The sequence below is a fragment of the Polyergus mexicanus genome, unplaced genomic scaffold (genome assembly GCF_030449975.1).
Source record: "Polyergus mexicanus isolate NDT 795.1 unplaced genomic scaffold, iyPolMexi1.0 SCAF_16, whole genome shotgun sequence".
Taxonomy (NCBI): Eukaryota; Metazoa; Arthropoda; class Insecta; order Hymenoptera; family Formicidae; genus Polyergus; species Polyergus mexicanus.
This window is the reverse complement of record NW_027223336.1, coordinates 6,066,178-6,138,266: the sequence shown is the minus strand read 5'-3', so window position 1 is coordinate 6,138,266 and position 72,089 is coordinate 6,066,178. Positions and strand designations below refer to the sequence as shown.

The window sequence follows — 72,089 nt, the reverse complement described above, 5'->3', positions numbered from 1 at the left end:
ATGATATGATTATTATGATTATATTACTTTACACCTTTTTTTTTTTTTTTTTAATAATCTGTCAGAATGTTTCTATATCTATTTGCCTAAGTGATTGTAAAATTCTCCTATAATCATATACACCTGAAACACAAAGGCGAGATTATATCTGAAGTAAAGAGGAGATACCTACTTTTATATACTTTCAATAATTTGCTTCGTGCATCAGTTACCGACAATATTAGAAAGAACAATCGGTTTTTAATCAATTCTTCTCTTCATATATGAAGGTAACAAAATTTAAATCTATATATTTGATTATTACAAATGATTTTCCGACATATCAGGGAGAAATGAGAACACTGAGAAAATATATATGACATAAAAGAACAAATGGAAGATATTACACTAATAAATATTAAATCACGATATAACATAAATTCAACTGAAAAATATTAATTGCATTATACTTTGTATAACGCAGTTATACACAATTATGAATAGTGATGTGTTGCCATTATATTATTCCCAAGAGTAATATGGGAGAGAAAAAAGTAAATTGGCGCTTAAATATTGTATAAAATATAATTTAAAAATTTATGGATTTACAACTCCCGTTTTCTAAAGAATTATTACTGTCTGCAAAAAATATGCGATTGGTAAAGAGATGCATAGAGTGTTTTTTTTTTCTGATTTCTATTTAAATTTACATCTGATACAAACGCATAATCTTTCATGACAGAGAAATCAAAGTAAAAGAAATAATCTAAAAAAAATACAAAAAAAAAAGCACAAAAGAACAATTCCATTATTTTCGATAACAAAATAAGGCCGCTTACTGTTTTCTCGCTTCAAGTGGTAAAATATAATTGTAGATCTTTAAAAACGACACCGAAGCGAAATTATCGTAAACTCCACATCATTGTGTTATGTCAGTGTAATCGATTCTGTTGCTACAATTTTCTAACAAGATAAATTTTGATCAGGAAGGAATACAGATTTCATGTTTCATTTTATAAAAATTAATATTAGCTTGATATTATATATTTGACTTAATTGTCAATTTATATATTTGATAACTGTTTCTTTACATGCTATTATTTATGCACACTAATACACGTATCCGAGCTTCTATTTTTGCATTCTGTTTACATCCTTTTTATTTACTAGAAATGCATTCCATTGTCGGATAACGAAGCGCAAGTGTGATACGTTCAAATCTACATATATTCTAAGTATATTAAAATATTTTTACGCCACCTAAAGTTTAGTCTAACTTTGCCTTTACGTAAATATTTTCTACGTCTCGAATCTATCGATTGTTATATATGCTCCATATCAAAGCAGATAATATTAGAAACAGCAACCTCACTTTGAAATTTACAAGTTGCAAACTCACGAGTGTTGTGTTTTCGCTTTAAACCCCAAACTCATGTTTTCTGCATTATCTATAACCATATTTCATTGCATTTCACAGAAATTGCATACTCGATTCTTTTATAGAAACTGCACTGGCCGATAATCTTAATTCAGCCGAGCAGAATTTTGATCCCTTCCTATAATCCAATTTTATAGATGAAAAAACTCAGTATTATTTTATCAAATAAATATTGGATTTTTCTACAGTAAAAGTTACTTCGATCTCGCGACTCGTTCTAAAGAAAGAATATTTTTCTGTTGAAAATGGAGTCAATAAAAAGATCCACGCCCCTTCCTTTCCCGAGTCGATAACTACTATTGAGAGAAAAATTCGATGGCATGATTTTGCTTCAAGAAAATCTTCGACAATATTTTTCAAAACATATATAGATATTATCTTTTCCAAAGAAATTACATTTTATATTAAATTCATATTATCATATTATGTATGCGATGAAAAATATTGTAAAATATATGTTTCTATAGATACCGGATTTAATTAATTGGAAAAATGCATATTTTTATAATTTATTACAAAGTCTGACTATTTCTTCTTTCGAATCGAATACCTCAATTTACCATTGAGGCTATTTCAACTCCTAAACTTGCAAACGGTCATGTATTTTGAATTATTGCATCGTATATCCAAAAGTTGTCCATTATAAAAGTTGGAAAAGATATGTCTGACCTTTCTTTTATTAAAATAGCCATTTTAATATATTTCTTTTAATTCACCTCTATTGTTTTCATCGGTAAATCATATTCGGATATTCGATAACGCGTTTTAACATATTTCTCAAGTTAATGCGATGCAAAGACAGCCTGTCAATGGATTGATTAAAGAACTTTGAAATTAACAAACTTTCTACTGTCCTTATGTCGATCATTGAACTAGATAACGAGCCGCTGCATAACATTATCTATACGAAGAAAAGAAATTTTTTTTTATTATAACCGCAGCTGCTTAATTAATAACATTAAGTACAATGTAGTTTGTAATGATATCGATAAAGATTTTAGCATTAAACTTGTAAAAATGTTAATATCGCTTAAGTTTAAAATTCACGTTTTATAAGATATTACAATTGATCACAGATGTCTTTTTAATTAGAAAAGCAATTATAAACTTCGTTGTAATATAATATAACGTGCGAAGAAATGCAATTGCAGCTATATAAAGCTGAGCAATTAATTTACGCACTTTATCGACTTGGGATGCCGGGTCAGCAACCCCAATCGAGAGGCTCGAAACCTTCCAAACCTCGTTCGGCTTTTAACTCGATATATTACATACATGTAGATCCGATAAAGCGAGAAGATAACGCGCGTATATACAATATTTCCGTTCTTCTTCTTGATTCTGCCACGTCAACGTTGACTCGGCACTCGGTACTCGGCACCGCCTGCTCGTCTGTTATTCTCCGCTCTGTACCTACCTCTCTTAGTCTTTCTCTGTCCGCCTCTTTGCCGAAAGTTTCTCTCGGGTAAGTTCGGGATATCGTCGTAACTCTCTACTGGGCGACATGCAAGTCCGTGGCTCCCTTCGCGCGTTGGCGTGACCATTGGTGAAAGACGTCGTGCACGTGTATCGACATTGTTCTCGCTCTCTCGAGAACATGCAACCATGGCCGAGAAACTAGTTACGAACTAGTCCTCCCTTTCGGCCCTGTCTTTATGTCGAGACACTACACATATACGCGCGCATTGAATCTCCTCGGATTCTCTACCAAATTCGATTGCGACAAAGTGCCAGTTAGCAATTCCGCTGATTCGATCGGTGACTTTTACCGATCAAGCGGAACGTGTTCTCGACGTATTCGAATTTGGGCGACGTACATGCTGTCCGACATCAATAATAGATCCCAGAGCATATGCTTCAAAAAATTTGTCAGAAAAAAGATCTTATACGTGCTGTAAAAATCTACCGTTAGTGATTTTCATTGATGAATATTTGGAATAATGCTGTATATATTTCATAAATATTAACAATGCCATCCTATCGGAATATCAATCGCATCAAAATCCGTAGAATAATCGCAATTGCGTTGCCGATCATTTCGTATTCTGTATGAAGTAAGTCTGAGAATATGCCAATATCAATCGATGATCGAACGCTTTGAAACGACTATGCTTCCGAGAAATTTGTAGACATATCGCATTGATGATTATTACTCGCAGATGTTTCCAGGAATATCAGAACGCAAATATACTGCGCCCGAATATGCGAAATAAAATTAGATCAGGTAGATTTATATAATTTTCATTAAGCGTAAGAGATATCCTATAAGTTATGCGATAACTGTATTTATATCCGTTTACACACGCTGGATTCATGAAAATGCAATAGGCTCAAATATTAATTCTATTTCATTTTTAGAATACTATTCTAGCATGTATGTATTTTTGAAATAAATGCTTCCACATTTAAAGCGGTTTGTAAACGCGACTTCTTCAATTCTTTTTGAATATCAATCGAAAAATTTATATCATTTTATTATGTTTATATAAACAAAATAAAATGTTTAGTTACAGTTTCATAGCAGGATATTTATTCAATTAATATTCATACGTGTCTGCCGTATATGTACAATACAAACAAGGAAAAGAAATATTGCATATTGAATTTTGTAATTCTTAATTCGTACACATAAACTTCACACCTGACTTCTCGGAAACATCGGGCGAATGGTAGAGAGCCAATAATACAAACAGTGCACGCATATTTTAATAAGCATCTGTCAAGGAAAATTCCCATTTTGCCCATTATGCTGATACTTGACGCGTGTCGAAAATATTTGCAAATATTTGCGTCATGACCTGAATTTATTATAATACAGAAACATGCAACAAATATATCATCGGCAAATAGCGATCAAAATTGCAATATTGAAAATGCAATAAAATGATATATGACCGAGATAGCGTATGGCGTATTTGTCATCGCGATTTAATCGTACAATTTTGCTGGATGTGAAAAGATATAAGAAAAGTGACACATAATTCCTTAATATTGAGTACATTATCGAGAGAAACGACGAGATGGGCCGAGATGTGGATACGCCTCTAACTGAATCATTTCATTAAATTCTCTCGATTGTCCTTCAATAATTCGCGTGTTAATCGTCGGCTCCGATTAATAAAAGTAAAAGATCAAGCTCTCAATATTCCGTCGTACATAACAGAAAATTTTTCAAGATATTATTAAGATGTGCAAAAAAACAAGTTAAATATTTTTTCTTTTTGCAAAAAAGTTAACAATAATTGAAAAAAGCGTAATTGATCGATTTAATTAAATCTTGTATCCGCACACGGTTTGCGCTTTCTCTCTCTTTTTATAAGTCTTTTCTTCCGATAAAGAATTATTATAATCTATTCACGTTGATGATTGCATTATCTTTATGCAAATCATGTCAATGCAAGAGAAATTTATATATATTTTCGCAACAATTTGGGGCAGTATTACAATGTGTTATTTTGCACCTGAGAATATAATAACTTGTTGTGAATTGTTTTGTTTACATCATATGTCTTGCATCTGGATTTGCAATAATATATCTCGCGAATAGTTTTGTAATTAATTTTGTAGTAATTTAAAACTAAATTTTATAAATTCTAATCCCAAAGTTGACCATATTTGTAAAAATTGTAATTAAAAACATTTATTTATTATTAATCATTACAAGTTTATTCAAAAAATTAATTCTTGTGCATCATAATATATATCATTGGGAAATTACAAACATAAATGAAAAATTGTTATTTCACGAGAATAATTCACGAGATTGACAAGTTGCACATTCAATGAGAAACAAAATATATGTTAGCAAGACTAGACTGCATGTAATACAATTCTACATTATCTTTTTCAATAGAATTATTCCGGGAGGTAGAAAAACTAAGGTCAAAGTGCATTTACACCGTTGGTCAATAACTCGTTCGAGTTTTTAAGTATATTTTACTAAAAAAGAAAGTTCTCACACAGAGCATTTTATCCCATATAGTAAAAACGACAAAAAATCAGTCATCAATACGAATTCTGCGGCTCTTAACGAAAATACGCAAGGGTTGATGTAGCATTTTATATTTCTCTCTTCAAGCGTAGACAAATTTTCGACGGATATTATTGAAATACAATAGATTAACGTGATATGAAATTTATCTTTTATTCGAAAAAAATATTTTTTTAGTCGCATTTCTAAGGAAATACATCTTCAACGAAATTTTGGTACGATACATTAAAGTATTTGAAGTTACGATAACCATTTTGTCTTCATGTCGTATCTTTATTAAAAATTGAAATGAGCTGATTACGCAAGTAATACATTAAGCTGATTAAGAAGTAATACATTAATCAAATGCCGATATAGATCCTTCTCTCTCTGTCTCTCAACTGTTTCCATTATTACATCCCCGTGTCTCCGAGCTTCCGACACATGCTCGAAACAAATCATCCATTTCCGTCTACCGCGGAATTTACTTCCGCAATTGCGTTGCAATCGTCCTCGAGGTCGACGATGCCTCCCCCACGGATGCGATCGTGATCGATCTTCCGGCGTAGTTTCGGGGATGCGCCGAGGATTTCCCGACATACCTCTTTGCGATCTCCGTGGAGCGATCAGATCGCTTTCGCAGCCGATCGCGATGCTCGTTTGTACATATATATATCACGGAGCGAGTGCGCTTTCCATGTAAGTCGCCGTCCACGTTCTAAGAATCTCGAACATCCTGTTAAACGGAAATTCCTACCACAGTTGCCGCCGTTCGATCCGTATGCACCCTTTCGCACGTGCGGTCTGTACTGGGTGTGTCTAATGTGCCATCTCGGCACACGCTCTTCCAATCTATCGTGCGAATGAAGGGCGGAAAATTGAGGCACAATTTCGATAAATGCACTCGGAGACATGTCGGACAACGGAGTGCCCGACGCTGCACTGTCAAACGCAGATAAAAGCGCCATTAGACGGAAAACGGCCCTTTTCCGCCACAAAATACAAATTGCCGAGCACGTTTACGGCAAACCGGTTCTTGTACCGGATGTCTTGCCGCATTCGAGTTCCATTTCAGCGAAAAAAAAAAAAAAATTGATTACATGCGACACTTTACTCTTACGTCCATTCAAGTCCCGCAATGGTTATTCCACATATGGTAGAGTGTATTCCGTAGAACTTTATTTAATCAAAAGGAATACTCTACTTCGACCGCAGTGACAAGTACTAAAGTAATACATCCCGCGCACAAGAATATCTCTCATCCCCGCAATAATTTTTTAATAATCTGTGAAACGCAAGACACGCAAACATGCACATTTAAAGTGTTTCTCATTAACTCTATGATTATCTCGCTCTTTGTTGTAACTGCCGCAAACAAATCAAGACCATTTTGCAATTTTTTTTTTTTTATTCGCGAAAGTATCGGCCGCGGTTAATTCGCTGTTAAGCGATAACAGAGGAATAAGAGGGCTCACTGAACAATGAACCCGAGCATCTCTCGAGGACGACGATGACGGCGCGCACGTGGGCCACTTTTTACCCTTGACATCGTCGCGACCACTTGCCAAAGGGCAAGACAACGCTCCTTGGAAGAAAGCGACGTTAGTTTTCGGGACAGTGCCGTGCGATGATAGAGTCTGGACCAACAGCCCGTCCCACATGTTGCACATTCTTTTGCCGGATGCTGATTCAAGCGCCGAGTGCCGTTAACAAGAGAACCCCGCCCTTGTGACGTCACACCAGAGGGCGCTCCTGTGCGTATTGCGTTCGCACGCAGCACCTAAACCGGCGTCACCGGCCGCCCCAAGACACCCCTTCCGCTCTTTCCATCTTTTGTTATTTAATCGCTTCAGTTTCCCTCAACCCTTACTGTGTGCTTAAACTGTGTCACTATTTACTCTTCCATATGTAATTTACTGGGGCTAACGGCGGCACATTATTTGCTCACAGAATCAATCCATCATCCTGATCTTAAAGACAAACAATTTCTTGATCTCCTTCTAGCAAAATTTAAAAAAAAAAAAAAATATATATATATATATATATGATGCTATTGAATATCTTGTATATAAAGCAAACGTTGCATCATTTTCAAAAGTCTGAAGCGATTGATTCGTATTCTGTTAGAGAGGCAAATATATCTTGCTGCATATCGCTTGGTTCGCTATTCACTCGCAAAACGATCCTCTTTGTGAATGGCATCGCCATCACTTAATGCGATTCAGTTTTCTCTCATTCATCGTTATCTCCACGTCAATATCTGATACCTTCATCTATTCCCACTCGTCTTCCAGTCAAAAATTTGCCATGGTTCGATCGTCATTTCTGTGTTTTTATCGATCATTGTTTACGCGATGTTTTAACCTCCATTTACTAGCGTCAATAACGCTGTTCTCCGCCTTCATCTTATCCATCCATTCGAATTACTTCCTGATCCTGATTGCTTCCTCTCCATCAGTTCGCTCGCACGCGATCACGTTAATGCTATTTATTTGTCCCACTTTCGTCGATACCCACTTTAGTCGTTCTCCCTTTGCTTCAGTTGCGTCTCTCGTTCGCGGGGAATGGTCCCTCCTTATGTCGCTCCATTTAGATCGTTTTCGATTTTCGCTCACTTACCCGCACACTTGGATAAACTTTCGAGAGATGCGCATATTTATCCCTCTTTAGTTTCCTCTCGCTCGCTCATTTTAATATTCCGCTCATAAATCGCACCGCTTCTTTAGACGCTCGTCCTGCATTATCCGCGCCTCAACTTCGCTTCGTTTTTTTAGACCTTGTCGAATTTTCGAGCGTGCAAGGCCATAAATTTCCCCTCTCATCCTTTTCTCTTTCTCTCTCTCTCTCTCTCTTTTTCTTTCATTTATTCGTACCGCCACTCCGTAACGATCGTTACATTATTATCCACTACTGTCGCTTAAGTCTCTTTACTTTTAATCTTTAACTCTTATTCGGGTTCGAATATCTCTCCTTATTTTCTTCTCATAATCCCAACGGAATCTTCGAGTACGTGATGGCTCTAACGCTATTTATTTGTCTTATTTTCTCTCTAACGTGCTAGTTATTCCATACGGTAGAACACCTTTCGCCACGTTTGTCTCGCTTCAAAGTTTTCCTATATGTATATACATCGCACTGTCCACTTATCTTCTACCTTTTCTCCGGCGTGCAAGTCTTCCCTTTCCCTCTCTCGCTTCTTTCAGTAAACTTTTCCATTTTTCTTCTTTATTGTCGATACATTGTTTCTCTCGTCCTCTCTTCCACTATCATTTGTCCTTTTCTTTCCCTCTGGCTTTCTCGCTCGCTCACCCTCTGCCTCCCCTCTGCCTCCCCCCCCCTCTCTCTCTCTCTCTCGTTTTCTCGCAATTTTTGCGTACGTATGCGCCAATCCGTATGTGCGCGGTTGAACCGCGCAGGGGCGGTCGAGATAGCAGGATCGTGTGAGTAGGGACAGGGGTGTATCGACCCCTGCCAGATTCGCGATTCTTTCTGCGATAGAGAGAGAGAGAGAGAGAGAGAGAGAAAATGCGTGCGAGAGAGATAAAAGGGGAAGAAGACAGAGATAGATCGTCGTGGGTCGAAGTGTGACCGGGTGACTACGGTAGGGGTAGCGATGACGTCATGGATGTGCGAAAGAAAGAAGCGGATAAAGAAGGATAGAGCACAACTTCGCCGACGCACACATTGTCATATGGCGGCTTCTACAAAAGGCATACGTGACGTCTGCGAGTCCGGTAGCAACGATTCTCGATCGTGGGCATCGATTTTTACATCGCCGCTACGCGCGTCGTGACGCGCACGAGCCGAAATACGAAGATATCGAATTTGTCAAGGAACACGTATTGGCCTCTTGGGAAATTGTTGGACGTCCGTATGATGCTACGTTTATCATTTCGTAGCGCACAAATTTATAAGATACACGACCGTATCGCGACGATTTATGATTATGTGTTTATAATCTGATCGTTGAGCTATAAAATAGAGCGTTCTGGTTATAATAATTGCGATATACTGGAACTTAATTACAATGTTTCGTCAGATTAGTTTTTAAATTGTGATAAGTATTGTAATTATTTATTATATATAGAGAAGAGAAAGAGAGAGAGAGAGAGAGAGAGAGTTATACACTTTCTGCAAATTATTTTACTCCACGAGCAAACTTGTAAACTATTAATATATTGATGAAGTTTCGAAGCTTCAAAGTCATCTTGCAACTTCAAGAAATAGTTAATGAACCTTTAACAAGATTGCGGGAATTATATATCAAACTAACATAATAATATAAAGTTTTAGTAATGCAAGATTACACTGTTGGAACACATATACAATGTAATGAATTTCTAGCATGTATGAATTTATCTTATAATTAAATTTTACACACGTATCTACTTTTACCAGAATTAAATTTAAATTAATTTTCTACCAAAATCTACAATAGAACTCACAGTTATCATTGTAATGATTAAACATTTATTATGATTTTAACATTTATTATATTATATTATGGTTGTTATCTTTTCATGATTTACTCTATATGTATATATATGATATATTAATATGAAAATTTTAGTTTATAATAGTAATAGTGTATCGGTAATTTTAGCGAACATTTATTTTTACGTGACATATAGCCAGATGTATAATAAACTTTCTTTTATTGTTAGAATAAAAACATTTATAAAAAGCATACATTTTTGCAACATTATTTTTTTATCCTAATATATCATATATAAAAACATATTAATTCTTATATATCAACTGTTTATTGTTAGACTAATATGATGAATATGGAACAAGTTAGCCTGCAATTTATAGAAGCTCATTTATGCACTATATATATATATATATATATATATATATATATATATATATATATATATATATGCGGAATCCATTATAAAAGATGCATTTTCCTGATTATGGTTCATTGCATATACATAGAGAGTATACGGTACGCACGACGGGGTGGTGCTATTAACAGACGTACTAGCAGTAACATTAGCAGTTCGCGAAACTGTGCGTGACTGTACGTAGCTATTTCGAGCTTTGCCCAAAGGCTTAAAGTTCTACATAGCGGATGAAGTTCGATGGAGAACAACGCATGGCAAACATGGCAATGCATTATGTATGCGGTGACATAAACTGTTACGCTCTGTTATCCGAATACTCTCAAAAATTCAACGATCTATAGATCTATACTAAGAGAGATTAAAGCAACAAATAAATATTATGTCACTTTTGTAAGATATAATTATGCTATTTGAAATTATATATTATATCTCTTATTTTTGTAAGAATTATATTATTAACGCTGTAAATTTTAATATCTTTGTTGTCATTTATTTCAACGTAAAATTTCTTACTCTGTATCATTATACATATAGCTAGTAGTATATGAAGATAAAATGCAGCCAAGTGTATTTATATTAAACTGTGTAATTTTTTGGTTGCATAATAAATAAAATTTCTGTCCCTTACAGAAATAAAACTTATATGTAATACATTTGCATATATAAAAATAGATTGTTGTCTGATTGATAAAATTCTTCTATCGATCATATTGATTCATCCATTCCGTTTTTACGAAAATGTCTGAGCTTACAATTTTCCATTGTAGTCTCAAGGAAAGGCACACGAATAAAGCAACTCTATCGCGAATCAAACAATTACCTCAACATGAAACATTAAAAAGTCTCATAAAATTCTTGCAAAATCTTTTTTACTAAATCCATGCAAGAACAAGCATTTTCACGGAAAGGATTATGAGAAGAATTTTGTTGATCTTTCTTAAATATATGTATATTTACCGAGTGGATCTCTGTTATAATAATCACCATACGCTTTTTATCAAAATAAGATGTTTCATAAGCAACATATATAATTTATATTTTACTTTTTTTTTACACAACCGTAAAATATGACACATTTAAAAAGGACCGAAAAATATATCTGATACATACAAACATTTGCATTTGTCCTTTTTTACTTTCACATATTTTAGACGCCCTTCGCTTCGTCTATTCATCCATTACGCGATTTAAATGATCCCTATATTGTAAATAAAGTCGTTCCTAAGGCAGAGCTCAAAATAAATAATGCTTCCAGTCGATATATCCTTTGTGAAGACTGTATCAGCTTGGTACGCGAGACATCCGTTAAAGATATTCCCATGAAATCTCTGCGCTCGTACTCGCTATCAAAGGGGGATCGACATGTATCCCAGCAAATTGCTTAAATTCATGCGATAGTACAACCTTTCACTGAACAATCCTAATGATGAATACCATGCGATACCTGCATAGCTTTGTTCCTGTAGGCATCATAAATCGTGATACATCGCGTACAACGGTACTGCGCGGTCAAGCGCAAGCCCCCAAATGACTATTCTCACGGGGAAATAACCGTGATCGAAATAATTTGATACTCATCGATTTAATAGTAATTTGCGTCACCGCTAAATTGCATTGTTTAAACGAATTATTATCAAATCTAATAATGGCATATTCGATCATTAATAGTGTAGAATTGATATATACCTCGCGATACATCTATAATATTATTTCGATTAATAATTTACATCTATAATATTATTTCGATTATTAATAATAAATTTAACTGCACGCGATTTGGAATATCATATATACAGTCGGTGTTTATCCTTTACGTAATACATATTGCTTGTAGGTAAAATTAATTATCTCGTTTAACGTTTTCTTCAATATTTTCAAAATGTTTCTTCGAATTTTACAAATTAAAGAGAAAAATTTTAATATTTATTATTTTTGTTAATTTAAGAGAACTTTTATTATACAATATAATATATTCGGATTTTTTAAATATAAATACAGAATAATTTCCATCCGATCCGCGACAGATGCAAGTAATGCCATAAATAAATATTGTTAATTGCGTTTTGAGTAAAGAAACAATAAATTCGTAGTAGTATTCAAGCAAGGAATACAGCAGCGCACGACAGGAAGGACAATGGCTCATCGACCCTCTGCAACATGTGACTAGATGGGATTTATAAGGTTGTAAATTATGTCTGTAACAGAACATAGTCGATATACTTGGTAACATGCACCGGCCGGATTCTGACACGAGTTGCTTTACGAATATAATGCGAATTATTAATAGAATCGGAAACAATAATAATATATAAATCTAGTTTCGTGTAATTATATCTTTGTATCGTTAGAAAATTAAAATTTTCATTCTCATTTCGAAGAAAGTCATTTAAAAAAAAAAAAAAAAAAAAAAAAAACTCATTTCAAAGTTTAATTTTTTTAAATGTATCTTTGTGATTTTAAGTCATTAAATGTATACACACGATACTTCATTTAAGATTTAATCTCGAATACGCGATCCTTTTCAAATTCTTAATTAAAAACTTATCTAAAAAAAATTATTAAATATATTTCGAAAACGAGAAAATAATGAATGATAGTAGCTAATTGAATTTTCGTTTATTGTTACAGAAACCTTTTACTAACGCCAGATGACAAGAATTGGATCGTGATTTAGAATTTATTCTGCATACTCTTCGTTTAGCTTTATATATGTCATGTAATAGCGCGTGTCGTCAACAGAGAGCTGTCATTGCCACCAGCGCAACGCGTCACAACATCAGGCACGAATGCTCATGGATACGCTTTACCGATCGTAAACCCGCTTCGGGACATAAGCACGAAATACACCTCAGGAAGTCATCTTCGCTCCCTATTCGGAGCGTGCGGGGAATCGCAGATGACAATTACAGACGATACCCGCGAAACCAACGAATTTAATCTGAAAGACGCAACCAACGCTATAAATGGTCGAAAATTCTCGATTATTTTTTTGAATCATGTAATGTAAAATAAGATCGTATATACGTTAAAAACTTACATATTTGACACAAGTTCATATGTAAAGTTGCATTATAATAAATTTTACATAATAGAATCGAATATATATATATATATATATATAATTTTTTTTTAATTTAATGAAATAAAAATAATTATCACTAACAATTTAAATGATACGAGCAGTTTAATAATAAACACGAAATTAATGTAAATTTTTGATAAATTAATAAAAAGAAAACATTATTAAATTACAAATATCAAATACCAATATCAACGATAGCCTATCTATATTTAAAGAAAGAGAAGAGAAAGAGATTAATAATTCTATACATATTTTGAACGATTCCAGATTTGTTAAAAAATATGTACATAATGACTTAATGATCAAAACAATATTAAATTATTCTATAATAATCCATCTCTATTTTTTTTTTTGCGCCGCGGTATACTTCAATTTCAAAATGATACGTGTTACGAGCACGTGTTGACGTCTTTATCATCGTCTGGAAATAATTCTTTTTTCCTAAATTGTTCTTTTATTTTTTGCGACATGATCATGATGCATTTCGTTAATAATTACGATAATAGTTAAGAAAAAAATAATACGACGTGTGACATTATCGTATAATGATTATCTAATGCACGAAAATTTATCATTTTAATAAGTCGAAAATTTTTGTATCCAATTGCTGGTATTTTATTTTCGCATTTTAATAGTTTAAAAAACTGTTTTTTGTAAATGATATTGATACCTCATGTAATAATGTATGTGTGTATTTAAAATAAAAATTAATATATTATATACAAGAAAGAGATCATAATTCATGTATTATTCTCGACTTCGATCGAAAAGTAATTTACCTTAATAATATAACTATACTATAATAATAAAATAATTTATATCTACATTAATCCGCATTGGCAACATGTATTCTGCTATAAATAATTGAAAAAATCAATTCGTTTCAGATATTAATACAATACTAATAGCAATCCGTAATACATTAATCGCATTTATAATCACAATAAATATGTATATATGTACGCTATCAATGTTTATCATTCGTTCGCGATCTCTTTGTGCCACAAAATTCTACAAATAATTTAATTTCTATTTATAGCGTTTACCTACATTAAGTATGACAGAAAATGTATACTTTGGAACACAATCCGTGAATTTGTGTCTCGCTGAGAGCCGAGACCTATTTCGCGTGGTCGATTGCTGACGTCATAGCTGTACTATATATATATACGTAAGAACGCACACTCGCTCACAGCAAAATGAAACAAATGAATGAACAAATGTGTATACACTCACATAAATATTTTCATTTTCAGAATTTTGCAAAATATTTTGTACCACGGTAAGCACTATGTAATATTGATTCGAACTCTTACTGTAGTGAGCTTATGCGATCTATTTATAATATATCGGAAAATTCAATAATTCAATTGTCTATTGAGTAAAAAAAAAAAAAATACAAGATACAAATGTATGTATTTCTGCAAAATTTTAAGATATTAAATAAGCGTGCAAATCGATAGCGAAAATAGTCACGACAATAGTCACGAGGTAAAAGTCTTTCATCCCATCGCTACGAAACGGCGCGATATGAACAGCCGGCACATATGTAACTCAACCTTATCAGATTTAAACACTCGTGTGTAATGATACCTGCTGCAGGCAGCATTCGATTATCTAATCTGCAAATTCCGTGTATCTATGAACGTAATTAATTATGAGCGTCGAATATAAAGCACGTGACAAATTGACGTCATGGGAATCTCTTAGCGCTGATTTGCAATCTCTCGTTGGCATTTTGGCAGGATTTCAAGCATACTCGAGAGAAAAGACATCTCTTATTACTACTACTATTACAATCACTACTGTTATTACTCTACTACTACCACCATTATCATCGTTATTTTCTGCGCAATAGTTTATTTTCACAAGCGCGTGCATTTATAGTACGCGTATTTAAATCATTTTTGGCTGCAGTGCGCCAATTGTTAGGAACGCATAATGAAGAATTCATTGTATTTACAGCGGGGTATCGACATAAAAAAAATTTCAGCTTTCGAGTTTACAAAGTCAAAAATATTGGTACCTATATTACAATGCAAACGAACGAAAAAAAAAAGAAAAAGAAAAAAAAGAAAGTCACAAGATGAAAAGTGACGAACATCACATAGCGCGAAACTCGAATTGGTGCAATCGTAGGGTGTAACGACGGATAAAATATACAAATTCAATGTCGCTTGCATAATCGTGAGCTGTTATTTTTGGCACATGTACGTTCTCGTATATTGTTTCGTAGAAAAATTTTCTATTCCTTTACATTGACAAGAAGCAAATAGGCGTATTACAGATATACGGAGCTGGTAACATATAAATTTATGTTATTCATTAATTATTTTGATATATAAACATAATGTAAATATAAATTATATATTTTAAATATAAAATATATATATCATATTTTATTTTTATTTATATAATCTACAATATATATATATATATATATATATATATATATATATATATAATGTAACAAATAAATATAACATCGCATTAAGAGAATGTTTTTAAATTTACTGGTAAATCGATTATTTGGTTATTGCTTTCCATCGTTGTTTTCTATATCAACGAATATCTATCTTTATCTAAATGTTTCGTTAATACTGCAACGAATAGTATGTAAACTTTATCGCAGAGCTAATATTCGTTACGCAAGGGTGATTCGTAACTTGCCAAATCCAATCTCCATAATTCTACAATTACATTATGGAAATATAACTCTCGCCAAAAGTGGATTACGCGATTGAGAGTCTGTTCGTATCCGCTACTCCGCTCGCGAAATTTCACGCGCTACTAAATGCGTCCGTTAATTAAATAATCCGGTTATCCGTACCGAGCATTTTGCAATATTATTTGTAACAGATTTTCTGCGTTGAATGAATCTCGTAAAACTCAGCACCGGCGACATAGGGAGGATGACATATCACAAAATTGCAGGGACAATCATAAATTCTTGAAATTACAGCGTTGAAAAGAAAGGAATAAGATGAGATGCAACGAAATTAAATCAATCTCTATTATTATGGAACACAGTTGCGAGATGCCAAGACGCGCGCTATGACAGTTCGCGTTTCAGGTTCCGCGAACAATGCAGCCATCATGCTCGAGGCGCATTACTTGTGATACAGATGTTCTGAATTTTTCGAATACTTTCCTCTAGCCTCCAAATACCATAATTTCAATTTTTCAATTTTTAAGTATTGACTATATTCCAGAAATTTTTTAACAGAACGTAAGCCAAACTAAACAATTTCACATAACACTTTTTCTAAAAATATACGTGATATAATAAAATATTAATATAATATTAATATTAATTGCCTCATCAAATTAGACGTTACACGATTTGACGTTTGCGATCTCCTTTTTCTCTATTTCTCTAAATACCATTTATCCTTTTTTGCATTTAAGACAAGTACATATATAATTTTAAAAAAATATAGGAACGCAAACATAAGAACGAATAATATTAATGACAATGTCAATTACAGAGCTTGATAATTAGAATTATTTTGTAGCACGTGACTCGAGGCACGAATTTCTGATTAACAACAGACTGCGTAATGTATCGATGAAGATTAGATGAGTAAGAACTATGTAATTAATTATCTTGTGCATATATACGGATGGTACAAACAGACTCAAGATAATGTAGCAACCGTGTTTAAAGAAATAAATAAAGTCTGATACATATCAGTACAAATAGAGAAACACACTTATGTTTGTACAAAAGCTAACTAATTGTATATTTTTTAATCGCTCAATCTTTATTGATTTACCATGTTTTTGCAGTCTACTACTGATAACGAATTATCATCTAAAGTCACGTGTTTGCTACGAACTGCTTAACATGCGACAAATTGATTTGCGTCCTTTGCCGTTTATGTGTACATTGTCGCTATGTCAATATTATTAAATAAAGACAATACGACGATACTTCGTTTCTTGTGAAAAATTCCATTCGCGATCAATTATGAGATTTATCTCTTCAAACACAGACCTGCTCAATAATTTTCCTCAAACAGAGGTAAGCCTTTCTCAAGGGAGTGGCTAATTGGATACTATGACAGGGGCGCTTATAGGCTTAGAAGCGCTGAGAGCAAATAAAATGACATGGACTTGCATGAGTTATGAATTTTTAAAATAGAATAGTGACTATAATAAAAAAAAAAAAGTAAAATAAATTATTTAAATTATTTTTAAAAATTCTTAATCAGCACACACAAAGATGTTTTGAGTATGTTTTATGTTCAGAATAAGAATGTTAAATCTTATTTTTAAAATTAAACGATCGAACAAAATTGGCTAAAGGTACCGCAACTTTTTGAGTCAGCCCTGGATAAAATATACAATACGAACGGGCAATCTGCCTAAAGATGCATTGGTCGATTTAGCAGCGCAAAAATATCAAGTTCCATGACTCAATTCATAAACAAGTAGAATGAAAAAATATTGAGAAGCAATTATACGTGACTGCGGCAAATCACTATTGACAATCGAAGCCACTTTAATGCCACGGTATATTTATAGTTTCTAATTCTATTCCCGTACAGATGGATATAATTTACCGAAGGAAAATTGTTTGTCGAACAATTTCTGTATGACTGTCGCTATTCGATGAATTATAAAAATATATCCTCTTTCGAAATACAGATTTATTATGTATACTATTGCTTTTCACATTACTATGCGCGATAATCAATTTATATGTCAACAATTAAATAAATTTCGTAAATTAAAATAGTAAAAGACTCTCTCTCTCTCTCTCTCTCTCTCTCTCTCTCTCTCTCTATTAATATAGTATATTAATAAAAATAAGATTAATCATTATAGATATATAGTCTGTAAAAGTAACAACGCATGACCGATAAGTATCGATGATTGCAATAGAATTCCTGAAAGCAAAGTTATCTGCTATATAGATATATTCACCGATACGCGATATTGATAATCTGTCAATCAGACATCCTGTATCGTCGCGAATGACATCTCTGACGGACGCGCGCTAGCATGATAGGCTACTGTTACTTTTTAAATATAGCAGCTGTAGTGTGTGTGGACTTGCCAGTATTACGTTGGCGGCTGACCACATCGCATGGTCTGTAATTCACTCGGAATCGGATTCAACTGTGCTGCGAAAGGGAACGAATGAAGCTTCTCGAGTGCTGTGAATGAAATCGTGAACGTCGTACGGTGATTGACTGACGACCATAGATTTTCCTCGACATCTTATCCTCCATCTCGATTGGGAAACTGATCGGATTCACTTATTTGGAACGTGAAAACCCTTCGTAATTTTACGAAGATCGATAGACAATCAATCGCGAGGCTGACATCTGCATATTCATATGTATCGCTAAATCACTCGAAATTTATCATCGCCGTGACTAAATAATAAAATAATGCTGTACAAAATAATGCTTACGTAATAGTAGTATTATCAGCGCGAAAGGAGCACGCTCTGACCTTGACGAACTTGGCATACATCGTTCAGAATGCAGATAACCCGGATGCGCTGTTCGATACCATCGAACATGTGACACATTACAGGTAACAGAGTATTTCGATCAATAATATCCCCTGTCATTTTATAAAAACTTTAAAGAAATTCAATATTTTTTGCGTATTAAAGCGAAGATTTAATCCAAATGAATAACAACTTATGAAATAACATCTCAGCTTAAAAACTTTTTGGCGAGAAATTTTCGCGTAAAACACAAAAGATAAAACTTATAATTTTACACTTGCGAAAAAGTTTCAATATTTCATTACGATATTAGGCGAGCGTTTCGAGCTAGAGTACATATAACATTTTATATCTTTCTATATATACTTTTTATGTATATGATAACGAAAATTGAACTTATTCCTTCTCCGAACTATTTCTGTCATTCTTTTCCAATTGGTTCATCGAACAAGTCGCACGACAAGCTTCAATATAGTGCTGCTCAGCAATATAATAACTTTAATACTAGGATTTAGACTTTATAATATCCTTTATCTTTTCATGATAAAATAAGAGGGAAGAATTTGCATTGCTCCTTTTGATTCGTGAATAAATGTTGAAAATTAACATCTCCGTTAGCAAATTTTAAATATTGAAGATAATTTAATCCTCCCGCCCGAATAATTTAATTCTAAATTGTTATTTGTGCAATAATATATAGAGATTGTCGCACGTTTCTATTTTAGAATATATTCGTCCTTACTTAGTTGGTAAGGTTAGCAGATCAGTTCTTTACGCAACTGCTATAAGCAATACGTAATGTACTGCAATTATTTTGCAACAACTTTTTATGCAAACCCGATATCGTAATGCTCGAGACCGAGCAACGCTGTTCCGTTAGCTTATTAAAAAAAAATTACTTAATAAAAGTTGGCTCAATATACATAATTCATCTATCTGATTATCTATCTAATTTCGACGATCAAAAATAAAAAATAATTTCAATGACAAAAGAATATTTTCTTTGTGTAATGCAAAAGTTTTGCGAATTAAAAAAGGGTATTTTAATCGCGATGCGTGTATGCGTGCGTGTATTTCTTCATTGTCAAATACATTTAAATATAAAATGATGTTATGTATATTTTTATTATATTTTTTCATCACTGATAAATTTGCATAAGAATTGCAGTGTAGTTATATATATATTCTGATTATTATATCAATGCATTATATTTTACGCTATAATTCACTGGCTGAGCCAAAATGTACGAGTTTCATTATAATTGCAAATTCGTTCGATCGCTGGATATGAATTCATTCAAGGAAACGCTCGGATATTACCCATTAGCGTCAGAAACGCGATCGGACTACGGCTGTATTTGAAGACGCTGTGATTATTCGTATCACGATCCTGCACTTTTCTCCGGGATATTCCCGAGCAGTATCAAGACACTTTGTGATTCAAATATGTCTGATAATATATGAGAACTAATTAAATAAGAATTATATAAATTGCTGTAATATAAAAACATTATCAAAATATCGCGAGTGATCTTTTTCATAGAAACAATGTTTTTGTCAATCTCTTGGATCGCATTCACACTATAGCTTGCATCCTACTTTAAATACCACACACATTATACACAATCTAATAATATGTACGGCAGCTTGATAAAATCGACCAAATACAAAAGTATTAACTAAAGATTATTCGTTGACGGAATGATGATTTTATTCTTGCTGACGTAAATTAACGTATAAACGTGTAATAATGATTAGATAAATAAATACAAAGCAACGCAAAGATTCGTTAAAAAATAATGAACACGAGATAAAGTTAAACTTCGATAAATACGCTGACCTCGCCTCCAAGCGTGATTCATTCGCGGTTTACGTCACTTTAGGTAGATATGTTACTTGTTTTCGCGCTGAGATTGGTTTGCTAGATGATAAATATAGTCTCCCAGAGTCGCCAAAACGAGATCCGAATTCGAATAAAGACTTAAGTGTGTTTTCTCATACAGCAAATTAGCTTTTAATAACCGCGTCTACCCAGCTTCGTTTTTTTTTCCGAGTGCGAACATCTTTGGGTTGGGAGTACACTACAATAGAAGAAGAAGAGAGAAAGAAAAGCAGAGCTAGTCTCTTCGCAAAACTTTCCGCAATAATCCGGCACAAAAAAAAAATAGCAGCGAAGCAGCATCTGACGCTGTCAAAAAGTCCCTAATAGGAATCTGGACGGGCAGAGAGGGAAAGGGGCCTGTAATATGACAGACGCGACCCGTGTCGCTCGGGTTTTTTGCTACAGCAATGGTTCCACCGCCGTCATCAGCAACTACCGCCACGAGCGACACGGAGAACAGTCCAGGTCGTGGCAGCTGGATTTGCATTGTAAAGTTTCCCGTCTCTCGCGTCCTACGTGTGCAATTTCGCTCAATTGCGCCGTCGCTGCTGCCAGCTCCTCGGAACGGGTAAAGCTAGTTACAAAAGCTCCTTCGCTTCTTCCCACCCTCGTCTTCCATCGTCTTCCGCGATCTGATAAAGGTTCATGCATTCCGCTCCCAGAGGGCCCCTACCTCGATTCAGAGGAATTTTGGTAGTGTTACAATGGAGAAACGTAACGTCGACTTTAGCTACAGAAAAGACACTCCGGACACTTTATTTTCACTATAAATTCTCAAGTAAATTTGGTGTCCTAATTTCTCATTGGCGGAAATTTTCATAAGATATCCTTCCTCATGACTTATTGATTTTTAATATTAACTATATTCTCTCAATTTCTCAAGTATCAAGTTTTAGAAATTAAGATTGTATTTAAAATAAGATCTTTAATTTAAAATTCAATAAGAGGATAAGATAAAAAAGTTGATTATACTTCCGATAACAGAATCCATAGTTGAATCAAGATGCAACGATTTTCGGATACATCAGCAGCCTTGATCAGTCACGATCAATTTTATTTTATCTCATATTAGAATAAAAGTTATTAAACTCAATTTAAGCGACGAGTTTTAAGGGAAAAAAAAAAAAAAAAAAACGAGATAAATCTAGATCAAAATCTTAAGTTACTAATCGATACAGTTATGTATAACATGTATTAACTTTTCCTATATTTCTCGAATTGCATTAAATAATAAAAAAAAATCCTATGCTTAGTTCTCATACTGTCATTTATTATTTTAAAATAATACGATAAAATATACTTTTGCGCGCGGACATTATGTAATTAAATATATTTAATAGAATTTCTTTCGAACCCTTTTTAAAATCTAATTAATTTAAGTGACTGTTTACATTTTTGTTGTGTACTTGATAGTAGTAAAAATGACTTTAACCGATTCTTATATATAAATCCTTCTAATATTTTTTATATAATGTGATTTTGCACAAAGCTTTAATTATTATAAAATTAAGGGTTCAATTATTCGTCATTTATATACTGCATGACTAACGTATGCGATGATAAGTATGTGGCATAATCTAAAAAAATATACGTATAGTAATGATGAACTTCATACTCGTATATTGATAAACTTCATACTCACATAATGATAAACTTCGTGGTATAAAAATTTTTATCTTACCAATTATTTTGCATAATCATCCAATTTTTACGGACTTGTGGACGGGGATATACGACAGGAAGAAGCGCGGCGATTAGGTCAATTATCTCTTGTCTGACGAAACATACATTGCACAATGCGACGCAATGCGATATGCCAAATATACACGAATGCGCGCATATATTTATGACTAATTTGTGCAAATCGGTAATTAAAGGAAATTGTATTTACGTCGAACGTACAGAAAGGAATACCGCAACTACATTTGCATTGTGGAATTGCATCCTTGGTACCACGCAGCAATAAATTGTACTATTATGCTCTCCGAAGCAATTTGGATTATTAAAATTGTTGTCGGTTGTGTCCTGCTTTTATCATTCTCTTTCTCTCTTACTCTATCTCTCGTGTGACCTTTCTTACATATACGTAATACATTTAGTCAAGACACAACTCCGTAATACGATAATAAAAATTACAAAACCTTTTGCAAATAATTTATACGCGTTCAATTTAAATTATGCACAAATATCGTTAAAATAACAAAAAGTAAACATTTCATAAAACGTACAAATCATTATTCTTATTAGGTTATAATATTGGTAGAATCGTACAATTAAAAAAAAAAAAATCCGCAAACGAATATACTAATAAATTATAAAAGTTAAAGTTTATTCAATCTTCTGCAATCTTCTTCTTAATGACACTAAAGATGACATTTTTTTATTCAATATATCTGAAAGTTCATAAAGTAACAGATCTAAAATTCAGAACAGATATGAATATGAAATAAAATAAGTATCGAGATAACTGATGATCCACATAAGATAATAAAAAAGCTGTCTAAACTTATTCACTTTCTTATTAATACTGTCATCTTAGCCTTCATAGATTACAAAGACTAAGCTTTTTTGTGTATGAACTAGAAAGGACGTGGAGGTGCCAGCAAGTTGGTTCGCAAGTTACAATAGTTCATTGATCGAAACGTGATGTTAGAAACTTTGTCAATTCCGAAACTTCACAATTAAACCGCTCGCAGACAAAATATAATATTAGAGAGATAAAATTATGCAGAAAGTAGTGGCAAACAAGCTATTTATTCGTCAAATATTTACAATTTTATTCGACAATTTCAAATGTATCGCAATTATTTGAAATTTAAATCTTACTGCATATCATGACGTACATAAAGTCATATCTATTTATATATACTACATATATATCTCTCATATGTATACACACAATGAGAGATATTTGTATCGGCTTGACAAATATCTGTCGAGTATATTTGGAACTGCCGTAATGGGTCAGTTAACACGAACCCGGAGGCGCGAGTCAAATGGACAAATTACTTGCTGCAAACTACCTGTCGTGTGCAAAACATCCATCCGCCTAAAATTAACGATGGGACAAGTAGTGTTGCAAGTCAAACCAAATAGATAGCTCTTTATTTGCGCAGTGAAGATATAGAAAGGTCTCTTCTATTTTCGGACACACACACACACACACACACACATATATATATATATATATATATATACATAAATTCTTCTGCGTTACGCCATATTTCAAATGTCAGTAGAATTTCGTTTCACCCTCTTTCTGTCTTGGTAATAAAAGAAGAAAGATTATTTTATGCATCATAGTTGATATTTTGTATTGTATATCGAATAGAAGCCAGAATAACCATGATTGAAAATTTAATAATTATATATGAATAGAATATTAATTTTTATCTTTTTTCCAAATATAAAATATTTTCATTCGAAAAATTTCTTTCTTAAATGGAAAATTTTTCTATAATTCATGAAGCTAAATTTATTTTAAAGAAAAACAATAATATAGTAGTGGAAATCTACGAGGACTCTTAATGGAGATAACGACGATTATCGTGTCGCTATGAAGGACATGCATAAATATGTCCATTCTAGCATAGATTGCGAAATATTTCCTATATCTATAGGAAAAGTCACATGGGTGTATGAGATATTTCAAAAGGCATATGAAAAATCCATTAACGAGTTTCAACATTCTCTAACAGTTAGTTTTTTTTTTTTTTTTTTTTTTTTTTGGTCACGAAATCAATCTACTATATGGACCGATGGACCGTACACGTCAGCGGACCAAAATCGATTCTCAGAACGAAATGTAAATCGTCAGATAGTCCCGTCGAGCAGAGAACGCTCTTCGTGTTGGTTGAAAGTTTAGCACAATACTTCTCTCGTGTTCCGTTATTCACCGATATACAATGTGTTCGCCGTAACTGTGCGAATACTATATCCGACCGATTGACTTTCATGAACACGTCAATCAATGGTGTGTGACTTATGTAATATCGCGGTGCGGAAACTCGCGCGGGATCAATGCAATAAAAAATCAGTGGAAAATTGTAGTTATTGTACTTAATTGTGTATTTTTTCCAAGAATACCACAATGTCGGTCGGCTAATTAATAAGCAAGCATATATTATCGGCAATAAGAGCAAGGAAAAATTTATATAACTCAGGCTATAAACACTTTGCGACAATTTATTCTTTCATCTTCAAACAATCTTTCTGTAAAAATATAATTTGGAAAAACCAGCATTAGATTCTTCGCGGAAACGTGTATATATAAAGTGCTATAAATACATTCGGTTTTTATTTTAATTAATTATTGTGCTTGTAATAAAAAACTAATTTATCTTGCTAATAAATATTTCAAAGATTTGTTACATCAGATTTACTTTTGATACGTATAATTTAAAATAATAAATGTTTATGTAAACTCATGTATCAGTATTATATTACAGATATACTATTATTATTAAAATAATATATATATATATATATATATTTAGATTTGTTCATCCTATATATATATATATCTAATATATGTGTAGTAAGATATTAAAATAGATAATATATAGAAACTACGATATTTCTCCCAAATAATTTATCATTCTTAAATTGTTATTGCAATTGTAATAAAATATTTAATATCCATAATTATCTAACGATTAAAAATATGCATTACACATTTTTTATCATTATAATTATATTAATCGATAGTTATTACTAGGTTTAATTCGTTATTTACACGTTTTTTTTTAATTCTCACATAAAAATTATATATTTATATCTAATATCGAAAATTATATATTTATGAAATTATCGTTTATAAAATATTTAAATAACGTTACTTTTTCTTTTTCATAATATATATCTATTGTATATTTGACAGAAAATGTGACGACGGTCGATAATCTTTTCGCGAGTAATGCAAATTAAAATAGGTTGATGTTTTAAATATTAGGTTAAAAACACTTATCTGTTTCGACATAAAGTTATTAATTTACGTTACAATGTCGGATGCATAAAAAGAACGCGATTAAAACTACTCGCTGTAAACTTTCGAAACAATCGCGATGCTTTACTAAAAGTATGTACATAAAAATATATTAAACACTATAAAACTTCAGCCTTTAATTATTTTTAATTAAGTTTATATCTTTGTTATATCGATTTTTCGTGATTAAAAAACTACTAAATTTTTTAATTATACGAAAGTATAATTTTGCAAAAAATATGAGCCCCAGATTAGAACATTAAAACAAATATTATTAAAAAAATAATTATTTAAAAAAAAATAGAAGAAGCAGAAAGAGAGAGGCAAAGTAATCATTAAAATAAAAAGATACCATATTTTTAAAGAATAAAAATGAATCTCCGTTAGACACGCTTTAAGATTAGAGACGTTCGAGAAATTCAAGTACACCGCTAATATCATACTTAAAAAAATGAATAATGTATTACATATTAGAAACATGCAACCATATTTATATAGGCACCGTGACAATCTCTGGCTATTTAAATTTATTTATAGGGAAAACGGAAAAGGAAGTATAAAGACTACGATGTAAGACTTATGTCTTCATTATAGTATTAAAATGTCGATCTCAAAAGGGTTTATTTATGTATGTAAATTCCCATTAAATTATATAAATTTGTATAGATAAATGCGTCTCTGTCATTGAATAAAATGAGCACTACTTAAGAATCTAAAGGCCGGAATTACATCAACGGCAATTTATTTGAAACATCGCATTGTTCGGGTATTACGAACTGAAAAAACTTATAGTTGAAAAATTACGATGTAAAATACAGAATACGTGATCATCGCAAGGACGTAGCATCGCGCTAAACTGAAAGATTTATTACCTAGACATATATAAAAAAATTTACACGTATTGTAAAATTTTTCATCTTAGAAATCAAAACAATCCATATGTATCTTTTTAGAGACGCTTCTTGAGACACTTAAATAACTTGATAGGTATCAAATTAACATACTAATCGAAAGAGTAAAGCTGAAGGACGGATTTTGAATAATCTTAGATGGCGAAAGAAAGGTCAAATGGACGGCTATTCGGTATAGTTAGGTTTCATAACGCGTCTCCTCTATTATACTAGAGATGGTAAACTATCTCAATTTAAGAAAAGTGATATATGAGAGAGGAACGATCTATATCATGATTACATCGCGACTTGCTAGGCCGTTGAAATCCCGATACGAGCTTCACAAAAGAGTAAAATGACACATTACACCGCGATATCTCATACATCCTCTCATATCGACGTAATCATTGTTAGTGTTAGAAGCATATCACATCCGCAATTTCGTTCTACTTTCTTATATACACACGCTGTATATTCCCTTTTATATTCGCATCAGCTAGTGCGCGAGAGAGAGAGAGAGAGAGAGAGAGAGAGAGAGAGAGAGAGAGAAAGAGAGAGAGAGAGAACGACCATTACATACGCTTCATTTTTATCAATCCAGGCGATTTACCACTGAAAGAACTATAATGTGGAAAAATGCCCGGAGCGAAATTTTCAACGATTCCAACGAGACGGCCCATACTGACTACAACGACTGAGAACGATCGTTTTCTCTTCTCTTCTTTATTTTTTTATTTTTTTTTTTTTTTAAGAACATTGTCGAGATTTTTTCCAAATCCAAGGCGAAATCTCAGCCAAATTGTTACAATCCTCGGTTTAACATCGATATCTATATCGAATCGGTGATTCGATTGCGGATTACTAAGTTTACAGGTCTAATCTAGTCAACTCTAGTTAAGTTGAGTTTATATTCGATGAAGTGCGGAGAAACTTGCTTTGCAAACCGGTTACTAATGCTAAATTTACTTCACCAACTCGCTGCTGGAACATCGGCACAATCCACCAATCCCATTCATTCAATAATTTTAGGAGATCCGTAATTAAACTAATATCTGTGTAAGTAGTCAAATATTCCAATTAACAATAAATATCGATAAAAGTATGTAATTTGTATATATATTCAACAATATCGTAACAAAATAAAAATAAGTTGATTATCAATATCTTTCATACATTGAAGTATTTTGTCACGACTCATAACGTTAATTGTTTAAAATTAAAATTTAACCTCTTTGAAAATTATTTTTTAAAATTTTTGCACGTACACAATAGACAAATTTTTCTTTGGAGAAGATATATATTGTAGATAAATGTTTCACGTGATATTATACGTTGATATAAATATTGTATTACTATTAATTTTATTTATCGTCTTGCATCTTCTTAATACTCTTCTTATTTATTCATCACAAGCATATATCAATTTATTGATTCAAATATTATCAGTATCAACAGATATTATTTGTTGACAGACATTTTCGTTATCCAACTTGTTATCTAAATTGTTATATAAATTAATCGAACATTCTCAATCATTATCCGATGCAATCCATCAAATATATGCATTATATTAGAATGTAGGAAAGATTTCTAAAGAGAAACGTAATTTTTCTCATCTCTATTTACATTTCCAACACTAACAGCACAATAACAAAATTGAAAAACAAAGCATTATACGTCTACTAAGCAAATCAAATCATTACGAATATATATATATAATAATGCGTACACATACGCACGCATATAACGCACATAATATTATAATATACACATCATAATAGTAATCCACATATTATAAATATTAATTCTTGATTACATTTTTAAAATACTGAAAGGGGGTTAAAAGCAAACTGCGAATGTCTACATTTATCTTGTACAGAGTTCTTCAAATCTCAAAACTCTCTCGAATCTGTTTATTATTTTTTATTTTAATTTTTAAAAACTGTCGAGATTTGTACCATTTACAAAATAAATATATAAATTTTTCTCCTCAAGGCTTTTCGCATTATTTTTTGTTTCATTAGTGAGGAGCTATTTTATCGTTTATTTTTTATTAATTTAAATTTCATTTAATAAAAGTTATACATTTTAAAACATAATATTAATAAAAAGATTTTAAGAAAATTATATCAAACGGGAACGCAACAATATTGCAAATATATACTTGTTATATTTCCCAGATTTCAATTAAAAGCATCGAAGCCAAATATACGTTATTGAATCATGTTAATTTATGTAATATATATGTATAGATATACATATGTAACAACTGATAAAACATAACATGTGGAAACAATATATTGGATATTCAAGAGCGGAATTTAATACTGACCCGACCTACAAAGGTTAATGCTGTGATAGTACGCGATTAACGATATATTAATATAAAGACATTCTCTCTCGTATTGCCTTGAGGCGACGAGTAATCATTATCTGCGATACGAACACGATATGCACGAGGGAACCGCATCAAAATCAAATGGCCATCATGACCAGTGGCGAGCCTTCCGGCATTATATTGTATAATCCGCGAACGAGAAAATGGCAAATGTTCTCGGCGAAGTGCAATGCACCGAATACGCAAAGTTGTTACGCCATTTTAGCAACTATTATAACGCCTTGTCGTCTTTCACGAATCGTACAATACACGCGATAAAGCCTTCGATGTTTGCAGTCAAGACTGGACAATGAGAACGAGCAGGATGTGACGCATCCAATGACTATTGTCGACCTTTAAACAGAATTTAAGATTTAACGGTAATTTATATAATCTTTCAGTCAAAGTCTAGTAAAACGTCTGTGAAATAAATATTTTATATAATTCACGAGAAGATTAATTCAAAAAAATTTAATTAATGTCTTTAATTATAATTTAACAAGCTTAAATATTTTTCTTAAAGGAAAGAATTGCGAATTAGCATAATTTTGTGTGTATGTGTGCGTTTGTGCGCGTACATATATATATATATTATATGTGTGTGCAATTAAATTCTTTAATTATACAAGAAATTAATATTCTTTTTTTATAAAGTATAGATTAAGTTATAAAATTATTGCGTCACACGACACAAAAATTTCAAAGAGTAAAAGCATACGAAAAAGATTTCAGAGAAACATTTCAGATTAAACATTTTCCGGCTGTTTACAAATTAGATATCGTTGAATGACGCTTCCGAAGACGGTGACACGACTCATTATCAATCACGTGATTATCGGGAGAATCGCAACGTGAGAGCCAGATTCGCGAAACTACACCTCTTGTACCGCTATTACGTGATAACGTGATATTCGTCACGCGTCACGTTTCAAATCGCGTCGCGATTTTACACAATGAAATGGCATCTTCATCGCAACCACCGAGGAGAGATTTGCATACACCGTATAATAAACGCAACCGAGAATCATCTGTTAATGAACGATTATCGATAGGCGCGTGACGTTTATTACTCGGAATTTATTTTCAGTTTTTACATCATTATTATTGTCCATAGTCTTTAATGAATTAACATATAATATTTCTTCGATACGAGCTACGCTTCCGGGTGCCATCTTTACGCGAATCACGTTTGCGGCCTGGCGTCGACCAGACCGCAAAAAAGAATGTAACGTAATTAACTAAATTGCGTGTCATGTTGTCGACCGCAATTTAGCCGCAAAGAAGCTTTTAATAGATTCCATTATAAACAAATTGTACAGTAATGCGCGGAAGAAATATCAATCGAAACGGTACATTACAATTTGGTGCCACGAATTTTCGTATTAATTCTTTATTTATTCGAAAAAATAAACTTATATAATTATATAAAATCATATTTTTTTACCATATATGATCTTATATGTATTTTTTCTCGCGTAGCAATATTATATCAGACATAAACTGAATAGATATTTAATAATTTTATATATAATTTTATGAATAAAATATATATGTGTTTTAACAATATGCGCTTCGACGCGCAATCTTCTGATAAAAATACGATAATCTTATATAGAATCACACACATACATAGATTATAAGTTTAACACGAGATTACATGTAAGTATATATTTATCAATGTTTTGCTAATAATGAATATCACGTGAGAATATTTTATCTAAACAAGAATTTGATGTATATTGATAAAATAATTAAATTGTCGTTTCACGCAATAATATTGAAAAATAGAATATTTTCGTCGTATACTTTTTACACAGAAAAACATACTCAAAAGCAGGCTTATTCAGAAATTCACCGGATAAATTTTATCTTTTTTCTAGCCTGCAGCAATTGATTAGATATTAAAATAAAATATTTTCTACTATGATTATGAAACAACGATTACCAACATTATAATATTTCCGTGAATTTAATGATTAAAGTTGTGTAAAATACATATTGCAATTTGCAATTTGCAGGCATATTTTTAGGAATATTACTCTTCTGAGAAGAAAAGAATGATTTTCACATGTGATACGATAATGAATTTGAATGTATACTTTATTCTTCCACGTAAAATGGCCAAATTATGACATCGCCAGCAAATTAGTTTGCGGTAACATAATAAAACGATAATCGATATCATTATTGATGATTTCATAAACTTAAAGAAAAAGAAAAAAAGAAGGGAGAGCAAAAGTGAGAGAAGTTGTATTATTTCTTCGCGTGTGTGATCACAAATATCGACACGATAATTGAGGTGATAATTCGTTTATATCCATACAATTTATTTATACCCGAGTTTAAATAGATGAAACGAGATGGCATTAGCCACGTGACATGGTAAACTCGAGCACGTTTCTAGATAGATGATTCTTCATGCCTTCGCTTTTTCGACTGCCATTGCCTCGTACATAACAAAAAGCTAAAGTCGTTTCGCTAAATAGTTTTATTTTATTGACGCGTCGTGTATTGGCTTGTCGCATTGATTATCTCAATCAGATTAAAACGTATATTCTACTAAGAATTTTGTTGGAATAACGACCTGCTAAATATTTTACGATGTATTAGAACAACAAAGAAAAAAAAACAAATATACACATACATACACACACTTTCTCTCTCTCTCTCTCTCTCTCTGTCATCATATGAGATACGGAAAGAAAAAAACAAGAGAAAAAGAGATTAAATAATTATTTTCATCGGAGATTAAATAATTATTCCAAGAAGTCTTTATAAGTTTATAAAATATAATGAAAAACTGATAATTATATAATTATATAACTGGTATGATTATGACTAATAATCGACTAATATATTATAGTAATGTTAAAAAAAAGAAAACCTAATGAGGACGTATTATACTCCAAAGAAATTAAATACAAACCTAGATTAATTGGTTCATTGCAAACATAAATGCGAATTGATCGTAAATAATGATGCGAGAAAAATTATTTCTCTAAACTCTGATAAGCTACGATTATTTTGCAATAGTTAAGGGAACTGTACGATTTCGTGGAATATGCGCGCAAATATAGCGATAAATCTGAGGGTAACGGAAATGAGAATATATATGCGGAAGCGGTAGAGTATGATTTAAATCCACGGGAATCCAAGTGAATTAGACTAATGGCGCGAGTATATTTTATACTCTTTTGTCTCTTTCTCTTTCCGCTCTTCCGTATTATAATAAACTCGATAAAATCAATAAAATCTACGGTAGCGTAAAACGAATTTTCTCCAGAAGAACATAGATAATGTAAATGTACGAAAAATTGCTCGTTGCACGTAACTTAGCGAACGCGTTGCATTAAAATGCCACTACAAATGTACTATCGGCGGTGTAAGAAAAAATTCTTGGCACGCGCGCGTTTCGTGCTGTAATTAATGTTCGTTGCAACGGTTAACCGGATATTCGGTTGTAAAGAATCTGTTTCGTACTCACCTCACGGATCCAGAGAGCAACCGTATAATCCGGACGTACAATCGGCGTGTAGGCAATTATCACCCATTCAATCCATCTCCGTGTATATCTCTATTTTCTCTCAGCAATTAAGATGAGTAAATTTACAGAAGCTTTATAACCATCGAAGCTCAATGAACGCTCCGGCCAATATTTCAAACTTGGTTATCTTATTCTTCTTCTCTCTTTCTATTTATTTTACACTCTTTAATAATGCATTTCGCAAACTTGTCCGATAACATCATATGGATTATATGTTTGAATTCTTCCTTTATAGTGGTATTAAAATCCTATGAAAAATTGGACAAACTAGCAAAGATTTCACATAAATTTTATAATTTCAAATTAAACAACAACTAATACTTTTCGTTCATATATTACGTATTGTTATGTATATATTATTATATATATATATATATATTGGCAGATGTTATATTAAAGTCCAAATTAAAATTTTAACTGTCTTATTATCTTAGATTTGTTCCCATTTATTTCATCTCTCTCTTTTTCCATCTACGAGATTCGTTTGCTCCTAAAGATAAAACTAACCGAGTTTGGTTTATTTCATGAATTAGTACATATAGCTTTATAGCTCTGGCAATAAATCCCACAATTTAAATGGTTTTATTGTAAATTGATAACGAATAGATTAAATTTGCAAATCGAGCAAATATTTACCAAATGTTTCTGCACAGCTAAGTTGTAACACATGTATTTATAAAAGTCCTTTGTAATTTACGTTGCAATACTGATAGCATCAATTCAAATAAACGATATATCTAAAAGATGATTGAGTGCTATATTGTAATGCCATTTTGCCCTGAAAGAAAAATTAATGTACGAATTAACATGACAGCTTCGTGAGATTTCACCGAAAACAATAGCAACTAAGAAAATATGAAATGTATTTGTGTAACATGTTCTTTTTTTTTTAATTTTGTCTATGATATATATACGCTAGAATCGTCGCAAAATGAATTATGTCATGATTTATTGCCGGTATTTTCTTACAAATAAAAGAGCATTTGGTTTTACTGACTCTTAGAAACACATCTGGTCTGTGACAACTGTGACGCTAAGCTGGGAATTGTCTTAAGTCTCAACACATGTGTGATAAGTCAATGGAAAATTTGGTATCATACGCAGTAGTCATGATCGCTGCTAAGTTAAATTCGGTTAAGGTCATACATAATGTTTAAATATGTTGAATGCGGTTACAGTTAATTTTTAGATACAAGACTTTAGCAGAAGTTAATATATTTCATCAACTTTAAGACAGTTGACCCATGATAAGTCATAAAATGAGTTTATCAAAATCGACAAACAAAAATAAAAGTCAGAGATTTATCAAAGCTAACACAAAATAAAGTGTAATAGAAAACATCCGAGACAAAATATTTGAGAATTATTTTATCTCATTTTTTCGATAAATTTCTTTTCTTCATTTTTATTGATATTCTTCTCTAATTACATATATTATGAAACACTGTATTCTTCATTATCAAGATTTCTTCTCTCGGTTTTTCTTTCTCTCGTTAAAAAACTTCTATCGCTCGCTCTATTAGCCAACACAAAGCGGTAATTAAAATTATCTAGTTTTCTCTGCGCGATATGATCGTAAACGATATATGAAAGAGTATATATAAAAAGAGCAAAAGAATATTTAACTTTAATCATCAAAGCGTTATGGACAACTGAAAGACATTCCATGTTTTTGCATCCAACTTAATTTATAACATATATAATAATTTGTTATATTTTTCGCCGAGAAGTGACGAGAAAAAATCATATTCTGATCTTCATTGGATAATATAAAATCTCTAAGTATATGTGCATATTGCATTCGACGATGTTATTATTCAGAATTGATGCATCATTCATGCGCGGATTTGCGAATAAATAATACGCGAAAAAACGTAAATCTTATATATGACAATCTTTTTTTTTTTTTTTTTTTTTTATTATTATTTATACTAAAGATGTCAAACGAGTTTCTTGTCTGAATCATAAAATAATTGCGATGCCGGAAGCTATTCCACTTATGTTATTTTCGTCATTACGACATATCATTAACATAGATAAAGTCAAGTTTTGCTGTTTTAAACCAACATTTATTTGTTGTCGATGATGTAAATAAGCTGACTTCATCGTCATTAACACACGTTTATGTATACATATGAAGCGTTTAATTTTAAAATCTTATATAAGAATCATTACAATAAAAAAAAATCTGATATATTAAAGAAATTAATGTTAGTCAAGAAATAAAAATAATTATTAAATTCGGCAAGAATTTTTAGTATTAAATAAAAATGCTCCAAGTTACATTATCTCTTGCAGAAGATTAAACGAGTCTCCCGTTGACGTCACAAATATATCATTAGACGTCGGGTATGATAAAGGTTAAACGCGTTGCTTTAAGCAATGTCACTATTCGGAATAATAAACCAAGTTGCATCTCTCATGACCTGTGATCTGAGAAAGTTCTGAAATAATGATACATCTCTGGAATTCGTTCCGCTCGAGTTGGCCGCAATCTCGTTGGGCGCACCGTTTACAGAACATTTAGCCGCGATTTTCGCACTTGACTAGCTTGCAATTCCTCCCCCGTGCACACGTGCTTTCGTACATTGGCAACAGGAAAATTTTACCAAACTTTTTACTGCCCGCTAAATCCATCCTGTCGTTTTCATATTGATGATAACGAAGATCAAAAATAATTTTCCATTCTGTAAGAAATGTGAAAATTCAAAGGAAAAGGGGGAATAAATGCCATCTATATCCGGAAGTCAACGCAAGAAAGGAGATCGGACGTGAAATAAAAATAGACGTCGTGCAAGAGCAGCAAAAGCGAGATCTGCTAGAAGCGCAGACAAATATGTGGAAGGAACTGTCACGTTCTCGGAGAAAACCAGGGAGGGAAAACGAGTTAAAAGCGAAACGGAAAATAGAACCGGAGTAAAAGGGAGGCGGACGGTGAAGGAGAGAGTTTGAGAGAAAGAGAAGGAGAGAGAGAGAGAGAGAGAGAGAGAAGGAAGAATCGCATACCATTGTTTTCAAGTGCGATACAATGGATTCTCGGTTGTGTTAGCTCTACCAAGGCTGGCACCTCATTGGCCATTCGCGTTAACGCGCACACCATCCGGCCGAGTCCTCGTTGTCATTTTGTACACCAAACGCATATCGCGTAAATGTGCATTGTGTACTCGGCATTGTTCCACGTTGAGCGGACCATGGCATTGCGCGGGATAAGGAACGAAGTTGAATGGTAGAAAATGGAAAGTGGTCTGGACGACCGCGGAGGAGTTACTACGAAGGAGTGCCGAGCACAATTCGCTGCTTTCTCATCTCAATTTTGTGAATCTTCGTGGTAGCTCGGGAATGAAGGGAGAGCATTGTTCGTCCGCGATTTAAAGACGGGAGTTCCATAAGTCTTAATGGTGATTTCCATTTTTAAGGATTTACATACGACATATCCATTTATCACTAGAACAGCAAAGAATCGCAAATCTTTGATATAAGAATAACTCTCTCTCTCTCTTTCTCTCTCTGTCTCTCCATTACTCCCTAATAATAATTAATTAAACAATTAATTTATAAGAATACAGATTTTGCGACAGAGGGGAAAGAGATTTTTTTGAGGTCAAGACGATTGCTCAGCGCCGTTCTAGTGTTAAGAAACCCAAGGTTTCTCAGAGATGATTAGATAGCGAATGATGTACGCGTTCACAGATCTGTAATTGCGTAATTGCTAACATCTGAAGGAAATCGTAGAAGTGATTAAGCATTATAAAGTCCTTATACATTATCCGCGCTAATTAATATTTTTTTTGTAAACAGTTTTATCAAAACCTCGAGGGACTACAAAGTATAATACCGTAACGAATGAAAAGTACTATATAAACCTCATTTCTCTACTACATCTCTCTATACGTTTATTTACATATGTAATATCATATGCAAAAAAGAATTTAGATATTCGTCATAGAAAGCGCTTACTGATACAATCGAATTATGCTTCAGGATAGTATCCTTTGTTCAAGGAAATTTCCAGATTAACGATTCCTCATAAAAATGATGAGATTTTATGGTTCCTCTGTAATAACCGTTGAATCGATATAATAAAAAGTTTAGCATATTAAAATAATTGCGTTTATAAACGATTATCTTGAAAAAGTTTTTTTTTATGAGATACAATCGCAATTTTAAACCTTTATCTTTAAAAGAAGAAAGTTCACTAATATCACATTTTACATTTTAAAATTATTATATATACAAATATTATTTACAATAATGAGTTTTATCACATTGTATCAGTTTTAATTATATATAAATAAATATAATTAAATAAATATCGATTTTTCCCTTTATGTTATTCGTATATTATTTCGCAATATTTCGTCGAACGAAAATAACAAAATTCTCTTTCTTTCCCTAATTGATGAACTTATAAACAGATATTTTGAAATGATCTATTTTAAAATATTAGAAATCTTTATATATTATATAATTCTATGATGTCATATATGTATGTATATATGTATGTATGTAAATTCGTGTTTTAAAATCCAAAATTGTCCGAGACATTAATTTTATTTATCTATTCATTGAGAATGCACAATGACAAAATGCAAATCACAAACAAACTTCAACGCGATGCCAATTAATTCAAATTGCACTCATAATTATGCTTCGTGAAAACGCTTCGTAATTATTTATATAAAAGTTATGTAAAAGTATTTCTCTTCCGTGCACATAAAACAAGTTCAACATACTTCACGTACAATAGAATCGTTTTACGTATTCAAATGTATGCTCGTTAGAATATTTTTTACAAAATAAACTTGTGTTGTGTGCGAGCAATGGCTTAAATAATATTAATATCTATTGCAAAGTGTGAATGCACAAAGCATATATATATATATTTTTTTTTCTTTAAGGATGAATATATATTTATACGAAACGATGCAAGAATCGATGTAAACTGTAACCATTAAAATTCGTAAGCGTCGTTGCAGCCAGTTGCATAAACTCGTTCTACAATAGATCACTCATCGACAATTACGCTCTCTAGAAAATCACACGACGTCCTCTTTCGCCCGAGTGATAGACGGGATATAAATTCAATGAAAAGAGCTTACAGGAGCGCCGGCACGACGCCGATAAACAATAGCGGCAGAAGATAAGAAGACCACGTTCTTCCGGACTCCCTCTCTTTTCGTCAACTTCGCTATCCCACCAAACGCTATTCCTTCGTCTGTCTCTTTTTCGCGTGAGGTGATATCGTCTCTCTTTCCTGCCAGGTCGTTAGCATAATAGCGTCAAGTACTTCACTTCGTTGGTAGTCAATACGTGCCGTCGCTCCGATCGCGTCGCGTTGATCGTATTAAATCATATTAGTGTCTCTCGTGAAATTGCGTAACAAGGTCTACGCGAGCACACGCGCCGATATAAGGGTACGTTACGGACGAGCTTCTGTTATTTTGCCTCTTATTGAAACTTATCGCTCTCTATATTTCATACGGGTAGTGGAAGCCGGGCGTCTCTTCGCGATACTCGCTCTCTCCAACTGACATCAATCGGACAACGAAAGTCAGACAAGAATCGCGTTTAAACGTAACGTCGCGCCGACACTTTCCAATAGAAACAATTGTCGCGGTGGTACTCGGCAAACCACTCGAGAGTTTCTCAAAAGCCATTCCTCGTCTAGTAATCGAAAATCTGATATATCGAGTGACACGTTCTCTCGATACGAAACGCCGTTAAACTCAGCAACCCTCGTAATCTCGGCACGCAGACCAATCTCGATCACGGAAGGGCGTTACGAAACGGCCGTGGATACGGGATGACGACCAACGTCACGTCGATGGTGGTGGACTATTTGGTTTTCATCGGGTTCATCGTGATTTCCTTCGTGATACCGCTATGGGGGAACTTCAGGACGAAGAAAAAGGAAACCAAGGCGAATTACGTGTTCGCCACCGGCAGCGTGTCAATGGGCGCGATGATGCTGTCAATCGCGCGGGGAACTCTCGGCGTCAGGTCCTTCCTGGGTTATCCTTCGGAACTGTATTATCGAGGTAGCGCCATGTGGGAGACCCTGTACGGGATGTTGCTCGCCTATCCCATCGTCTGCTTTATCTTCGTTCCCGTTTACTACAGTCTCGGTATCACGTCGGTCTACCAATATCTGGACATGAGGTAATTTCACGATTCTTCTTTCTTCTCGAAAATATAGCATGTAATATCATTTCTTAGACTTTACATGAAAATAACACTGTCTATCGTTGCTTGCATGAATTCTATATCACTGACACGCAAAATAAACTGTGCGACGCCAGACCGAGTCGATAAGTAATGTACAAAATCAAATTAAGATGCTATATTGAGATATTCCATCGATAACAATCGTAATAAATCAATCTTAAAGCTAAAAATTAAAAAAAGAGAGAGAAGAAAATTATTATACAGTTTTTATAATTAATGTATATGCAATCAAGGATTTTAATTAAACAGATAAATTAAATTTTTGAATAAACACATCGCATCGTATGTAGATGTTTTACCAGTCATGTGTAATGATCAAAATATAAAGACATCATAAGATACGAAAACATATAGTAAGCTGACTGGCAGAGTTTCAGGAAAAAGAAAAAGTTGTTCTCACATATACATGTTACGATGATTAGTGTTTGGAAGCGGACTTTGGATTTATAATTTTAGCTATGATGTAGAGAGAATGTATTCTCATATATATACGTAACGGTCCGGTTAGCACGAAGGTAATTCCTTGAATCTTTCATTTTAGTTTCTCTTAATTATGCAAATTTTCCAGGTTCAAGTCGAAACTAGTCAGATGTCTGGCGAGCTTCTCATACGTCATACGAAGCCTCTTAAATTTGGCGGTCACGGTGTTTACTCCATGCGTCGCATTGAAAGCAGTGATAGGACTCCCATACTGGGCTAGTATCGTAGGAATAACTACTATTTCTGTGGCTTTCACAATCATGGTAAGAATACAACGCGTATATTATATCATATAACCATATGTTTCATAAATATCGACCTTCACTCACTAAACAAATATTCTAAATACGAAATAATGCAAGTTGTTGAATATTTCATTTATATAGTCGAGTAATGAGCGCTTTTCATGCAAATTATATAGATTGAAATTATGGACAATTCGATGCAACGCAATACGTAGAAAATATTTATACAAAGAAGCTTTTTCTATTTATTTACCCATTATGATGAAAAACAATTTCAATAACTTAAGGCGTTAATTTCTCCAATTCGCCATTGTAATGTATTAATTATAATTTTATTGAGTTTAATTTTTTCAAGTGTAAAAAAATATTTCTTTTTATTTGTAGCATACAATAACGTAAAAGCATTCAAAATTAAAATTATATCAATCTCGATCTCTACGAGAAATTAAATTACTTATGACAGTTCGCGAAGAGCGGAGGTATCACCACAAGGAAAGTAACAAATACGGTGGTTGTATATTTCGGCGTACAAAATGCCGATCAAAACTAATATAATATACTCTCGAATATGTACAGAATGCAATGCAACATTTACCGAAACAGATGCTCTATACAGAAAAAGTGCACGACAATTCGATTCTTGCCCCAATATCGATCTTTTAATTAAAAATTAAAAATTGTCGGGATTAAAAATTTTGAATTTTTATTAAAAAAGAAATATCATGTGCATAGGGGCTTTGTTTTAAAATAATAATGGCAATCAATCTACAATTAATAACACAAGTTAGCCATAGATAGCAGCCATTATTACGAAAAACAAGGGTAGCCGATTTAAAACCCAACTTTCCCTTCATTATAATATATAATATGTATATTCATTGATATGTTTTATATGTACATATAGTATATATGTGAATTGTATGTGCGAAATATAGATATACATAATTTGTATATATACTTTTTGTATGTAATATGAATTGAATGGTGAATAATAACAGCAAACAACAACAGAAAATAATAAAAATATAACTCTTAATAAAATTCTTAAACCTTCGAAATAATAAAATATTTTAATGTCTATTTACGAAATTATTATTATATATAAAATTACTGCATTATTTCATATTGATTGAATTTATTTCATATTGTGTTATTTTATGATTTCCGAGTACTGATATTTATGTACGTTCCTTTTTTTTTTTTTTTTTTTTTTTAGGGAGGCCTAAGAGCTGCCATCCTATCGGACGTTATACAAGGCCTGACGATGATCGGCGTATCTGTGGTAATCATCATACAAGGGACTGTTAACGTCGGCGGACCAGCTAACGTCTTGAATGTGACTGCCGAACGTGGACGCTTGGATTTTTTCAAGTATGTCTATTGATAATTATTCATCAAACAGGCGTATATAATTTTCATTTCAATATAAATTTATCGATAATATATGCAGAATCGTGTTGTTGCACATTTCCGCACCCCATTTTTGAACTTTAGAATTATTAATCACGCTGAAAATATATAATTTCAACTAACTGTCAGTAAATTGAATAATGTTAAAATGTGATTTCATATTAAAATTCCTCACTACGCATTTCGCAATCTAAAATTATTAAATTCCACAGCAGCGCAAAATTATTTCATATGCTGTACATTTTTTGCATCCTTGAAAAATTTTGTATAGACAATAAAATGATTGCTTTTTTTTCAAATTACAAAGTAATTTAGAAATAATTTAATATATATATATATATATATATATATATATATATATTCCTAAATCTTACAATATATATAAAAATGCGACATTCATTCAATATCTCATATCTTCTCTTCAGCTTTGATATGGATCCAACTATTCGAGTGACGACAGTATCGGCGACACTGGGTCAGCTCTTCATGAGTTTATCCATTTTCGGATGTCAACAGAATTTTGTCCAGAGATATTGCAGTATGTCCAGCCAAAGAAAGGTTGTGCAGTAAGTAAACTTTTTGTATGAAATGAACAGAACTTTGAACAATTCCTTTAACCGTTCTTCTGTCGTGCAACGATAGACTTGTATGACACATTACGCACAACTCGTGAAGGATAATGTAATTTATGCAAAGTGTTTTATGAATTATCACTTTATGCATACAAGATGTAAATGGAAATTACGAGCACAAACGCATATACGTAGTGCACAAAGTAGTCGATAAAGGAAAAATTAAAGTCTATAAAAAAGCCCTCCGCTTATTGTACTTAAAAAATTAAATCGTATAAAACTTGATAGTTGTTAATGCTAAGTGGGAATTTTATATAAAAGTTGGTATAAATTTTTATCACCGAACTTTTTAGAAATATTGACAATGAGATAAATATCTCACTATGAAATTGCGCGAATGCATACATTATACAAATGTTATTATCAGTAAATAATCGACGTAAAGCTCTTTTATATGGAAATTTTTAGACACAGCACAAGCACATAACAACGCATGCATGTACGTATGTGTGTGTGTGTGTATAAACTAGACTTTTAAAATAAATTTAACGCTATAAGAAAAAAAAATATCATGTACCGGCCTATTACATTGAATTAAAGTATAATGTTTAATATATTTCGGTAACTAAATATATGCATTTCTTGATGTTAATAAAAAAAAGTGAGATTTTTTTTGACAACTTTGAACTTTGCAAGAGAGAGAATGTCAATACAAATGTATAACAAGTTTTATTTATAAAGTGTAAGATATCCCATTCCTCTACGATTTATAATAATATATTCTTTAACTTAATTCCGAATTAACTTTTATCTCGAACATATCGAAATATCCTGCAGAAATAGTTTTTTCGGATAAATACATTCGCAAACTTTTTTCTTCATTTCTGGCATATGTATGTCAATTATAATTCTCTGATATGATACCAATACATATTTATTCGTTGACTTGTTGAAATTCTTCGTGCAGCCATTTGAGTTTGGTTAATGATTCATCAATGAGAATCGCGTGAATTATGATTCACATTAAATAAGTCTTATCTTAACGTAAGAATTCGCGAATTAAAATAACGTCCGCGAGAAAAAAAGACAAAAGTATAAGAGAAATAATTATGATGGGTGTATTTAGAATTATGAAAAACACACACATTTTTTTCATGACTAATAATAAGGATTACAAGAAATTGAAAAATATTATAATAAGAAATACATTTTATAAAATCATATTTTCGTCTGTAAAAGAAATTTTATTTCGATGAAATGAACGTAATTTTTTTCATACATGTGCTTGGGATATATTTTAAACCATAAAATAAATGATAAAAATATGATATAAATAATATACCGTTTCAATATGTTAGATATTACTACTAGCTGATATTTTTTTCACGGTCTCTGTAACTTCCACACGATACGTGACTTTTACGCATGAAATTATCTCCTTTTGCGATATCAAAAGTATAGTATTAAAATTCAAAACAATTTAACGTAATTAGAAATTCATAGAAAACAAATTAGGGAATAGAATATATTATATTGATTTAATAAAGCATGCATTTTCCTGATAATCTTTAGAAAAGATTATATCAATAAAAACCAATTTTTTCCTAAAAGATTTAAAAGCATTTTTTTTCCGTAAAATATATTGTATCGCTTAAACGATGTACGCGAGCATATCTCCCATCGTAAAATTAAATTTAGAGATTCTCGTGTATGTTATATTATATAGTATTAGGATTTATGTTGTATTTATATAGTATTTATGTTGATGAATAATTCCATTTGTAATAATTTTTTTTATTACTTGAGGTATGTATTCTCTCTGTAGCATATAAATATCGCAGTTTGAAGTAGCACATACGCGCGTAGAATTCTAACGGTGACGAGATTTTACAAAATATTGGCACGCATTGCAATTGTCATATAGGTATACAGCAGTCAACGTAAAATCGAGCATTTTTCAGTCAGTTGTCCGGCGGTAATCAAAAGAGTATAAAAACGCTCACATACACGCAACCACAAATTTACTGCCGTTTACCAGATTGAGATATCGCGTATGTAATGTATGCATCACGTTGGTCCATAAAATTTTATTGCTCGCGAATGTATCGTCAGAAAAAGTCAAATAGATACTTTCGTAAGAAAAATAAAGTTACACATCTGATCCAGAGACGTGGTCATGAAACGCTCTCAAGATTTCAGCAGAAATTTATCTTCAGAATTTCAGCAAAATGTCTTTGTCACTTGCGCATTCTTTTCTTTTTACCGCATTCTGTATAATAAACTCCGAGAAATGTAGTTTACAAAATTATTAATATAATAATAATCTTCTAGTACGTATATGGTTAATGCGCAAAAATAATTTGAATTTTCAATTTCATATGGCATTATTTTTGTATTCTCGCGCCGACGACAAAAGTTTTTCAGAAGTAGCGATCGAGCCGATTTAGCAAATTGTTCCCAGAGTTACTATTACTACATAATCAATAAGAGCCCCCCCGTGGGGAGCCGAATGGCGTCGCGCCAAATTTTTAGTACATAGAAACTCTCGGCGTTCAGCAAGGTTTACAATATCAATTTGAACTAAGAGACAACGACATATGTTCTTAGAATGAGGTCGCATCTCTACATTCTTATCGTTTAATATGACTGAATAAATGTTTCGCAAAGAACAAAGAGGTAAAGCTGTTCTCTCTCTCTCTTTACAGAATAATAAAAAATTAAAGCCGCTTAAAATCTTTATATTTCTTTACTATTTATAATTTGTATGCAAGATATAAAATTAGTGACATTACAAAATTATATTAAACGACTACGTCGTCATTCTGTTGGCTAGCTAAAAATTTACGCTTCCGCGAGATTCATTTGGCTAAAGTATATTAATGTCACATATTTAATACGTAAAAAAGGATTATCTTACTTTTCACGTTTTCCCAAACTATCACGACAAGCATTGAAAGTTAACATCGAGATGGATTAGAAAAAATTTAATTATTTTGTTTGTGCATTAATACGAATTACAGATTAAAAATATTTAAGTATCATAAGTAAAGGAAGAGGCTTGTTCAAATCACTTTTCAGACACATCTGTAATTCGCATTCGCATGTACAAACAGAGCAATTAAATTTTTTCTAATATTAAAAATATTATTATCTTTCATTTTTATTTTATCTTCGTATTATTATCCTTTTTATTTTTCTTAAGATTTTTAATTTTTTCTGTCTCGTTAAATTGCAACAGCGTTCTCCTCATTGTCTTAAGAAGTTAAAAAAAAAGCCGATTATAAGAATAAATGTTACATGTCATTGTTATCTGTGTTGACGCGTCTATATCGCTTCGTACGTTGTTGAAGTTTTTTCATTAATTATTCATTACTTTCTTTTTTTATCCTTTAATCTTACGTAAGATTTTTTCTATGTATAAAGAATTGTTGTTGAATTTTGTGTAATATATATGAGAGAGAAAGAGAGAGAGAGAGAGAAAAAAAGAAAGCTTATTTTAAAAAATTCTTCTTACAAAACAAATGTACATTCAAATACTATAATAATTATATAATATTGATTCTTACAAGAATTGTGTCATAGAATTGTGTTTGTAGAATTATAAAAACGATCTTCGATCTCCATTATCATTGCCATCCAGATTTAGCACTGTTGTGTCAATCTTTCTCTTTCTCAGTCTCTTTCTGTCTCTCTCTCTCTCTCTTAAATTGTTAATTAAAATAGTGTAATATTGTATTTCAAGTTGTTTCAAATTTTTTCGCGATTAGAGAATATTTTTGTTTTCAGTACGATGATGGCCAACATGCCTATAATAGTAATCCTGTTCTCGCTATCTTGGATCGTCGGAATGGTAATCTTCGCTAATTACGCCGACTGCGATCCACTCTCTCTGGGATACATATCCAAGATCGACGAAATCGTGCCATTCTACGTCGAAGATAAATTCCTCCATCTACCCGGTACGCTCGGTTTAGTGATGGCGACTCTATTTAACAGCGCCTTGACTTTGGCGGTATCGAATCTCAATTCTCTCGCGACGGTGACATTCGAGGATTTTCTAAGTCACATACCGGCACTGAAAGGTCTTAAAGATACGCAGCAGCTCAACGCGATCAAAATCATCGGTTTTATCTACGGTCTGTTAATAATCGGCATTAGTTTCCTAGTAGCCATGCTATCGGGCGTAATAGAATCTTCTATGCTAATGACGTCGGCGACATCCGGACCTCTTCTCGGCGTATTTCTCCTTGCCATGTTGGTACCTTGCGCCAACTGGAAAGGTGCAGCCGCTGGTATGATCTTCAGCCACGTAACGACAATGTGGATCACCTTCGGTCATCTCAGTCTCGGTACCGTAACAAAGACGCTGCCATTATCGACGGAGGATTGCCACAACGAGACCTTTTCGTCGTGGGTTACAAAACCAATCAGTTTAGATTATTCCACGCCAAACGTCTCTAGCTGGACGAAAATTCATGAGAATATCACGACGCTATCGTTTGTCGACGAGTCTGATAAATCGTCCAATCCTCTAAATGTCTTTTACGGGATCACGTATATGTATTACGCTCTTATTGGCAGCATGACGACCGTCGTCATCGGTATCATTGTGAGCTTGATTACGGCCGATGCCGAATCGGACAAGTACGAGGAGCATTTGCTACATCCTATAGCGCGGAAAATAGCGGGTCTATTTCCCGGAAAACGAAGAGTCTACGCCACTCGACTCGGAAATAAAAACGATGCTACAAACGCCACTCTTTCCTCGGTGGCATCTATCTCCGGCAGTACCGAGAAAGGGATAGAAAGAATTCCTTCTCTTCAAGGATTCGTGGATGACGAAGGCAAATTGCATCTAGACAACAGCTACGTGGAAAAACTCAACGCGCTGAAAAACGCTTCTATCGACGTGACCAATGAGATCGGCAAACACACCAGATTATGATTCGACCCTAGTGTCCCTCGTGTATTACTCGCAACAACATCGTTGAAAATCTCGATATATTTTCAAGAGTGACGGTACACCGTAATAAGCTCGACGAGCAATTGCGTATATTAGTGCCAAATTTTATTATCCCAGCGTCGTGTCAGTGCTGGATTTACGAACTGTGCGCGTAGAATGTAATTACATCACGTAAGCAAAGTTTTCCTCGATTACATTGCTCGAGCTAACTCACATTCAGCTCAAAATATCGCTCAAATTAAAGTAATTTAGAGATGCAATTCGTTAGGAAAACTTTTAACTCGTCTGTGCCAATTAAAGTTAACTATGATACATGCGTATTTTGTAAGCTGTATTTAGACATGCGAACGTGATTTACTGGCGAAGATTGTCAAACACACATGCATACGTTGAATAGAAATCGCATCGTCGTTGGCAACAAACGAATTCTACATCGGAGCGAAAGGAATTTAGCAGGAGAAATTGAAATCGCCTTTAAGTTAAGAATAATTGCTAACTAGTTTTGTAATTTAATGACGCGAAATTAATGATTTAGTTGTCGACCAACAAAGTAAATTTTTTTTTGTCTTTATACCTATGCGATATTTTAATTGCGTATGCAAAACATGTATTTTCAGTATGTTTCAATAAGAAAAATCGATTGTTAATCTTTATTCATATTCGTAATTAATCTTTAGATATGTCTTAAAGATATATCTTAAGAATAAAGATATAAATGTACAAGATATTTAAAAATACGTGTCGTACAACATGAAAAAGAATGGTTTTATAAAAAAAAATGTATAACATATATAAAAAGAATAATTATTTATAGAATAATATTAAAAATTCAAAATTTAGGATATTAAAAAATTTCTTCTCGCGTATTGTGTGATTCATGTAGAATCGCTTTTTTTAATTTATATTACTATTGTATTTTGTTTATACATCTAGTATGTATACATATAGTACATACTATGTACATATAAATAGTATATACTATATATACATATATAGTATATACCCATATACTTTATAGACATATATATATATACAATATATATGTATATACGTATTATATATATTACGCATACATATATAAATGTGTTGGAAATAATATTCATGTTGTAAAAATACAGAATAATATAAAAAATTTCCATTAATTTGTTAAAAACTTTAAACAAAGAAGAAGCAATATAGTGTCATATAATTATTGTACAACGTGCAAGAAACGTGCAATATTTTATAATTTACTGTTAGTGTAGTAAAATGTACTAAATTATTCTCGAATGGGAACTACGTAATAGTATATGTATTTTTTTTGCGAACGAAGATATTTGATAATGAAATAGCGATTAAAGTATGCGAGCGTTTCTGTAGCATAATATTAAAATCTTAAACGGATTTTTCTCCAATATTACGTAGTATATATATATATATATATATATATATATATATATAATGTATAAATAGTATTATATATTTTAACAAAAGATATATTATATATTATATTGTATATCGCCCCTTTTTCTGTCATCATGTATGTGCATTCTGCAGTGTGCATTTTATTCATAAATCATGTCGTGCATCAAACTTCAATATTAAATTTTATTTTTATACTTTATAAAGTGTATAAGTTATTTTACAAATAGAAAATGTTATCTTTTAAAATATATATATATATATACGTAATGAACACAATGCCAATCCAGCGACTGTGATCGTTGATTTTATTTGTATCTTTCTTTTATTACACTTATATATTTATTACTTCAATAATACAAGTCATTCTTTTTTATCTATCTTGTAATTATTTGTAACCTCCAAGATAATCATTTCCTCGTACAAAATTATCATTATCTTGAATATGATATACTTGCAATACGATTTACTTTGATTATTAAATCATTAAATATCAAGAGTAATCAGTAAATAAGGTATATAAAAGTGTTAATTTTAGAATATAAAATTTAATCGTACGTTTGAGATAACTGAGATATATCTGCGCAATTTTTATTGACATTTTTTATATTACTATTTTTTCATATCATTATATCCGATATTTCTGAATTATATATTTTTTGAAATTACTCTTAAGCTATATATATTTTTAATTATTTCATATTCTGCTTAAATATGGCTTACTGGCTTCCTGTATCGGTATATTATGTATATCGTTTTCCTTTTTAAATTTTTGATATAAAGATATAAATTTAAAACTTGCTCAATGATATTCGTAAATGTATTGTAAATAAATCGAGCATTTAAATAATGTAGTTTAAAGCATAGGAAAAAGAAAGATGATGTAATCACGAAAATTATACATATAATAAAAGGATATAATTATAATTATGAGACAATTTATCTCTCTATAACATTAAAAAAGTGAAGGTAGCTAAACAAGAAGCGTACACATATATGAAAATGCAGTACACATGACATATGCAAGCATGAATATAAGAGAGAGAAAGTATTATTAGATGTTTTATTTATTTATTTATTTTTTTTTAGTATTTATATTAAAATAATGCAAATATACAAAATGTATGGTGTATTTATAAAAAATGTCTATAGTAAATGCTTATTTTTTTTTTAATTAAAAATATTTATTTTTGTTTCTAACAAATGTATTGAGACTATTGATACTATATGCACTTATCTAAGAGATAACTCGATTTGTCCAATGTCAAATATCTAAACTACAGATAGTTCTTTAAATGACGCCCACTTGCAAAATATAATCTACTCAACAGAAATAAGTACATTCGTCTCTCTCATTTGATTGTAAATAATCTAATTTTAATAACTATATGAATATAAAATCGCCATTTCTGTTTTTTTACATTGCTGCTCCATTTTTATTATTTATAAAATGATCATTGCGTGTATTGTATGTATAAATGAAATTACACGAATAAATATAATAGATATTAAGAAAGAAAGCGCTATATATAGATATATATATATATATTTAGTATAGTGTAGCGTAGCCTACAGACTTGACCCTCGACCATCAACCATCGACTATCGACTATCGCTATTTCTCTCTTCGGAACTGGACATTCAAGTTCGAGATGATCCGGTATGCAGGCTGCACAAACACTGGCAACGTTGCAATGATTTAACACGCGCAGTAGTAGTATCACTAGTATACAGTGTATGTATACCTTGCCCTGGCAAAATGATTCTAGTAGTAGTGAAGTAGCAACAAGACGGTCAGCTATATTCGAGAAAACACGAGCCGTACTTTAGTACTGCGCGCGTTCTTGAGCTGGCCACTCGCAAATCTCTTTGCACAAGATATAATATCACTGGCACGTCCAACGATAACAGCACGAATAATCGCTCTTATCACTTTTCTTTCTATTTTTTCACTTTCTTTTTTTCTTTAATTAATCTCTTTTTCTCTCTTCTTTTTTTGTCCCTTTCTCTATTAATCTTCTTCATTTTCTCTCTCTCTCTCTCCCTATTTTTTTCCAATCTCTTTTTTTTAACTTCTCAATTATTTTCGCCGCTGTTACAATGAGCATCATCGGCTTTCAGGTTTGAAGCGTGCCACGAGTACGGTTTCGATTCTGCGCTCTTCGCTTTTTCGAGGCGTTCGATCAAGCCACGAGAGCGCCACCATTTTGACAGTACGCCGGCAAGATCGCGTGGACATCTGCGTGCCCATTTTTAGCTATACGACAGACGTACCGATCTGCGTTAGTACGGGCGTGCAGAAGATAATACGTGTCTGTGTGCTATCTACACGCGGAGTTTCCTTACGAATACAGCGTGAGTGCAACGCATCATGACGGGGGAAACCAGGTAAATGCGCAAAAATTCCGCACGTGCTCCGGTAATACTCATGTACGCCGGTAGACACTCTCCATGAAATGCGAAAGACTCCCTCTTTTGAGAGTTTTACCATAATCATTCATGAATGCCGGAACATCCACGAAAATGATCCGGGTTCGTTCATCAACTGTTCGAGTCTTTTTTAATAATGCTAAAAAAGGCAGAAAATATAATGCGTTATTTTATCATGCGTTTCCTACAAGCATGCACAATGTGCACTTAATCAGAAACATGTTTTAAGTATGCTTAACAAATGTACAAAAAAAAAAAAGAAAAAAAACCCATAGAAATATAAATTTATTGTAGATTCAAAATTTTTATATTTTTTCCTTTCCACTAAAAAAAAAAAAAAGGAAAAAAGAAAATAGAAATCAAATCCACACGTCGTAGTGTTTTATATTATATTTTGATCTGCAATATATCGACAAGTGGTCGTACTAAGAGTAATATTTAAATATCAAAATGTTATCGGTGCGAAATGCACTATGTAATTGCATATTATAATTATCGAGTCATTTGGAATCCCGCTGCGGACTAAGTTCTCGGTGATTAATTAGGTAGTCCACATGGAAAATGTCAACGTAAACATATTCGCTCGTGGATTCGCGCGAGACGGTGAGAAATACGAGTTTCTCCAAGCCAATGCCGGTTCGTTTCACACTATTACGCAAGACAGCGGTGCCTAACTGTTTCGAAGCTGCAAAGTCTCCGGCATCATTAGCTCGCAACTTAAAACATGCCCCTGATTGATTGCATATTGTGCATGTTTGCGGAGAGCGCGCGAATAGAGATTAGTTTCATTCATCGAAAATAAATTAATATCGAATTCCAATATAACGTAGTTTCCGCGATGTTATTTTCAATTTTCTCCCGCGCAAACTTGACAGCGTTGATTTGAAACCTATTAAATAAATATCCTTTGCCTTTGTAAGTCATAATCAATATATTCTACGTCGTAAGACATTGATAATGATAAAAAGTAGCTTATATTTTTGCAGGTAAAATAATTTTACAAATTGAGAAAGAAAAAAGAAAGAGTCTTCGTATATAAGTTCATATATTTAAATGTCTTTTATATATTAGAATTTTTACTCAAGCAACATCCATCGAATCGATACTTGCGCTTCTATTTTAATTAAAGGAAATATTGTTTATTAATAAAATCATACAGTTATTAATTATCTTAGGGTATCATCTTGTTAATATATATCCGCATCATATTTAGGCTCTCAATATTTGATTACCTATTAAACACACATATAGATTTGCATCTTTAATTTGATAAATCTAAATTGAGAGAAAAAAAAATAAACAACACTCTTTTTAATCCTATTATAAATATTTTAATTTATTACTACACATATTATGAAATCATAAAAGCACATGTATATGTATATGTCTTGTCAACTTTGAATCAATTTCATTATTTATAGCTTCGAAAGTTGTTTGTTCAGACGTTAATTAATCTGTGGTTAACTCGTACATACTTAGTAAACTTGTAATTAATCTTGTTGAAATTAGTTGTAGCAAGATATACAATATATTAATACGATTAACATTCATAGAAAGTACTAATTTCATAACTTGATTGCATTTCATCAAAAAATATATACGAAATATTGTGTAAAATGAGTTCAAGAAGATTTCAGTAAGATATATAGAAATATATAAAAATATATATTTGTACGTGGATAAAAATTTTAAAGAGAATATGCATTGTTAAAACCATAAAATTTGAACTCTTCTACAATATCTTTTATATGAATAGATGAAATAGAAAAAAAAAAAAATTTTTAGATTATATTTACGTTCTATAATAAATGAAAGCATTGGGTGACAATTTAAATCGAGACCATTCCAGAAAATTCATTTAAAAAAGAATCACATGATTCCAATCGGCAATTCATAAAGATATGGTAGAGAAAAGCGCGATATTTCAGTAACGGGAACGTTATCCGAATTTTTATATCTTTTCAACGATAACAAAGTTGTTACGCGAACGCTTAGCGAGACGGGTCACGTTTTATATGACGTCTTTGATAACTCATACCTACATATATATAAGCGCACAAATATTGATGATAACATTGTGCCACGATAAAAGCTTGCGTTACATTATTCATCGAGATGTCGTGCACCGCACGAAACAGCAGTCATAATTTCTAAAGGCTCCTCGTGCGCCTTCCCTGACTTCTTCGCTCTTTAAAGCCATTGTCGGATTCGACGTATGCCAGACACAGATATAGATAGCAGTAAATTATTAGCTCATCGTGCATAAACCGCACGAAGCGAGTCTGTGGAAACACCTGATGCAGCAATGGCCGTAGATCTACAAAGACTTCATTATCACCGCGTGATATATATATATATATTGTAGTAGCATGCGCTCGGAGTCGCGAGGGGAGGCATTATTGTCTGCTGGATTATGTTCGCGATCGATCGACGTTCGATTTATCAGGCTCGAGCGCGATATCATGTATATACTCTTGAGATTTATTATCTTCTATAGAATTCGACGTTATTGTGTCCGAATTGTGACCGGTCAGCGTCGACTGGGTTGATTTCGCGAAAGGAAGGACCAGTTAACGCGCGCGTTAAAAATCGATATACGGATATAAAGAAAGTATTGTGATTAAAACCGTGAGATTTGCGTTAATTGCTAGAGTTGCAAACAAAAAGAAATACTTCAAATTATATTATATAAATATAGAATTTTCTAATTAAGTCACATGTCATCCCGATATTGAATATCGCGTAAAAATCTAATCGTCAATTTCAGTCAACGAAACACTTCATAATCATAAAGATCATTAGAGATATATATTACAGTCAGGATAAAATATTACTGACATATAACGGATTTAAAAAAGATTTTTGCGATATTACATTTTTACGTAGTCTTTTTATATAGTGTCATATAGTTATTTTATTTAGTTAATAATTATATAGTATATTTTATATAGTTGTCTTTATATAAAACTTCTCATTTCCACGAAATACAGACACTTGCAATATTATGGCAAGCATATAAAATTGTACTACCCTCATTTTCACATGTTTATACATTCATATATTATTCAGAAATATAATTTACATAGACTCACGAGGAACAAAAGTACAAAATATACTATTCTTTATCGCGTCGTATGGATACACTATTTATGTAAATATTATTTTAATATTTTGAACAGCAATTTTGAAATATTTACGTTTTAATAATTTAGAAGTGACAACTTCCGTCTGTGTGATGAACGATTCTGCATAGATACGTATTGTTAATATAATGCAAATGTATTCCACGTAGAAGGTACCGCCGACGGTCTTATCTAATGGTTATGCGATTGAAATATTCTGTTTTCCAACACCCACATTTAACGATTCACTTTTAATTTAGCGCTAAATGTAAAAGCTGAAGATAAACCACGCTATTTATACGAGTGCCATTGACGATAAGAATGCGATATCTTTTATGAAATAATTACAGCATGATACACACACATTTATTTTCTAATTTATACACGCCAATTTATTTTCTAATAAAATGCTGTAATATCTAATTGTAAAATCAAATAAAGTATAATAGATTGGGATCAAGTTTAAAAATAATTACATAACTATTTTCGCTTTGTTTTCGCTATATTTAATTTAAAATATTACTTTATATATATATATAACAATAAAATAGGAACAAAATAAAAATAATAGTTTCTGGCTTTGGATAATTACTGTGAAATAAAGATATTAATTATCGTAAATAAAATATTATTTAATTTGTTTTTTAATCTTTTTTTTTTAAGTTATTGATGCATTATAAATTTTACTTGCGAATATTCATTATAAAAATGAGCTATTAAAAAATAAGAATTGATAAGAATAAAAAATTATGTTAAACATAATGAGAGAAGCTTTCTTCTCTCTGCTTTCTTGTGAAGTTCTGTTGTATTTCGCGTAAAAAAGAAATTCTAATTTTATCACTCGCAAAACAGAGAAGATTTTCCAAGTTGCTGACGTCAGAGCTACTGAAATCCTATATTGTGCCGTACTATACAGATAATAGTATCGATCGTTCGAAAATACCATAGTATAATCAATAAAGATTATTATCTACTCTTATATGCGTGAAACGAATCGTGATCGCTTCTTTAATTATCGATTTTAATTTATTCGCCAAATAATGATTTTACATAAAAATAAGATACACACAAATATGTCCAAAGGATAAAATAAAGAGAAATGGAATAAATTTTTGGATTGTTTCGAGATTGTATACCCGTCGCGCTTGATAAGAGCGTATGTTTTAAACTGCACCATCATTTATCTCAGTTTTATCACTTGTAATGTACGCTTTCATTCACTAGTTTGTTATGAAGCATACGTTACGTTGTACACAATGATATTTTACTTCTTTTTCAATACGCGAACACGCGGTCAATTTTCCTATTCAATTTTACTGCGAGAATAATACAAAATCGCAAAGAGATGGACTTACACAAACATTCCCGCAGAGCGAGAATCAAACTTGGTACAAATGTTCCATGACAATGCAAGTTATATCGAGATAAAAACATCTCTCTCTCTCTCTCTCTCTCTCTCTCTCATACATCAATCGTTTCTATATCAACAATTCGAAATATATCTCGTTTTTATTAAAATGGCTATTAAAAAATGGATTAATCTTATGTATTAATTACTAGAAAAACAAAATTGCTATTCTAATTTATTCTGTTGCCACACATCTGCAATAATATTTCCTTCCTTGCTTTCTTTTCTAATACTAAAAAGGTAATGCGTTTATAGCCATAATGATAGAAAAAAAAAAAAAAAAATCACATGTGTAATTTCAATTAGACATTGAAATTAAAAAATAAAATCAAAGTATTTGCATTTTTTGCTTTATATAAAAATATATCATCATTCAGATTAGATAGCACGCTGTCATTTTTTGGCAGATGAATAATTCAGCTTATAATATAAATTATAATTATTAAATGAATATCCTGTTTCACATTTTTTTTTTTTTTCTTTTCTGATAAGGATCTTTATTTCTCTACGCTGATTTGAGAATCCTGCTATAATTATGCTAATCTGGATATTATATTTTCATTAATGAGTAATTATTTTGCTTTTGTTTAAGCGGATTTAACAATAATTAACGTCGTGTCTAAATAACAAGCATAGTAATTCGTTTCAGATGGATGCCGTGTCAGCTCAAAGTTGAAACGAATTTGTGCAGTGGCGATTACGATGGCATTATTCTGGTGTCAGGAAATGTTCCTGGATCCGACGAGCCAGAACCCTTCAAAACCGTCCTTTACGCTGCTGCCCAGATCGATGCTGCACTGGGCGTGATCGGCGCGGTTTTGCCCATCAATTTACTCGCAAAAAGGCTCATTTACAGTCCAACAGGTCCGCTTAACATGGATTATCACGATGTGCGAAGTTTCGCAGAGGCTGCCACGAAAGGAATGAAGCGGTAATCCCTTTGTGTGACCTCACACACTTGTTTTTCTCTTTATCCTTTCTTTTTCACGCGAACAATAACAAAAGCGTCGCAGTCGTAGAAATGTACTTTATGTACGTGTTATTGGCACATCCTCTCATGTTTCAAATATATCTTTATGATATATCGAATGGAAATATATAAATAAGTAATAAACGGTGGATTTTCTGAATACGCAGAGAAAAAAAATTTAATGTCGTAGCAAAATCATTATTATTGCGCATTTGAAATAAAAATGATAAAATTTTATTGCCGTAACTTTTTTTTTATATTACAAGAAAAAAATCTTGTTATAGTACCAAAATAAAAAATTTTTACGTACGTTTGTAGAAATACAAATTTGCTGCTGCAAGAAATTTAATTTAATTTCTTGCGAAATAATCTATTTATAATCAATCAAATGCATTTTATTTTTACAGCAGAACCGTTAGTTTTGATTGGAACAAATATCAATTTGTTATCGTGTAGCAAAATAATGTATAGATTCAACAAAAATATTTTTAACAAATAAATTTGATATTTTTGAGTTTTTTTTTTGACATTTGTATATAATAATGTACAATATTTGATAGATAGTATACGATAGTATAATATATGTTAGGCTACAGAAAATTAAAAAAAAAATCGTTGAAAGAATTCTCAGAAAATTATATATATACTCTAAAAGATTCTATTAAATAAAAATGACGATAAATACAAGATTGCGTTTTTTATTTACGCAAAGTATTATGTTGTCATGAATAACCTAAACTTTAGACTTTGCAAATCTCTAGCGGTTCTTGGTAACCACTATTATCAAACTGGGAATTGTCCGTTAATTCAGCGCTTTATATGCTGTCGGCGAATTAAATCGTGGTTGTCGACGCCGCTGGATAAGTCTCGGTTATCTGTCGTTTCGGGGAGATGGAAATATTATACAGCGGCGGACACATAAAAGAAATGACGGTACAATGACACAATGCTATTAATAATTATACTTTACCAATGTCGCCGCATCTCTTTGCCGAGAAAATGTCTTTTTTTTTTATCTCGACGATTTCAATATGAGATCTCTATCTTTAACATATCAATTCATGATCGACATACATGTATTAATGTTTATTGACGACAAACAATAACTTCGTGATTTTTTCGCGTGAAATTTTCTTATTTTCAGGATACTTTAATCTTGAATACCACGACTTTGTTAAATGGGATCAGTGTAAAAAAAAAACAGTGCTAAAAATAATGAACTGGTGATCTTAGTTATAAGTATAGCACTGCAAATTAGTGAAATCTCATTGAAAGAATCAGTTGGCTATAGTTGTTTCAATCAATATATATTTTAAAATACGCGCGCGCGTTTTATCGTATATTATAATATTATACATGAAATAAATTTATAGCAATATATTTGCGTATATTTAGATTCCACGAGTAGATTCAGGAAATAATGTTATATCTACGTTCTCGATAATTTACAGAGATCTAAAAAAAAAGTTACCACATTTTTTTCCCCGAATTCGTTTTAATTAATTGTAACCGATACCAAAGTAATTAATCCAAAAGCCCTTAATTGCGTGTTTACAATTTCGAACATCTTCGTACCCGCATACCGATGCACTCACGCACGAGTATTTGTTTCACTGTCGCGATATGATGGTCTTGCAGCGAAACGGGCGAAACGGGTCGCGAACTGACAATGTTTCCGTGTACTCGAATACCAGTATAGAGGAAACGCAATGATGCGCGAACGAAATTCCATGCGAGTCATACGCCTGTTCGTTTCCAGAAATTCGATTGAAAAATGAAATTCCCGTCTGTTTGCCACAACTGTTTTTTGCACACAGGCAGTAGCAACGTCAACGGGAGATTGGTATGGAGAACGTTCCATTTTAGATGAGAAAAATCGGAGATCGTATGTACCTCGTAACGCTTTGCAATATATTTCATCTTAGGGATAAAAAATGTTCTATCGAATTTAGTCAGTGAATGTACTGAATTCAACACAGACGATGAAAGTTGCATTAGAAATATCTGATGATTAACAAACGTTTAAAGTATAATTAATAATATATATATATATATATATATATATATATATATATATATATATATAAATGATAAAATTTATATACATATATATTATAACAATAAAAATAAGAGAAAATGCATAAAAAAATGTTAGTAAAAGATTAATTAAATATACATATAAGAATTCAATATATATATTGTACTTTCTTCTAGTATATATTTGGATGAATCTATTGCAATATAATTCTAATAAATAGCTGTAAAATAACTGTTCGATTTTATATGATTATTTAAAAGTACAATTTGCTTTTTATAAGATTCATTTTTCTCTCACTTTGTGTAAGATGCTTATTAAAATTCTACACAGAAAAAACGGACACAATCTATGACTTTTATCGTCGGTGTCTTAATTATTACCAATGTTCTTTGCGAGCAAAATTCTTATCACGCCTCGTTACACACCTGAGCAATAATGCGGTATTTGTAATTCTTTTGAAATCCTGGAATAATAATGACCCACGAGTCTACGCGACATTAATACTAAAATCAAATCAGAAGTGCTTTGTTAAATCGAGAACGAGAGATTGGAGAATCGCAACGAAACTACAGTCTCTCGGAATTCTAAAGTACGAACAACACGCGCGTATTGAGAATATAGTAAAGTTTAAATATGATAAAGCGATGCGCTTCGGGGATAGATTAATAGTTGGCGATACGCAGAAGCGAGGGATTTTACGTTTGTGTTACAAACAGACAAGACGAAAATTGAACACGAAGTGAGCGAAATGGCCATTCGTGTCTCGGGATACTCAACGAGAATCGCACACCGCACCTATCCTCGAGGAAAAACCCATTTTTCTTTTCCTTTTTTGCATGGACGTTCGTCCCCCGAGGTGTAGTTGCCCCACTGTGTAGGTTTTATGATATCAATATTATAGTATAGATTCACAATGTACGCTGACGATCGCTGAACATTGACGATATGCCCGCATCATGAATTATGATCAGATTTCTCTCGAGTGTACGAATGCCTTTCAATCTCCAAATTCCGTCTCTAGAGACTTTTTCGATCCTTCACTGGATTCTTAGATTGACATCCTTCCGTCTATCTGTCTGTTAGCAGGAGGAGCCTCTTGACAATTTGATCCTTCCATCGACGTGTCTTCTTTTAATGAATGATAGGGCTATCGAACCCACGACAAATAAGAAAGAATTCTTACATCACAACGTTATATCTTATACCCGTATAATAATTTTGGATTATTGAGCTGGATTAAAATTAATAACTTTAATCCAAATTCCATTCTTTTGTAATGGAATATTTTTATTAATACGACAGTTTGTCAGTTTAACTAATTTTATGATTTCTTTTGCATTTATCAGAGCTTTACAAGCTGGTGTGAAGAGTCCTTTATTAGTGCTATTGCCGGATGATCGTTTAGAGAATGTTGAACTGGTCACGCTTCTTGGCGCACTCGAGGCTCTCTACGTGGTAAGTTTCATATCGCGAATCTTTCGTTATACAATATTAACGTTTTGAAATAATATTATAACGAATGAAACTCATATCACATTTTAAGATCGTTCTATATCCATAAACATAATATTTTTAATGATTTTACAATGAATTTGATAGAGACGAAACAAGATCACAATCGCGCAAATACATGTAAAAATTTATGATAAGATCGATAAATAAACTTAATTCTATTATTGAAATATTATTGCATGTAGAGAAACATATTTAAACAAGAGATCTTAATTATTTCATTTTATTAGCTAAAAATAGTAGCTACAAATTTTTACAAGAGTTGCGGAAAAGTTGTGTTCGGTTGGCAAATTTCTAATTATCACACACATAAGTTATCGCAGATATAAAAAAAAAAAAAAAGAAAAAAAAATCAGAAAAATCACTGGCCAAAGTCGAGAGAATCGATAGCGAATGTTACTCGATTGTACCAATATATCCATTTAAGGCATTTCGTAGATAGTTGGTACAGTTGTGGTTACACGAGAGCCGTTTAAACCAATCAAACAGATACAGTACGGCTTTGTGCGCACTTACGTCGACGGAATAGGAAGCCTGTAGTTGTATTTGAAAGGAATTCGCCTCCGTGTTTCAGCCGAGTTTGGTGCGCTGTGGTCTGATTGGTTTTGAGGGGGAAGGGAAGAGGGTTAGGCTCACCATATTCTAACTCTAGTAAATCCATAAACTTTGTCTCTATAAACTAAATTACTGCTGTGATCTTAATCCATAACTAATGACATGGCTGTGCGAGCCGCGTGACGCAGTTCAACTAATCCGTGATATTTTGTCGGAAACGTGAATTAATTCTACCCCATTAATGTCCGATCATTCCAATAAGACTCCGTTAGCAAATGGCCGCGTCATTACTCCAAATCCTTTGCCCATATATTCATTATTTAACGATTACGAGACAACGGGATATACATATATCCCGAGTGATTAGCAGACGTGCATGTTCCACGAAAAGGCTTAATACAAGTTATCCGTGCATCATAATCTGCGCATCGAATGCAATCATTACGATCATCGAGTGAGAGTTCAGTCCTCGGCTGATTAAGCGAGTAGAATCGCTCGACGAATTCTCGATCGATATCGTACTTGAGCTTCCGAGGTTCATTTTTCTCGCGAACCAATATGTACGTGACAGCGACAGAGGGCCATCGCGACAATACGTGCCAAACAACAACGGCGTTTACAGCACCGATCGAAAATAAGACATAGCTCTGATCCTAAAAGGAGCTCGTTCAACGATATCTTGAATAAACGATCGCTCGATCATAGATACCGACGATCAACACGGCCATCAAACAACACGTGCCATCGACAGCCACCGGGCGCAAGCTGTACTTGATGGATAAGTGTGCGGCGTGTCTTACGGAAGATATCAGGCTGCGCAACTCGATTGCAAGCTCTATTGTTCATTAACCTCAGCGACACCGTGGTTAATTACGATCCAACGATAGTATCCGAGTTATTATGCGAACTCCGAAGGCGGAAGTTATCCGGCACGGATATATATGCGGCGTGATTGATTTCGGATTCTATTAGTGATCGCTTCACCAGCATGAGCAGTTTCATCGACCATCTCGCTCGCGTACGCTCGGCGACTTATTGTGAGCATATTTAATTATATACAGCCATTGAAAGAGTCTCTCCGTTGAAAACATTGCAAATGTCAAATTTCGTATACGATGTCCAGGGGCGCAGAGAAATTTATTATGTATAGAGAAATAATGATTAAAAATGAGAGAATTTTTATATGTAATAGAATTGTTTTACAGCAGAAATATATTATTATTATTGTATTGATCAATCGCGTTTTTTACAAAATTTGCAATATTATTATTTTTTCTTTTTTTTTTAAATTATTTTCTTTCCGATAACGATGATTAAAAGCAACTTTGATGATACCGTATTATACAACATACATGCAACGGCATTTTTGTATTTTATGAAATAGAATAATATTGTACAAGGGAATAAAGAATAACGTATTGTAAATGTGTGCGCGCGCGCGCAAAGGATATACAAGTTTTTTCCCTTTTGTTCGTACTAACTTCTTCTGTTGAGAAAGACTGTAACAACGCGTAAACGTTAATATAATATTGATTTATTCGACACAAAACATAGAAACACGGATAAGAGAATAAAAGTAAGATCTCTGGACATTCGCCCCTTCTTGTCCAAGATCAAAGACATCGAAGGGGCGGCAACCGATAAAGTAAAGGCAATCTGAAAAGAAGGACCTTGCTTGTAGCGTTTAGATTATACACTAGACGAAACATGGAATTGTTCTTTCTCTCTGTTTTCTCTCGCATCTTACATTATAAAAAAGACAAGTATTGTATTTTAAAGTTACGCTACAGAGAGAGAAAAAAATATGAATTTATTATATATTGTATAATTATAAATGTGATTATTTTTCTTATATACATAATTAAATAATAATATTATTTATTGCAAAATTCACTTTTCTATGAATATTATTATATATATATTTACGTAGCATTTTTGTTTAATTTTCCATCAATTCTCTAAATAGAATTTAGTATATAAAAATTATATAGCTATGTAAAATTATGTGCTATGTGTGCTATATTAAAAAAAAAAAAAATATGTATTATTTTATACATTTCTTCGGACAAAATTGGATCAATTTAATTTATTGTTAATTTGATATATTACGGTGTCATTCTCAAATTTTCAATAAAATATTTTGCATATTGAATATTAAAGTTTCATGTAATAATTATTGTTTCAAGAAATAATCACAACATCAAAATAATATTATTAATATTATTGTGTATGACATATATCACTAATTGATCGGACGGATCACGAATGAGATAATAACAATTTATCGGTAATTTAATTTTTAATACCGTATGTCAACTTAATTTCTATCTTGAGATTAAAAATCGTCTCTTTGATATCGAGAATCGATCTATGACACTAATCCAGTCTATAAAATAAAATCTATTTCTTCCGAGACATTACTTAACGCACGATAAGCCTTATCTAACGTGACGGATATTCTCGTAACTCGTTGTCCGTACATAACGGGAATTCTTGTCTCCTAAGTTCAAGGATCAAAATTCTAAGTTCGGACCACCAAGAGAGAAGCAGTCGGTCGGTGGAGGATGAGGCTTGTTTGTGGGCGATGGCGGATTGTAAGAGGGGAGGGTTAAGAAGGTCGCGGCGGGGATAAGCCGAGTACTCTGCCCTATCAAGAGTAGCAAATGCTTGGCGTTCCTGAATCCTGGAAGCGGCCGGCGAGGCGACCTAATTAGCGAAATACTCGGGTCTTCCTCCTCTTGCTTGTCTCCGTCGCCTCAGCCTCCTACCGTTCTCTCAGCCCGCGGCATCGTAGCGTTGTCGACATCGAGTTCCTATGCTTCTTTCCTGATAGTTCCCTCTCCTCTATATGAATCCCTTTCCTCTCTCGTGTCGTTCGTTCCTTCCATCCGCAAATACGGAGGCATCGTTTTCCCAAATATTGAAAGCATCCTCGGAATTTCTATGCCGCGTAATCGGAACACCGCGTCGTCGCGAATGTTGCGTGGGTCTCTCTCTCTCTCTCTCTCTCTCTCTCTCTCTCTCTGTCGCTCATTCTTTCTCATTGCTCTCGTAAAACTCCGCCATTTTCTGACTTTTTTGATTCTTTCCACTTGCTCGCAAGCCGCACATACGCGCGTCAGTGACAATGCAAAAGGTCGCTCGCGATAGAACGGGCCAAGCACGTGTCAGGTCGCGGGTTCTTTTTATTGGACAAAATTTGAGAAATAATCTTGTAAAAGAACTAGCCTGATATATTCCGGTTTTTATTACGCGAAATAAAATTTTAATAATATTTTATCGAATTTTTAGAATTATGCATAAATTGTAATTTAAATATTTAAGCTCCGATTTTTTCACACATAATATTCTCGATACAAAGTAAAATATACATTTAAAAGTCTTAAAAAGAGAAAATGTTGAATTTTTAAAGCAAAGACGGATATACGTCTTTGCTGGACGTATAAATGAGCTAGAAAATCTTTCAGTCGGTTTATTAAGTCCGGAAAAACTATAAGCTTCATTATCAAAGTGCTCATCCCATAAGAAGATTATCGTACTCGACGTTCTATGCGGGCAAATAAACTTCTCTTTTTTTATTATATTCTATAGAAAAAAAATTCACTAATCGCAAATACAACATATTTCAAAATCAAAGTATTTTATTGCATGTTAAAAAAAAAATAGACAAACATTTTGTACAACATACTTTATACAGAAGATTGCGAGCGCGAATTTTCTACAAACCTAGAAATCTTCTAGTAATCTTTTAAAGTAAAATTTCAATATATAATAAAAAATTTCTATTATTATTTTTAAAAATACTATCCTATCACTTTGTTGTTCGCTATATCATTCTTATTACTATTTCGTATTTTTATTCATTGTATTTGTATTGTTTTCTATTATTTATAAACTCCAACCCGTAATGATATGTTCGTAGCCTTTGGAGGTGCGAGAGATATGTCCGGATCGGCGTTACAAAGTATGTCGACTCGGAGTGTGGAGTCCGATTTGCCCTAAGAAGCTTCAGGGTATCGTAAAGCTCGTCTCAGCGCTTGAGAGTGGCAGATACGTCGCAAGGGACATTGGTAAGTTCTATCCCGTTCTGTTCCAGACACATACAATTCGTAGTATTTTATTGAGCGAGCGGGGGGGCAGGTTTTCCTGTCCGAAGAAAGAGGTGCACAGGTTTCCGCTTCTCATGGAAGAAAATAAGCTTAAGAGAGGAAAATCGCCAGTGGCTTTTCACTTGTCCGAGAGAGGGCTTTTGGTTCCCGATTAATCGAGCACAACCCGCCGCTCCTCGTGTTCCGGTGCTTTAAGTTCAGTTGAAATAGCTCCCGGGAATTATCGAGTTTAAAGTTTAAGTAGCCGGCGATTTGGAGAATTTAAGCGTTCATTTTTAATGTTACACCTCGTGAACAATGTGTAGAAGAAAAGTAGAAAGCTCTCACTCCCGGCGGGCAATTAATAATATATATACAATATATAATTGACGTTTCTCTACGATTGCATCAACATTTCAAGGATGTATTCTATGCGTAGTATTTTCGCGAGAATTAATCATATCTGATTACCATACACAAGCTTTTATTCCTGCTCAATTATGTTGAATATAAAACGTATATTCGCTTATTCTCGTAGTAAAACTAGAAAAATGGATAGTGCAATTTCGCAAAGTAAACTCTGATGACCTGGCCGCAGGCTCAACCGACTCTGAATCATTCGCATATGCCAGAGTGAAAAAATAATACCAGAAGCGCGAATTTTTCAATGTTATCGACACAAGGAATCGAAGAAACATTCGCGATTGTTAATTTCAGGCATATACGTCTTTTATACGATTTTATTGAGAGATTCGTTAAAATCTCAATATTAAAATCTACTTGCAATAATTGCAATATCAATAGAGCAATATTTTTATATCTATAGCAGTGTTTAGTCGTTACATTTCTCTATCAAACAATGATAACAGAGAACAAATAATTAAATAATAGTCTTGTGATCTCAGCTTATCAAACGGTAAAAATAATTATGAAATGTAGCTGAGGGGAAATGTTATTATGTTTTCTCAAAATAATTGGATGGAGTGCGTTTCGTCCAGAAAGAAAAAAAAAAATTCAATATTTCATATTTCAATTTGCGTATGAAATAAATAGCTTATTTATAACTAAAAATTTATGAATAAATCACAATATATATAAAAAGTTATATAAAATTATATAAAAGCTATAAAAATAATTAATTACTACAAAGAAATATATATATATATATATATATTAAATATATTATATAAATATGTTTTTCTATTTTCATCGAGTAAATTGTATGACGTAGCAAAGTATATAAAAGTAAGAAGTACTACAAACATAAAATATCTCTCTTCCAATTATTCTATCAAATTCGAATACTTTATTTCTTTAATCCTTTAATATTTATCGATTAGATCTGCATAAAGTTTACCCATGCAGATTTTTAGACACTAAATCCATATCCGTTCGTATTCTATTAATATCTAGCGATCTTTTATTACGTTAAATTAGGAGGCGCGGATCCCGAAAGAATGGCACCTCCACGAGTGGAGGAATATCTGGCGGAGCTGTTTCGCGGATCGAATATTACGATGCAAGTGATATCCGATCAGGACACGCTGCTTCAGGAATATCCGTTGTTCGCCTGTGTAAATCGCGCCGCCTCGGTGATACCGCGTCATGCCGGTAGGATTATATTTTTGACCTACGAGCCGCCCGCCTGCGTCTTGGAGACGATCATGCTCGTAGGAAAGGGTGTCACTTATGATACCGGTGGCGCCGACATCAAGTGCCAGGGTATCATGGCAGGCATGTCAAGGGACAAATGCGGCGCGGCCGCCTGCGCCGGATTCATGCAGGTGCTCCGTAATACATCGTTAAGCGTGGCGTAATATATCATGCCGGAAACGATCGCGTTTCATTTCATTTCCATTAATAATTGCGTTTTGATAAGTTCTCTTGCCCAGCTACGCAAACTGGAAGATTCTTGAAATATAATCATTGTAATTCTGTTCTTTATGGCACGGTATAGAACGCCGATGATCTTATTACATGCTTCTTTCCTCTCTCTCTCTCTCTCTATCTCTCTCTCTCTCTCTATTATTATTATTTTAATTCGCGATTTCGCCAATAAATTTGTCAAAAATAATTTTTCATAAAATTTTTGACTTTTTAATACACACACACACACACACACATGTATACATATATAGTATAAATATAAGTTGTCATTCTGATATAAAAAAAAAATCAAGAATTTTAAGAAAAACAATTTTTGACAAATTTATTGGAGATATCGCGAATCAATGGATGAAAATTTAATTGTGCAAAGATAACTTATGCGCATGTCGAAAACAAATAATTCTTATTAAATATTGTAGACGGTGAATCTATTGCAACCACCGACGGTGAAGGTTGTCGCCGCATTGTGCGTGGTAAGAAACAGCGTAGGCGAGAACTGTTACGTTGCCGATGAAGTGATAACGGCAAAATCCGGCGCAAGGGTACGCGTGGGTAATACGGACGCCGAGGGTAGGATGGCTATGGCCGATGCTCTGTATCATCTCAAAGAAATGGCCCTGTGTTCCGTGAACCCGCATCTCTTCACAATAGCCACATTAACAGGCCACGCAATGTTATCTGCCGGCCCAGGATATTCCGTAAGTTATTTTCTCGCTCGTTATCCTTTTAATCGCATTAAATGTCAAGATAACACGCGCAGCTTTTCGAATTCCTATCAGTCGGATGACGATATATATAGCACGAAATAACGAAGAGGGCTCGAATAATCTCGTTATGCTACCATCGCGCGCAACAATAACAAAGTTAGATGTTCCATACGCAAAATGGCGGGAATGTGTGTACGGACAGTTACGTATTTGTTGATTCATTGAGGGAAGCTTAATTGGACAGAGTTATAAATGACTTGTTAGTTGCAGTAATGTAGTTTACTCGTGCCTAGCGTTATATCGAATCCCGGATATGATATAAAATGACACGTGATACGAAAGCATATGATCTCGTCATAAAAAATTTCTCGTTGCGTTATGCAAACCGTAACTCATCCCTTCGTTACTTTATTGTATCTCTGAAAAAAAAAGACATTCCACGCATATGTTCGATAATTTATGCATGTAATATATTCATTGTTATAGATTGCGATGGATAATGCCGTGGCACGACTATCCAGTAACGCGGAAAAGCTTCAAGCTTCCGGCGAAACAATGGGCGACCCGTTTGAAATATCGCGAATACGTAGAGAGGATTTTTGCACCTACGAAGGAAGGGCGGAAGGTGACGACATTCTTCAAGCGCTGAATCAGCCTAGTTCTAAAACTCCGCGAGGTCATCAAGGACCGGCTGCCTTCCTAATTAAGGCGTCTGGATTAGATAAGGTAGCATCGTATTTTAATCATCTTTTTCTTTATTTCAAAGATTTTAATCTCTTTCCAAATATTATAACATTTTTTAACAATTTATAACTTTTAGCACGGTATTGGATCGGAGAATCCTTTAAAATACTGTCATTTGGACATAGCCGGCAGTGCCGGTGATCTACCCGCGCAACCGACCGGTTCCCCGATTTTAGCATTAGGCAAAGCGCTTCTTTTTGACAAAATAGATACTGCGGACACCAAAGATCCGTGACACGTTAATACCAACTGATTTATATATATATATTACAATATATTGAAAAGAATTAATATTCGCTTAATTAATATAAAGCTTTTGCGCGAAAAGAACTTTGGACATAAACCGGAAGTGCAAATAACGATTAATCATCCATAAATCCTTACTTCTCAGAGCTTCTGTAAGCTGCAGCATAAGCTTACTTGAATCGTAAAGGATTCTTATACTAGGATCATTTGCAATGGCGGTTTTATCAATAAATATTACAGGCACAGGATCGGAATGGCAAAATTTTAGAAGCGACAAATTTTTCTAACTTTTCTTTAGATATAAATAATAAAAATAAATTTACATTGTTTATTTCAGGAACAGAGTAAAATTTAATCATTTAATAACTTGTACTTTTTTAATGTTTTCTTTGTAATATCGCGACATTAAATGCATGCTTGTAAACGATCCTGATTATTTGAGGAGCAAAAATTTATCTCACACATGTCATATATTAGAAATATTATATGTAAAATGTTGAGAGAGAGAGAGAAGGAGAACCATTATTGCGATAAGTAATTGACAAATATTTTCACATCTGCAGAAACATTCGCATTACGTTATATCATACTTATCAATCAAAAACGCTCATTATTCACTTGATTCTTCCGAATTAAGTTCAATAAATCTTTTAAAAACGATCGATTTAACGCAGGTATCGATTTAAAGCAAACATTAATGGCAGATTGAGAAGCTTTTCCATTACAATGACCTTTAAAGACTCATTTATCCACTCTTGCTCTTCATCTGCTTTCTCTCTTTTCGTAGTTCTCTCTCTCTCTCCCTCTCTCTCTCTTATTTTTCATCTCTCTCTCAACCATTTCGTATCGATTACAGCACGGAGTTTGTAGTTGTACCCCTTTAAAGTACACGCACGTCGATATTTACGGACATCTACGTCAGCCTGATCACATCCCGTACAGCGGCAATCCTGTACTAGCCATGTCCTATTGTTATTTAATCCAAGGAAAATGTCTGACACTACGAAACGAATTTCCTTACGAGTACGTCTGCGAGCTCTCCTGTAAACCCGTCTGCGCATCGTCTTCCTTGCCCTGCCAAGTTCCATGCGATCCCTGTGAAACGCCTTCCTGTCCACCGATCGCCAAGTGCCTTCGTTCGGTCGCAAAGACCTGCGAACATTGTGTCAAACCTGTCCCTTTAATTCAGAAACCATGTACCACGGAGTAATAAGTCAATCGAATGTGCGAAAAAAACGAATCGAACTCTCGGCTTTGGCGATAACATCAAGTTACGAGATATTCATGCGTGATATGAGAATTTACGAGAATCATTCCTATGTGACGAATTGTTAATCTCACCATCAATTCTAACATGAATTTTTACCGCCGTTTCATTCATTTTATAGAATTATATTCTTTTCAGACGTGTAATGTATACATTTGTGCGAATAAAATATATATTGCGCATAAAAATTCTTTTTTCTCTCCTCTCTTTGCAGAAATATTTTGTTCCCTCGCATTATATATATTTCCGTTTTTTCTGAAAAAAAAAAAAAAAAAAAAATCGAAATTATTTAAAAGACCTATTGCGATTATCGAGCGAGCAAAATCTGTGATACATCCATGCGTGATCACGTCTGCTATCTATAGCCAGTAAGATTTCTCACATATACCAGATAGCATGACCGAAGTTAGCGAGATATATGGCATATCTACGGCTGGTACATCTCGCAGTATTTTCTGTTACCAGAGAGAAGAATCTATTACTAAAGAACGGTTAAAGAACATATAATATTAAACATTACTAGCAGTCAGTATATCAATTTAACATTTCTACTAATTTTTATTTATAAATGTGTATTAATGCGTAAAAAAATATTCTGTAATCATAATGCTCCTAATGTCAATTGGTTTTCAAATTACAGCTATACATAATTATAAGTATAACTGAATTTCATATAATTTTTATGCGTTATAATAAATTTCATCCGACAGCGACGCATATATAAACGTGGCAAAATATATATAATTATCACAAATTATCAAAAGTTTTTACGCTAGGTAATAGGCTGTATATAAATGACTATGCTGTGTAAATTTATAACATATCGATGTAATTATGAAAAATTTATATTGCGCATGAAATAATTTTCTTTAGAAATATATTGTTGCTTGCGCATGTTATGTTTGCGTTGTATTGTTTTCGTTATTCTATGACTTGTGTGTATATAACATTCACCTTCTATAAAAAATATTAAACTCTAATACTTAAAAAAATATATAAGTACGCCCGAGATAATTTTTTTTTTTTTTTCACGTTATGAACTGTGACAATTTTTTTAAATTAATCACGCGTTATAATAAATATATATATATATATACAATTACATTCTGCAAACACATTTTAAACAATTGATGAATATGTTAGAACGATTTTTAATTCTATCATTATATATTTATCAATGGATTAAACCACTTTCGACAATCAACGAGTATGTTTTATAAGCTCGACTCGAATAAGAGAATGCGGCGGAAGGGAAACTTAATTACTACGTCCTTTCTTAATTAAGAGAAAATGTTTGGCGCGCGTATATCGTAGAGATTACCGCGAGCAAGGCAAACTTCCGTTTGCGTTACCATCGCGTTGGCTTTCTCACGATCGAAAGCACGATCCAAAACACTAACGCTAGAATCATTTTGCAAGAATGCTGATGTTATGCCTATTTAATGGATTAGTAAGATATAAGTATTGTATTTATATCATCTTCATTATATGTTTTTAATGAAAGTTTCATCAATTCAATATTCATTAAAACATTCAAACTTAAATTTATATTAAATCTATATATTAATGCACAAATTGCCTGATAAACAAAAAGAAAAATCATTATCACACACATTTATAAAACTGCATAAGCTTTATCAATTTAATGCTATTATGCCGAAATATTGCGTCCAATGTATAAACTTGCGATGAAAAATTTTGAAATTGTTTTTATTATTTATTATTTATTTATTTATTTTTTTTTTTAGTCTTTTATGCTATTGATCTTAAATATTGATCGTTTCGCAAGTACGTATAAATGCGAGTATTCGTCGTGAATAAAGTCGGTTCGCGAAAACGCGTTACCCTCGTGGGTAACCGATGCGGGGGCGGAAGGGAGGAACGAGCAGCGCCCAGCTTACGGACAGTAAACATAGTTGCAGGAGGAGACAGCATTATCAGTGACGCGAGTTGACATTGTTTGAAGTACTTGAAGGCAACGCGGACTCGCCGATTGCAAAAGGAACGACGCGAGGTTCGCAAGGAGGTAACACATTGGACGGGGGGAACGAAGGGCGTAGAGGGGTGAAGGAAGAGAATGAGCGAGGAGGGGGCGGTAGGGGGCAGTGTGGCGGGTTCGACGGCCGGCTGGTGGCCCAGTGACCGGGACCGGTTCCCTCCGCGGTTCCTCCTTCCGCCTTCCTTGCAAACGCACAACTGCATCATCCCGACTCACCTCGCTTCGTCGTCTCTTCCCGCTTTTCCCCGTCCCACGTCCTTTCTTTTTCTTTCTTTCTCTCTCTCTCTCTCTCTTTCTCTTTCTCTTTTCCCTTCGTCTGCCAACTCTCCGCTCATCTCTCTTTACGATCCGACCCGGTGTGCGCCTTCGCGCGCTTGCTTCTTGTCCGACCAGTCGACCGACCGCTTCTCCATCTCTCTCTCTCTCTCTCTCTTTCTTTCTCTCTTTGCCGTCATCCACTTCGTCTTCTCTATTCTTTCGCACGAAAGCGTTGCCACACGCGCGAAACGGCCCACCGCCTTCTTCGTTTCCCATTGCTTCACTCCGCGGCGTCGATGCGCGATGATGCTCTTTTCTCACTCGCACCATTCTGCCACTCGCGTTCAACAGCAGTGTTATCTCTTTCTCTTTCTCTCCCTCTCTTTTCTCGCCTTCTCATCTCGCGAAGCGAGAGGTCATGCCGTGGATTCGCTTCTTCATTCTTCCTCAACTGCCGCCGTCGTTCTTTCTCGTTCTTTCTTCACTTTTTCTTTACATGTCGTAGTTCAGTGATAAGACCGGCAACCTATTTACAAGAGGACACGTAACTATTTGTCCCATACGTGAACGTGGACAATCCGCGGGTGAGAAGGACGGGACCCGAAGATGAACAGACGAACGCCGGCTCCAAATGGAAGTCGCGGTTCATACTTCGCGACACCAAGAAAAATTTTTATATTCATGGATGGACCTCCCTGGCCGGACACCTCAGTCAAGGACTTGAAAGGAAAAGTAGTTCTATGCAGAAGGAGGAGGGAAAGAGACAGGGAGAAAGAGCCGGAGGGAGAGACCGCGAGGAAAAGAGGAAGAGACGGTGAAAGAGGAGGGGATGGGAGGAAAGGAAGTGAAAGTACGACGAGAGGGGCCTGTTTTACAGGCGCATCCGAGATTTTCTGCTACCGAGTCTTTCTTCCGTCTTTCGCGTCTCCTTATCGCTCCTTTTCCTCCTCCCTCTCTCCCTCCCTCCCTCCCTTTTCCACAACTCCTCTCATCTAAACAACGTCGTCGCCGTCCCCGGTTTTCTCTTCCCCGTTTGCGTTCGCACCTCAGGTTTACGAGGAGACTTGCCGATAGTTTGTAGGTTCGCACGTAACGAGCACGC

At 33.2% G+C, this 72,089-nt stretch overlaps 3 protein-coding genes across 5 annotated transcripts; all 3 read left to right on the top strand.

The window, feature by feature from the left end:
- Positions 1 to 18,382: 18,382 nt before the first annotated feature.
- On the top strand, positions 18,383 to 47,236 carry LOC138940156 (sodium-coupled monocarboxylate transporter 2). Of its 3 annotated transcripts, none has more exons than XM_070308736.1 (6): positions 18,383 to 18,866; positions 38,216 to 38,619; positions 39,254 to 39,428; positions 40,627 to 40,781; positions 41,246 to 41,386; positions 45,179 to 47,236. In XM_070308736.1, exons 2-6 carry the CDS (start codon positions 38,264 to 38,266, stop codon positions 46,335 to 46,337), a joined length of 1,986 nt encoding a protein of 661 aa, XP_070164837.1. In that variant the 5' UTR covers positions 18,383 to 18,866; positions 38,216 to 38,263; the 3' UTR covers positions 46,338 to 47,236. The 3 variants fall into 3 exon arrangements, with proteins under 3 accessions (XP_070164837.1, XP_070164838.1, XP_070164836.1); XM_070308737.1 differs by having other exon boundaries at positions 38,191 to 38,619; XM_070308735.1 differs by having other exon boundaries at positions 37,948 to 38,619.
- A 2,311-nt stretch (positions 47,237 to 49,547) lies between these two features.
- Positions 49,548 to 67,457, top strand: Dip-b (Dipeptidase B). Its single transcript, XM_070308849.1, has 9 exons — positions 49,548 to 49,648; positions 49,878 to 50,144; positions 55,366 to 55,647; positions 59,071 to 59,179; positions 63,714 to 63,861; positions 65,317 to 65,663; positions 66,186 to 66,464; positions 66,960 to 67,199; positions 67,294 to 67,457. Exons 2-9 carry the CDS (start codon positions 50,128 to 50,130, stop codon positions 67,450 to 67,452), a joined length of 1,581 nt encoding a protein of 526 aa, XP_070164950.1. The 5' UTR covers positions 49,548 to 49,648; positions 49,878 to 50,127; the 3' UTR covers positions 67,453 to 67,457.
- A 725-nt stretch (positions 67,458 to 68,182) lies between these two features.
- Positions 68,183 to 68,885, top strand: LOC138940214 (uncharacterized). Its single transcript, XM_070308850.1, is given in 3 exon segments — positions 68,183 to 68,253; positions 68,300 to 68,620; positions 68,623 to 68,885. Coding segments are annotated over 3 exon segments (561 nt in total). The 5' UTR covers positions 68,183 to 68,189; the 3' UTR covers positions 68,799 to 68,885.
- The last annotated feature ends 3,204 nt before the right edge of the window (positions 68,886 to 72,089 follow it).

Bases quoted from the DNA above. Each gene is read 5' to 3' on its own strand.
- LOC138940156 (XM_070308736.1), top strand. From the start codon at position 38,264: ATGACGACCAACGTCACGTCGATGGTGGTGGACTATTTGGTTTTCATC. The intron at 40,782-41,245 runs GTATGTCTATTG...TCTTCTCTTCAG, and splicing joins GGACGCTTGGATTTTTTCAA to CTTTGATATGGATCCAACTA. The intron at 41,387-45,178 runs GTAAGTAAACTT...TTTTGTTTTCAG, and splicing joins AGCCAAAGAAAGGTTGTGCA to TACGATGATGGCCAACATGC.
- Dip-b (XM_070308849.1), top strand. The intron at 63,862-65,316 runs GTAAGTTCTATC...ACGTTAAATTAG, and splicing joins ATACGTCGCAAGGGACATTG to GAGGCGCGGATCCCGAAAGA. The intron at 67,200-67,293 runs GTAGCATCGTAT...TATAACTTTTAG, and splicing joins AGGCGTCTGGATTAGATAAG to CACGGTATTGGATCGGAGAA.